Consider the following 72089-nt stretch of genomic DNA (forward strand, 5'->3'; position numbering starts at 1 on the left):
GTACCTGCGGACCTATTTAAATCTAATATCCACTTATGGACCCCTTTCCTCATGAATGTCTTCAGACCAGTAGAGTTGCGCCCATTCCTGATCCTGGAGAATTGCCACTATAGTCCTCATATTCAAGGAAGGGGACCGGTCCAACCCAAGTTGAAATCGTCCCATTTCTCTGCTTTACTGGAGTTCCAAAATTCATGTGTGAGGTTTGCTGTCCCAGCTTGAGAAATGGGCTTTGGCAAATAACATCCTGACAGATGTCCAGTTTGGCTGCAGGCTTCAGGCTTGGCATAGAGACTATTCAACAATGTCTCAACCTTTATCTGATAGTGGGCAAATATGTCAAAGCACAAAAGTGCTCTGTGCACTTGGCTTTTATTGATCTATTTAGTGCTTTTTACTCGGTTAAGCAATCCAAACTTTGGGAGTACATAGCAAATATGTGGATGGAGCCTGAACTTTTAACACTTAATAGGCACCTACACCATGACCTCACCATTAGGGTGAGGTTTGGCCCAGTGGGAGAATGTTCATCAGATATCTGTTGTACACAGGGAGTTAGGCAGGGGTGCATCTTGCCTCCTTTTATTTGTTTACTTTATATAAGTGGATAAATACATTTTAATTGAAAATAGTAAGGATGTGCTGCACACGTGGAGGAAAGACCATTCCCATTTTATTATACGCAGATGATGTGGTGCTTATTGCCTGCACTGCAAATGGTCTCCAGACTCTGCTGGATCTGATTGTAGTGTTTATATATGGTTTAGACTTAAAATAAAGTATGCTAAATCTTACATTTTGACTTGCAGTTGTCCTGGCAAAAGTGCTTCAATATGGGTGAAAGTAATTTAGAAAAGATAAAGAGTTTTAATTACTTATGGATTCTCATCACTCCAACTTTAAATTGGACCCACCTATTAACATCCAAAGCCCAGTCTTTTATTAGTTATATTGAGGCTATTTTTAGATTTTCTACCAAGTTTAAAAGTAAGCCAATAGCTATGATGTTGAATCTGTATAGGAGTAAATGTTTAGTAATGGGCACTTATGGTGTGGGCCTGTAGGGTTCCAGCAATTCAGATATTCTTCAAAGGGTTACATATTGCTTTACCCATAGACTATCAGTGTCCAGAAGTTCTGCTACTTTTATATGTCATGAAGAGCTAAGGCTCCAAAGCTGGTTTAACTAGAAGGTGCATTACCGATTGCCTGACTCCACATGGGATTGATTCCATACTATGGCTTTCATATGTGAAAGTCTCTTTTTCTAAGCTGGGCTTATGTGAGCTATTTAATAACCCTAGTAGCACTGAGCTCAAGCATAAGCTATTGTTAAAGTGTTAGCTGGCATATCGCAGGGATATCCATATTGAAGTGGCCTCTGCAATGTCCTCACTCACCCAGTGTGCAGTGTTATTTACAACACAATCTTTAGAACCATATTTAAGCTGGGTCACCAATCCCTTTCTTTGCCATTGGCTAACTCTTCTAAGGTTGGGGTTGTTGCATCGCAAGTTTTCTTTCCCTTTGAATCATTGTATACGGCCCTGCCGCATTGTCCTTGTGATAATTAGTTCATGCAATGCACCAGCCATTTTATGTTGTTCTGTCCCTTATATTCTGTACCCAGGCTCATCTTTCTGACACCTGCCTTACGTTATAAGGCCTTTAGTTGTCTAGTTCATGCTTAGGCTGATTGTATATGGATGTTTGTGGCGCATCCTTTATTGCTCTAATGAATTTATTTGTTTTTTATTGATAGTTGTTTTTATTATTTCTTATTGTTTTATACTGTATTGTATTGTGTCTAGCTTTTATGGGCTTGGTCGAATAAAGTTTTGTTTGACTGACTGACATTATGTTCCAGCCCTGAGAATGGATTTAACAGCAGAATTAATTCTGGGATTTGTAGCCGTGGTTTACTTCAATGGAAGCAGTTAAATTAAGGTTTAATGCTACAAGCATTGGCAAAACCAATGATTTTCGCCTCTACGAAATCTATTTGATTTGTCAATGTTTTTAGACATGATAGGTGTCACTTTCGTTTATTTACATAGCGCTTTGAAATTATGGCTAGATGAATATGTCTAGCTATCTCTGTTGAACTGCTTAGTTTTATCTACTAACGTGCCTCAAATATTTTAGTTAGTGAATTCAAGTCAACTTGATGTTTTCTCTCTCTTTTTCAAGCATGTCCTATTTTCATTTAAATTTAATGGATTTCAAAAAACCCCAAAAATTTACATTGTAACATAACAAGCAAGCCCAATTTATTAGGTGATTGATGTCATTCGTTTTCCTTCTTACCTTTTGGTACAAATCTGGATTTGTTTGTATGCAATAGAGTTTAGCTGTGAAACTGCTTACAGGATGCAGTGTTGGAGCCCACTGACACATAAATATGCCACTTTGCTACCAGCAAAACACCTGTGGTAAATGCAAAAATAGAATTGTGCAAAGAACACAATACAGCTGTGGTAGCTTGTTTTTACCGTTATTTATTCCCCAAATCACCAGCTCAGCATATAGAAATAGCGAAAATGACTTTATTTCCACTGAGTCAGATTTTATTTGGAGCCTTGGTCCTGCTCTCTAAGGCCTATACTTATTCTTTTTTTGCACCGCATTTGCTCCATTTTTTTATGCAAAACCGGCCCAAACTTACAATATATTGTTGTATTTTGTATGTTTGCACCGTTTTGTGTAAAAACATGACGCAAATGCAGCACAAAAAGTATAAATATGGCCCAAATAAGCAGCAATGTTCTATTTTTTATGTTTGTAATGGTGGACATTTAAAATTATGTTACCTAATGGTATGTTGTTATTTTTGACTCCGTATTTGGCTTTTCTTCTGTTTCAGATATTGTGCTTTCAATCATGGTTAGACACCCCCTACAATAGCGCTTGTGCACTTTGTGAATTGTGCTTGTTGTCGGACCACATACTAACTAAAAAGTGTACATTGGGTCAAAATATCATAGCACTGCAGCAAGTTAAACGCACTCCAAGTACAGTCTTTGCAATTCTGACATTATCATTTAGGAAGGTGTATTTTTAATTACTATGGCCCTCATTCTGACCCTGGCGGTCGGTGATAAAGCGGCGGCCAACCCGCCAACAGGCCGGCGGTCCAAAATATGCAATTCTGACCCTGGCGGGAACCGCCAACACAGCCCGCCGCATTAACACTCCGCCCGCCACGGCGGAACAAACAAACAGCGCGGCGGTCCCCGCCAACAGCCAGGCGGCAGACAATGTACCGCCCACCCTATCACGACCCACCAATCCGCCACCTTTTCCGGGGCGGGAGCACCGCCGATAAAAACACGGCGGAAACAGACTACGAACGGGAAAACGCTCACCTCCACATACACCACGCGAGATTCCGGCAGTATGGAACCCGAGTTGCAGGTCATCCCCGCACTCCTATACCTGCTCCTGTACCAGGAGCACGCCCGGCGGCACGGAAGACATCGGTGAGTACTGCACCTACGACACAGGGGAGGGAAAAGATTACCGGCACACACCCACCCACCCACACCCACTACAACACACACATCAATGCATTCCCACAGATCACTGTCACAACCCACAACCCCCCCCCTTCCGAAATAATGCAAAGACCAAAAGAAGAGATCTCAAACGGGCAGATATATTGAAAAATGGACAGCAGTAATCCAAATAAATAAATAAACTATGTACAAAATATATACAGCTACTAAATGTAGTCCAACCACTGTCCGTGGACCACAGGGGTCCTGAGCAAAGGGGCAAGGCCCAGTCCCACGACAAGAACTCCACGGAGAGAACACTGCAGGGGCATCAGAAAGAAAAAAGGACAGGCACCTCAGGGGGAAGGGAAGGGGGGCACCTCAGCCACTTGAGTACAGGACGCCAGATCCACGAGGGGACTCCATGACCACTGGCCCATCCTGGGGAGAGCAAAGCCACAGTCCAAACAGTCCATACAGTGGGTGGCCTGCCCACTGGGCCATCCTGGGGAGAGCCAAGCCACAGTCCAAACAGTCCATACAGTGGGTGGCCTGCCCACTGGGCCATCCTGGGGAGAGCAAAGCCACAGTCCAAACAGTCCATACAGTGGGTGGCCTGCCCACTGGGCCATCCTGGGGAGAGCCAAGCCACAGTCCAAACAGTCCATACAGTGGGTGGCCTGCCCACTGGGCCATCCTGGGGAGAGCCAAGCCACAGTCCAAACAGTCCATACAGTGGGTGGCCTGCCCACTGGGCCATCCTGGGGAGAGCAAAGCCACAGTCCAAACAGTCCATACAGTGGGTGGCCTGCCCACTGGGCCATCCTGGGGAGAGCAAAGCCACAGTCCATACAGTCCATACATTGGGTGGCCTGCCCACTGGGCCATCCTGGGGAGAGCAAAGCCACAGTCCATACAGTCCATACAGTGGGTGGCCTGCCCACTGGGCCATCCTGGGGAGAGCAAAGCCACAGTCCAAGCAGTCCATAACAGACTCCACTGCCACTGGAGGAGGCATGTTGGCCAGAGGACATCCTGCAGCCCTGCCCGAGACAGATCCTGCCCTGCCACGTCTGCCAAAGGGCCAGCGGTTCCTGCCTGGAAGGGCCCAGTTCAGCGGTTCTTGCCTTGAAGGGCCCAGTTCAGCGGTTCTTGCCTAGAAGGGCCCAGTTCAGCGGTTCTTGCCTTGAAGGGCCCAGTTCAGCGGTTCTTGCCTTGAAGGGCCCAGTTCAGCGGTTCTTGCCTTGAAGGGCCCAGTTCAGCGGTTCTTGAGACGGCGGTCCCCAGCGGAGCGGTGCTGGAGACGGCGGCCATTCTATGGCCAACTGCTCATTGCCTGGTGGTGCCCTCCTGGGCAGCGGGGATGGTGCTCCTTCAATGCCCACCTGGGCTGTGGGTGGTGGGGCCCTCCTGGCCAGCTGGGCTGGGTTCTCCCTGGGCAGCGGCTATGGGGGTGGTGGGCTCTCCCGGGGCAGCTGTGCCGGTTCCTCCCGGGGCAGCGGCTATGGGGGTTGCGGGCTCCTCCTGGGCAGCTGTGACGGGTCCTCCATGGGCAGCAGGCCTGCTGCCTGACTTCTCCGCCTTGCTGCCCTTGCCCTCCTTAGTCGGGAGTCTGTGGCCCTTTCCTCCCTTTGGAGTTGTGGCTGTTGACGGTGGCTGGCTAGTGTCCTGGGGGGATATCGAATCCGGGCTCCGGCGGCGGCCCTTCCGCCTTCTGCTCCTCTTCCCAGGGGGTGGGCTGGCTGTCCCCTTGCTGCTGGGCGAAGATCCAGACCTGCGGGCTGGTGGGCTCCAATACCCCTGCACCCTTTTCAAGGGGGCTGCAGGGCTGGTGGTGGCTGAGGTGCTCTTTTTACCCCGACGAGAAGGAGGGGGGGGCTCAGGGTCAGGAAAGAAGGTAGCAGTAGAGAGATAGATTTTCTTGGGACAATGGAGAGTGGTAGGTACAGTGGGTATGGGAGTGGAGGGAGAGGATGTGGTTGTAGGCGAGACAAGTTTGCTGTCTTTGGGTGCAGGTGCAGGAGCGGGAGGCTGTCGTGAGGTGGATGGCTGTTGGGTGGGTGGGTGGCTGCGTTTGTGTGGTGTGGAAGAGGGGGTGACAGACACAGTGGGAGAGGACACAGGGGACGTGTAAATGGCAGTGGGGGTGGTGACTGCACGTGTGCGGACTGGAGTGGAGGGTATGCTGGTGATGGAAACACTGGCTGATGGTGAGGTGAATGAAGGTGTGAGTGTAGACGTCACAGGGAGGGAGGAGGGAGACGAGGAGGTGGGGGTCACAGAGGTGGTAGTGACTGTTGGCATGTCTGCATCGGAATGTTGCTTGTGTGAATGTCTGCGTGATCTGTGGTGCTTATGTTTGGATGAGCTGCTCTTGGGTGTTGAGGTGTGTGCAGGCTGGTCTGATGGTGTGGGTGGGACAGGCAGAGGAACAGGAGACTGGGAGGAGGGAGTTAGTAGAGGGAGGCAGGAGACAGGGACAATGGCTGCCGTCAGTGCTGAGGCCAGAGCCTGGAACGATCGCTGATGGGCAGCCTGACCCGAATGAATGCCCTCCAGGTACGCATTGCTGCGATGAACCTCCCTCTCCACCCCCTGGATGGCATTCAAAAGGGTAGTCTGCCCAACAATGAGCGTTCGGAGGAGGTCAATGACCTCCTCACTGAGGGCAGCGGGGGTAACAGGGGCAGGGCCTGAGGTGCCTGGGGCGAAGGAGATGCCCGGCTTCCTGGCAGAGCGGGCACGGGGCGAACGCTGAGGGGCTGCTGGGAGGGCGGAGATGGTGCGCTGGGTGGCGGCTGTACCTGTAATGGCGGGGGGCACGGATGGTGCCACCCCCGCAAGGGAGCTCCCTTCCGAGGACGTGTCCGTGTCGCTGCAGGGTCCAGTCGTCCCCGTTGTGGAGCTCCCCTCGCCCTCCGTCTCACTGGTCCAGTCAGACTCTGTGGCATGGCCCTCCTGGGCCATGTGAGATGCAGCTCCCTCCTGCCCCGATGCCACTTCTCCTCCGCCTGATGATGCTGATGCACACAAGCACAGAAAGACAAACAAAAAGGGGGGGGGGAGAGAAATAAAGAGATTTTGAGTACATGGATCACCGGTACAGTTAGCGGACATGACAGACACAGATGCCCCCTGCACTAAGTTGCGCACTTGGGGTCCGCTACGCATTCCGTGGAACATGCCCTACACGCCTAGAGTTGACAACTGCACCCATGGATGACACGGCCCAGGGATGGCTGTACTGACACACTACTGAGGGTGGTGGCTGGGGACACAGGGGCTTACGGGGGTGCCCAGCCTACAGATATCGCCCTGGCCTAGGGGGACCCACAGCCCTCCTCCCCCACCCAGACACCTCCACTGCGCGACAACAGAGTAGATGATGCTTGTACTCACCCCCTTGTGTCTGCTGTGCTGCCCTCACGCGCCCATCCAAATCAGGGTAGGCCACCGCCAGGATCCGGAACATCAGGGGGGTCAGTTGACGGCAGGCACCCCGCCGACGTTGGGAGGCCATCCCCAGCAGAGATTCGGCGGTCTTCTTGGTCCCGCGGCGGATGTCCTCCCACCTCTTGCGGCAGTGGGTGCCCCGTCGATGGTGGACCCCCAGGGTCCGGACTTCCTTGGCGATGGCACGCCAAATCCCGATCTTCTCATGGGCGCGGACCTATGTGACACGTACAGGGAGGGAGAAATACCACGTTCAAGTTTGTCTGCATTTTCGTTGCCAGTGGCCCAACGCCCCCCATCCCCGCCAGGCCCCCCGCCAGGCCCAACATGCCCCCCATCCCCGCCAGGCCCCCCGCCAGCCCCAACATGCCCCCCATCCCCGCCAGGCCCCCCGCCAGGCCCCCCGCCAGGCCCAACATGCCCCCCATCCCCGCCAGGCCCCCCGCCAGGCCCCCCGCCAGGCCCCCCGCCAGGCCCAACATGCCCCCCATCCCCGCCAGGCCCCCCGCCAGGCCCCCCGCCAGCCCCAACATGCCCCCCATCCCCGTCAGGCCCCCCGCCAGGCCCCCCGCCAGCCCCAACATGCCCCCCATCCCCGCCAGGCCCCCCGCCAGGCCCCCAAGCCAGCCAGTGGCCCCAAATCCATATTGAATTAAACTCACTTGTTGGTCTGGAGGACCGTAGAGTAGCACATACTGGGGGAGGACCCCATCCACAAGTTTCTCCAACTCCTCTCCAGTGAAGGCAGGGGCCCTTTCCCCAGTCGCAGCAGCCATTGTCCCTTCCAGACCGAGGTCACAGCAACACTTGCAGTATAGGTCCTCTCCTGTGAAAGTTCAAGTTGCAAGTGGATAAGTAGATAGGAAATGGCGGTCACGTCCGCGGCGGTGCGTACCGCGGCGGGGCGTACCGCCACCGCCGGCGCCCTTCGCCATTGGCTCCTGAAACCCATAGGCTTCAATGTTAACCCGTGCGGCTTCGCGCCGCGGTCTTCGCCCGCCGACCGCCGCGGTGTGCCACGCCAGCGCATTGATCTCACATCCCATTGTCACACTTCACAGGTCAGGCAGCCGCCATTTCGAGGGTCCACATGGCTCAATTTCAACTGTGTCACACAGGCCTAGGCCTTGCATAGCCACTCAGACACGCCATTCACTGCATAGAGAATCGTTTACTGTGCAAGCTGTGAGTACGTACCTGTGGGTTGCTTGACTCTGTGCTCCATGTTGTCCTTCCTAGGCACCGTCCGCTGAGTTTGGCGAGGAGACGGATGAATCCTCGCGTGTACCGACCGCTGGTGGACCTGTCGACAATGGAAGAACGCCACATTATCCTGACCTACCGGCTTGACCGTGCCACTATACATGAACTGTGTGCCCAGCTGGAGCCCGACCTGATGTCCCCCATCTGCCAACCCACAGGGATTCCCCCTCTGGTGCAGGTCCTGTCAGTACTCCATTTCCTGGCAAGTGGGTCATTTCAGACAACAGTGGGAATTGCTTCTGGGATGTCTCAGCCCATGTTTTCGAAGGTGTTATCCAGAGTGTTGTCTGCCCTGATGAAATACGTGAGGAGCTACATCATTTTCCCTGAGGTGGGCGAATTGGCTACAGTGAAGGGTGATTTCTACGCCCTTGGACATATTCCCAACGTCATTGGTGCCATTGATGGGACCCATGTGGCTTTGGTTCCCCCAAGAGACAGGGAGCAGGTGTACAGGAACAGAAAAAGTTACCATTCCATGAACATCCAGGTGGTGTGTTTGGCTGACCAGTACATCTCGCATGTAAATGCCAAGTTCCCTGGGTCAGTGCATGACGCCTACATCCTGAGGAATAGCAGCATCCCTTACGTGATGGAACAGCTAGAGAGACACCGTGTATGGCTATTGGGGGACTCTGGGTACCCCAACCTGTCGTGGCTACTGAACCCAGTAAGGAATCCCCGGACCAGGGCAGAGGAACAGTACAATGAGGCCCATGGGCGTACTAGGAGGGTGATCGAACGCACCTTTGGCCTCCTAAAGGCCAGGTTTAGGTGCCTGCATATGACAGGTGGATCCCTAATGTACTCACCTAAGAAGGTGTGTCACATCATCGTGGCCTGCTGCATGCTTCACAACCTGGCTTTGCGCCACCAGGTGCCTTTCCTGCAGGAGGATGGTCGAGACGGTGGTGTAGTGGCAGCTGTGGAACCTGTGGAGAGTGACGAGGAGGAAGACGACGGGGCTGAAACAGACAACAGGGACAGAATCATTGAACAGTACTTCCAATAGGACACAGGTAACAATTCAAACATAATTTAGTGAATGTGAACTACTCTCCTGCATCTCTGCTGCCTGTCTATTTGCCCCAGTGTATGATGACTGAGTTGTGGCTTTTCCCTCCCTATTTCAGATCTGGGGTCCCCACTACGAGTCCTGTGCTTCGTTTCCCCATGGACTACAGCTTTGTGGCAGCTGTTTGTTGACTTCACTATGTACAAGGACATATTTGCACTGTCATGTCAATTACAATATTTTGAAATCACAGCCAGACTCCAGATAGTTTTGTGCTAAATGGGTGTTTATTTCAGTGCTCAAAATGGGATGGGTGGTTTCAAGTGGGTGGGGGCTATGATGAAGGAATGTCCATGGCAGAGTCCAGAGTAACAGTCACACAGGTGCATTGTCCAGAGGCCTGTGGAGAGATGGAGCATGGGCAGTTCAAGGATGGACAGGGTGACAACGTGGGACAGTGGGATGACATCAGGTGGTATCCTTTGCTGGTGGGGGTCTTGACATCCTACTCTGTCTTCTTGCGAGATCTCAGGGCCCTCTTGCGGGGTGGTTCTTCTCCTGCAGGAGGTGGGGGTCTGGTGGGCTGCTGTTGTGCGGGGGCCTCCTGACCACTAGCGCCGGCGGAGGTGGTTGGCTGTTCTTGGTCCAGGCTAGTGGCAGGGGCCCTTTGTTGTTGTTGAGTGTCCGTCCTGGTGTTGATGAGGTCCTGCAGCAGCCCGACCATGGTAACCAGGGTGGAGGTGAGGGCTCTGATGTCCTCCCTGTACCCCCGATAGTGTTCCTCCTGCAGTACCTGGATCTCCTGGAACCGGGCCAGTACCGTCGCCATCGTCTCCTGGGAGCGGTTGTATGCTCCCATGATGGTGGTGAGGGCCTCGTGGAGAGTGGGTTCCCTGGGCCCGTCCCCCCCCTGTCGCACAGCTGCCCTCCGAGTTGCCCTGTTTCCCTGGGCCTCTGCCCCCTGGCCGGTGTGCCCACTACCACTGCCCCCAGGTCCCTGTTGTTGTTGGGGTGGTGGGTTATCCTGGGTGCCCTGTAGTGGTAGACACACCGCAGATTGACGCGCCCTGGAGACAGAGGCATGGGCCCGCTGGGTGGGAGCTGTGCTGGTGTTCCCAGAGGGGTTTGGGTCTGTAGTGGCCTGTGGCTGTCTGAGGGGAACCGACTGTCCAGAGGTCCCCGATGGTCCGGGCTGGTCATCGGTGTCCAGGTCGACAGAGCTGCTGTCATCGCTGACGGCCTCTTGGGTGGGGGGGGTGGAGAATTCTGGGCCCTCCGTGGCGGTGTGTTGGCGGTCGGGTCCTGCAGGGGTATAGAGGTATGGTTATAGTTTCAATGTGTGCCATATGGGTGTATCTGTGGGTTCCCGTGTCCCCAGGTGCTGGCATTCGTGTGTGGGGGCTTTGGTGAGGGTGGCTTGTGGGGGGGATGTGTATATGCATTGGGCATGCTTTGGTGATGGGTGTCCATGCTTAGTGGACGCATGCAGGCCTAGGTTTTGGGATGTGTGGGTTGTGATGGTGAGACATTGGCAGGGAATAGGTGTGCTGGGGGTGGGGGTGAGGATGGTGGTGGGGGTGAGGATGGTGGTGGGGTGAGGATGGTGGTGGGGGTGAGGGTGAGGGTGGGGGTGAGGATGGGGGTGGGGGTGAGGGTGGGGTTCGAGGATGGGGGTGAGGGTTGGGGTATGATTTGGCATGCAGGTGGGGGGGAAACAGTAGTGAAGCTTCAACTTACCAGTGTCCATTCCTCCGCCGACTCCTGTGAGGCCGTCAGGATGCAGGATGTTCAAGACTTCCTCCTCCCATGTTGTAAATTGTGGGGGTTGAGGTGGGGGTCCTCCGCCAGTCTTCTGCACGGCGATGTTGTGCCTGGATACCATGGAACGCACCTTCCCCCGTAGGTCGTTCCATCGCTTCCTGATGTCTTCCCGATTTCTGGGGTGCTGTCCCACAGCGTTGACCCTGTCGACAATCCTCTGCCATAGCTCCGTCCTCCGGGCAATGCTGGTGTATTGGACCTGTGTGCCGAAGAGCTGGGGCTCTACCCGAACGATTTCCTCCACCATGACCCTGAGTTCTTCGTCTGAGAAGCGGGGCTGTCTTTGGGGTGCCATGGAGTGGTGTGTATGATGTGTGGGGTGGAGTATGTGTAGTTAAGTGTGTTGAGTGTGGTGGTGTGTGTTGTTTTGTGTGTGGATATTGTGTGGGTGATGGTGTAGTGTGCCTCTGTGTGATGGTATTCTGTGATCACTGATGTGTCTCTCAGTGCTTCTTTCTGAATTTTTTGTCGTAGGGGTTTGTGGGTGATGTGGGTGTGTGTTTTATATTGTATTGTGTGTGTGGGAGTGGTGTGTGTATGTGTATCAGGTGTGTGGAATTCAAATCGGCCAATGTGGCTGAGTTTTGTTCGTTTGTGTGTATTCTGACCGCGGCGGTGTGTACCGCCAATGGAAAACCGCGTTTGAATGACCGCCGCGTGGATTCGTGGGTCGTAATGGCATGGGCGTATTTCTGTTGGCGTGACGGTGGAGGTTTGGTCACCTCCACTTTTCCGCCGACCGCTGGTCTGGCGGTCTGTTGTGGCTGTCGGATTTTCGGAGGTTTGGCTGCTGCGGGTCAGAATGACCGTGGCGGGTTACCGCGACCGCGGCGGAATTATGGAGGATTTCTGACCGGCGGTAGGCGCCTTTTACCGCCGAGGTCAGAATGACCACCTATATGTGTTAAGCCCAGGACACTAAGAGGCAGATTTATGGAAAGTGGTGCTTCACCGAGTGCAGCGCCACTTTCCCTGCACCGCTTAGCCCCCCCCTCCTGCCACCATGGCGCAGGGTAGGGGGCAATATTGTCATTTTCTATGATGCCATTGATGTACTCTGCAGGAGTAGTGCCAAAATATTGGCGCTACTACTGCAGAGTACATAGGGGTCCATTCTAAAGATTGGAAACCCCCTTTTAATGCCTGCTCTTGAGAAGGCGTTAAAAGTGCCTTTAAAAATAGCGTAAGGAAATCTCATAGATTTCCTTACGCCACTTTTTCTGGCTCCCCTAACAAGGAAATGCCCCCTTTGCATACATTATGCCTGGCGCAGGCATAATGTAGCGAAAAGGGTTACAGAGAGGGGCAATGCATGCATTGCGCCAATCTGTAAATATGGCGTGGGGTTTTTGGCCTCACTGGGCTGCATTAACGTCAAAATGAATGACGGTAATGTGGCACAAGGTGGCGCTAGGTGCCTAGAAATATGCCCCGAACTGTCCACTTGCTCAATATAATGAACTTGGCACACAGACACTTTAATCATACTTGCGTTTGCATCATTTATTTTAAATTCTTGTTATACTTGATTGAAATATTTATGTCCCACAAGCAACAATTACCTAGGGGTGTCTTAAAATAAATGAAGGTCATTATAAGTAAAAGTGTGACTCTTATCCTTAAATATAATAAGTTTATGAAATTGAACACTTTGAAAAGAAATGCAGCCTTACACATAGTACACAATCAATAATGGAAAGTGAACTCTGACACCATAGCTATAAATGTGCAAAAAATCTACTTGGCTATAGTCTGGGCAGCTCTGCTAAAATCAAATTGTCAACATATTTGCATCTTTATTGTAAAGTATGTATTTTCACAAGCACACAGTCATACATTGGACGTTTTCAGGTGCTAGTCAGTATTAAAATGTCATTCATAAAGGATGACCTTGGGGCGTGGCTTGGCGCCGAACGAAGATGGGCGCCTTTTTCTGAGCTCCGTGACGGTGACGAGGAAGCTGGCCCGTTTTCAAGGGTATTTTTAATTATTATTGCAGAGAGGACACGTTAGGGGAATGTGCCTGGAGTGCATTATTCTCTTTAAAATGCCATGAAACCTATTTTTTATGCCCTAATTGACTGAGTTAAATGGCGGTCATCTGGGGAATCGATTGCGACCGCCATTTTGTTTTTTGTTTTCACCTCACAATTTCCTTTCCTACTTATTACATCGTTGCTTGAGAAATTCTTTTTGCACTTTCGGGCCTAAAAGTGTTTACTTACGCTCTCTGCTTATCGTACCTTGCTTTTTGCCGTAATATGTCCAGTTTATTTCATTTTTTGATCTACTTTTTTCTGAGGTGGAACCCTACTTTATACAATATATGATTTACTACATACTGGGCAAAACTATATATCTGGCTTATGGGCAGATCTAGGAACCTTCAATTGACTGATAGTAAAGGTTCAGATAATATTACTTTATTAAATTAATTCACCCTTTTGTCAAATAGGGAGAGTACAGGGGCTGCCAATCTTGACACTACACCTTCAAAGCCTGTTTCTCCCCCTACTGTTATTAATAAACTATTGTCCAAACTTCCAGTTACAGTATCGAGGTCCATGAATAAGAGAGCTAAAAATGATCCTCCATCTCCTATTAAAGTTGTCGATACCATGTCTATGGAGTTACTTCTTGTGGAAATAAGAGCTCTTAAACCTTATGTGGAAGTTACAAATAAACAACTACACATTTTGGATGACAAATGGTCAGAGTCTCTCAGGTAGAATGAAGAGTAGAAATGCTTGAGGATTCAGTTGCATCTATTAAGTCTCTATAAGCTGAGGTCGTTATGTTGAAGAAAATCAGAACCAAAGAAATAATCTACATATTTACGGTCTACCTGAAGGAATTGAAGGTTCGGACTCATTATCTTGCTTTCAATCATTTCTGCCCAAAATTCTGGATCTGCCTAATTCTCCTGCTTTAAATATACAAAGATCACGCAGACTTGGTCATCCTTCCCATATGGCTTTGACGTCAAAGAAACCAAGAGGAATAATACTTTACATTTTAGAGTATGTTGGCCTGCAAAAGTTTCTCAGAGCAGCAAGAGCTAAAGGTCAGACCATGTGGTCAGGTTTCAATCTCTTCTTTGCTTAGGATTATGCAAAACCGGAAGTGGACAAAAAAAAGACATTTCTGGATATGTGTCCGGCATTAAAATTGCTTAATGCTCGATATAGTTTCTTCCATCCATGTTTGTTCAAGGTGACTTACATAATAAGACTACAACATATGAAGATCCAGTATTACTTCAGCAATTTATTGACTAGTGTAGAGGTGAAAAAATGGATACTTCTAAAATAACAGAGACTTGACTATTATATTGTGTTTTTTTATTTTTATTTAATGGTTATTCTCATTACTGGTTCATGTAATCTTAAGAGTGACATATTTTCTAAGGGTTTTGAATTTCCCTATTTTCTTCCCTTTTTAGATTTTACTTCATTAAAGTACCCGACTTTTGTGATAGCAACCTGTGTGGCCTGGTCTCTCTTCCCTCCTGTGTCTGTAGTTGTGGGGTGAAGGTTGCGTCATCTTCCCTTTGTGGTTTCACCACCCTCATGTTGTTTTTGACTTATAGGTATATGTTTATTTCTTGTTCTGTTTTGTTTTTCTGTATGTTTAATGTTTCTTTCTATATTGTATTATGTTTATCCTTTCTTTCTCCTTTTCCTCTTCTTTTACTATTTTTCCCTCTTTTTATTTTTCTATTTCTATTTTCTCCTGTTCATAGTTATATTCTTCTTTTTCTATACATCACAATATTTTTTTGGGGTTCAATGTGTCCTCAACAGCATTAGGTTTACTTACATTAATTCATGGCTATATTATATACTCTTTATATTAAATGACCATTAGATTTATTTCATGGAATGTTAAAGGTTTAGGATCCCCAATAAAGCGTCAAACAGTTTTAACACATATCTTAAAATTGAGAGCTGATATTGCCCTGTTGCAAGAGACTCATATATCAGATATTGAGGTGGCCAAACTTAAAAGGCAATGGGTAAGTCATGTTTTTCTGTCTGTGGGTACGGGTAAGAGAAATGGAGTCATTATACTGTGTCATAAAGCTTTAAATATTTCTGATATTTCTCAAGAATTTGATGTGATGGGTACATGGGTTATCGTTGCAATGTATATTAATAATGTACCTTTAACTATCTTTAATGTTTATGCTCCTACCCAACCTGATAAATCTTTCTGGAATTAAATATCAGTTAAGTTGATGACTCTTTCAGATAAATACTTAATTTGTGGAGGAGAGTGTAATATGGTTATGGACCCTTTTATTGACCGTAAATCCAATTCTAGATCTATACCATCCACCATATTTTCACAATTTATCTCTATGATTAAACAAAGAGCTTTAGCGGATGTTTGGAGATTGTGTAATCCCACATTACAGGAATATTCCTTTTTTCTCCCATGTACATTCTTTCCAGTCGAGGATTGATTATTTATTTGTCTCACAAAATCTTGTACAACATGTTTTGGGTATGGAAATTGGCTCTATAATAATCTTGGATCATGCTCCAGTGAGTATGGATCTTGATCTTATTGCACATAATCAGCCAAGTAATAGATGGAGATTTAATAATTCCTTACTTCTTGATACTAATTTTACTCAACGTTTTGAGAAGTTTGCAACACAATGTTTTGTAGAAAATGATACCTCTCAGTTATCTGTTCAAATGATTTGGTATGCTTTCAAAGCAGCATCTAGGGATTTTATTATTTCCTATGTTGCCAATAAAAGGAAAACAGCTACTGAAAAATTCCTTCATTTGATGAATCATATCAAAAATCTAGAAAATCTATATTACTCTTCCAAGTCTGCAAGTTGTCTTAATGATTTACTTCAAGCTAAATTTCTTTCAATAAAAACTCGAATGATATTGCTAATTCTTATCTTCTTAAATCTAGTGCTATGTACTATGGGGGCCAAAACAAATCAGGAAAACTCCTAGCAAATTATCTTAAAATTAAGAAAGATAGAACAAAGATAGATTATATTTATAATTCTTTCAATTGTTTATTACATAAGAATGATGATATTTTGGAGGAATTCATTCATTTCCACACATAATTATGTACTCCTGAATCTTATCCCACGCAAGATCTTATTTATCAATATTTGTCTGCAACTAAATCCGCCTGTACTCCCCCCCCTATGAATTTTCTGCTCTTGAGAATGATATTTCCATTAAAGATATTCTAAATACACTAAATCTTATCAAGAAGGGTAAAGCTCCAGGCCCGGATGGCTTTACTATTACATTTTATTTACATTTTTCTAAACTATTGGCTCCAAAATTATTTCAACTTTTTACCAATTTTGTTAACACAAAATCCTCTGGAGGCTCTTTTCAAGAGGCTTTAATAGTTCTTATACCAAAAGATAACAAAGATCCAAAGTTTTGCAAGAAATATATTCCTATTTCTTTAGTTAATTTAGATATTAATATTTTTGCTAAAATTATTGCTTGCAATTGGAATTGATTCTTCCTAAATTAATTGATAAAGAGCAATCTGGTTTTATTAACTGTCTATTATCCGACAACACAAGATTATTTCTTAATATTTTAAGTAAGTCTGTTACATATAACAACTCTCTATCTGCAATTGCTCAAGATGCTGAAAAAGCTTTTAATCGTGTTAATTGGCTTTTTATTTTTTCAACGCGTTCATGGTATGGCTTTGGAAATAAATTTATAAATCTTATCTTATTATTATATTCTTCTGCTAAAGCTGGTATTTTTCTAAATGGTCTCATTACTCCCTCATTGTCACTTTAATGAGGAGTTCGTCAGGGGTGACCGTTGTCACTGCTTTTATTTGTTCTTGCTTAGGAACCCTTCTTATTGAAACTTAGAGCTAATCCAAATTTGCCTGGTTTCCAATATGGGGAAAGGCAGCTAAACGTTTTGGCCTTGGCTGATGACATCTTGCTTTAAAATCAAACCCGAAATCTTTGCTTCCTACTTTTTTTATTTGAAGTAGACAATTTTGCTTCTATTTAAGGGTATAAGTTAAATAAAGATAAGTGTGAAATATTTTCTTTAAATAAATTCTGTCTTCCTGAAGATTTTAAATCTTCCAACTCTCACTGGAACAATGATACAATGATACTTAGGTCTTTGGTTTGAACCTTCTTTTAAAGATACAATTTCCTGTAATCTTTTGCAACTATTTTTTACTCTTGATTCTCTCCTATCTAAATTGAACCCTTTATTTTTATCCTGGTGGGGTAGATTAGACTTTCTTAAAATGATGTTGCTTCCTGTAATCCTCTTTTAACTTATATATCAAATATCAAAGATTCTAATTAATATCCCACGTCTTTATTTTAAGAAGTTGAACACTACTTTAGCCAAATTCTTATGGAATAATAAGAGACCCAGAATGTCTCCCCAAAAATTAATGAGGCCTAAAATCTGTGGAGGGGATAACCTCCGAACCTTCGCTCTTATCATATGGCCTTTTCCCTTAAACAAGCTTCTTATTTATTGAATGAAGATGATTCTACTATTTTACCATTGTGGGTTGAAGTTGAAAAGTAATTTGTTGTCCCTTTTACATTTCCGGAGGTATTAACTTGGTCAAATAAACCAACATCTATTTCCCTTCCTATTTTGAAAAATTAATGCAGAATTTTGCAACCTATTTTTGCTCCATACAATGGAGACAGAGTACAGTTTCTAAATTCGTCAATTTGGTATATTAAGTACATCAAGTTGAATATTAGAACTATCTCCTGGAAAATGTGGCATTTAAAGGGGTTAAGATGGGTGCGCCAAATATTTGAAAATGAATCCCCTTTTCTTTTGTAAGGCACAACTTCTTTTTTCGTTTCCGTCCTCTTTTGCTTGAAAGTATAATGTTTTAATACATGTCGTGAATAGTTCATATCAATCCTTTCCAGTTCAGCAAGCACCTTTTGTCCGACAACTGAGAATCTGATATTACAGTCTTCATTGGTTTCTCGTATTTATCAAACAATTACAGCCCTTTCTGAGGACAGACTTAAATCCGCAATAGAAATACAGTGGGAGAAATATTTAGATATTTCATTTTCACCTTCTTTATGGAATAAGGTGTGGATTAAAATATGAAAATCCTCAAGAGCAGCTAATGCAATTCAAACCTTATTTTTTTTATATACAATAAGTTATTAATTACACCATCATCTTTACATATAATGAATTCTAATCTTCCATCCTCTTATTTGTCTTGTAATAGGCTGGTCTCAGATCTTAAACATATGCTTTTTGATTGTCTATATACATTTCAATTTTGGGTTAATGTATAGAATCACATTAATACTATTTTTAACACGCAAGTTACCTTAGGCTTTCCAAATATATTTTTAGGTATCCTTGCAGATGAATTATCCAAAAAGTAGTATCTTAATCTTAGATTTATTATTGGCTGTTACTTTTCAACAAATTACGAAAAATTATTCTTTCGAGCTTGGTGGTATGGTATATGTTATAATCATACACTGGATAGAGCTTATGTTTCCCCCTTTATCCCTTGCTATTAAAAGAGATATGTTGTGGATACTGGTTACAAATTAACTAACCTCTTTGGCTTACTCTTTGTGTAATCATTTTCCTAGAAAGGAAGAGGTATATAAACTGCCATGAACTGTTTTCCTTTACATTTTCTTGTATTTATTTATATTGTTCATAACTTCCTACATCTATATACTTAATACATGCATATATACTTACATTTCTAAGCCTTAATATATCTTTTGTGTTTTGCAATAAGTTTGTTTCATGAAATTGAACTGTTATTGTATTATTTACTCATGTCATCAAATGTATTTATATCTTTTGTATATTGTATTAATTATCAATAAACTTTCTCTTTAAATTTAAAAGAAAAGATGACCTTGCGAATGTGCAATTAGACACACAACACCTGACTCACCGAGTGCTGGAATAACTCCACTTCCATGACGGGAAGGATAATGGATCACCTCTAGATTAGGCAGGGGTATGGGAGGAGTTTCTCCATTGGGAATGTTTTCTTCTAGTAGAAAAGAGAAAAGAGAAACATGCTTTTGTGTATTTGGCTGACCTTCTCAGGGTGCAGAATTGTACGCTATGCATAACAACACACAGGGATAATAGGCAGTCAAAAAAAGCCACATGATAGGTGCAATAATACACCTGAACACCTGCGAATGGACTGGCTTTCAAGCATTTTATTACACCTGTTTTGTGAATTGAAAAAAGACTGATAGTACATTCAAGGAGTGTAGCAGAACTCCAACCATTCCTTGTGAATCCTACTCATAAATCGCAAACTGAGATGTGTGCAGGTGGAAAACTAATTTTGATAGTTTTAATTACTGAGCAGTTCCTTTGTAATAAACTCATGAGCAAAACGTATGCGATAGTTAACTACAAATGCACCAATAGAAAATCAAAAACAGTTGACGGAACAAGAAGACATGTTAAGGATTAGTGCAGACTAATAATAGGATTTGTAGAGTGCGTAGCTACTTCTTGCAAAGTGACAGAGACCGCCACTTCAACACATCGCCCGCCACGGCGGGACAAACAAACAGTGCGGCGGTCACCGCCAACAGACAGGCGGGAGACAATGTACCGCCCACCCTATCACAACCCACCAATCCGCCACCTTTTCCGGGGCGGTAGCCCCGCCGATAAAAACACGGCGGAAACAGCCATTTCAAACGGAAAACGCTCACCTCCATACACCCCACGAGGAATCAGGACAGCATGGAACCCGAACTCCACATCCTCCCAGCGATTGTCTTCCTGCTCCTCTACCAGGAGCACGAACGCCGGCGCAGAAGACAACGGTGAGTACTGCACCTACGACACAGGGGAGGGGGGAGGCAAAAAATTACGGGGACACACATATGCGACACACCCACCCTCACCCTCACCAACTACAACACACACATCAATGCATAGCAACTCATCACAGTTACCCCCCCAAATCCCCCGGAAGAATGCAAAGACAAAAGGAAATGATTATAAACTTTGGAATATATTGTATGACTGAGTATAAAATATATCACACATCTAAAGCTTTATATACATAAATTGTCCAGTCCGATATGTGTATCAGGCATTGTTCATGGGCCACTGGGCCCAAATCACATGGGCAAAGCCCACACAGGATACCTGACTCCAACGGAGAGAACACTGCAGGGGCATCAGATAGGAAAACTACAGGCACCTCAGGGGGAAGGGAAGGGGGGCACCTCAGCCAGATGAGTCCACGACGCCAGATCCACGAGGGGCCTCCATGGCCACTGTTCCATCCTGGGGAGTACAAAGCCACAGTCTCTCAAGTCTCTACAGTGGGTAGCTTGCCCACTGTGCCATCCTGGGGAGTGCAAAGCCACAGTCTCTCAAGTCTCTACAGTGGGTGGCTTGCCCACTGTGCCATCCTGGGGAGTGCAAAGCCACAGTCTCTCAAGTCAATATCAGTCTCCACTGGTACTGGAGGGGGACTAGTGCCCAGAGTGCTTCGTGCAGCCCTGCCCGACACAGATGCGGGGCTGCCCCTTCCGCCAATGGGCCAGCGGTGCTTGAGATGAAGGGCCCAGCGGAGCAGTGCTTGAGATGAAGGGCCCAGCGGAGCAGTGCTTGAGACGGCGGTGCCCAGCGGAGCAGTGCTTGAGATGAAGGGCCCAGTTCAGCGGTGCTTGAGACGGCGGTGCCCAGCGGAGCAGTGCTTGAGACGGCGGTGCCCAGCGGAGTGGTGCTTGAGATGAAGGGCCCAGTTCAGCGGTGCTTGAGATGAAGGGCCCAGCGCAGCGGTGCTTGAGACGGCTGTGCCCAGCGGAGCGGTGCTTGAGATGAAGGGCCCAGTTCAGCGGTGCTTGAGACGGCGGTGCCCAGCGGAGCAGTGCTTGAGACGGCGGTGCCCAACGGGCGGTGCTTGAGATGAAGGGCCCAGCGGAGCAGTGCTTGAGACGAAGGGCCCAGCGGAGCAGTGCTTGAGATGAAGGGCCCAGCGGAGCGGTGCTTGAGATGAAGGGCCCAGTTCAGCGGTGCTTGAGACCGCGGTGCCCAGCAGAGCGGTGCTTGAGATGAAGGGCCCAGCGGAGCAGTGCTTGAGATGAAGGGACCAGCGGAGCAGTGCTTGAGATGAAGGGCCCAGCGGAGCAGTGCTTGAGATGAGTGCCCAGTTCAGCGGATCAGCCCATGGCGTGGAGGTCATTCGCCTGTGGCCTGTGGCTGGCTGCGCCTTCCTGCCCACCTGGGATGGGCCTGGTGGGGCCCTCCTGGGCTGCAGTACCGGGCCTGTTGGTGTCCTCCTGCCCACCTGGGATGGGGCATGCGGGTCCCTCCTGCACAGCTGGGCTGATGGCGGTCTTGTCGGGCGTGCTGCCCTTCCCACCCTTCCCTGGTCGCCTGTGGCCCTTCCCCACCTTTGGCGGTGTGCCAGGTGGCACACCACTCCCTGCCGGAGCCATGGTAGGGATTTTGGTCCCAGGTGTTTTAGGCCTCTCGCGCCGGGCACTGATAATCTTGGCATGTTTTTGCGGCGGTGGGCTGCACGTGCCTTGGCTCCCTGCTGAGCTGGCTGCCCTTGAGGGTGGGGGACTCCACTGTCCATGGCAGACTGTCTTCACAGGGCCCGCTGTTGTGGTGGCTGAGGTGCTGACTGGAGTCTTTTTAGATGGACGGGGTGGGGGAGTTGTTGGGAAGAGGTCAAGTTTGGAAAGGAAAATAAGTTTAGGAAGAGAGGGACGGGTAGGTGTAGTAGGTATGGGAGTGGATGAAGAGGTTGTGGTTGTAGGAGTTTGAAGTCTGGTGTCTTTGGGTGCAGGTGCTTGGGCTGGAGGCTGTCGTGAGGTGGATGGCTGTTGGGTGGGTGGCTGCCTGCGTTTGTGTACCTTGGAAGAGGGGGTGACAGACACACTGGGAGAGGACACAGGGGACGTGTGAATGGTAGTGGGGGTGGTGACTGCACGTGTGTGGGGGGTTCTGGTGGGTGTGCTGGTGATGGATGTAGTGGCTGAAGATGTTGTGCATGCAGGTGTGAGTGGAGACGTGACAGGGAGGGAGGAGGGAGACGAGGAGGAGGGGGACACAGTGGAGGCAGTGGGTGTTGGTATGTCTGCATGTGGACGTTGCTTGTGTGAATGCCTGTGTGATGTGTGGTGCTTATGTCTGGATTAGCTTCCCTTGGGTGTTGAGGTGTGTGCAGGCTGGTCTGATGGTGTGTCTGGGATAGGCAGAGGTACAGGGGATTGGGTATGGGTGGAGGAAGTTGGAGGGGGGAGGCTAGAGACAGGGACAATAGCTGCCATCAGTGCTGAGGCCAGAGTGTTGAACGATCGCTGATGGGCAGCCTGAACCGAATGAATGCCCTCCAGGTATGCATTACTCTGGTGCACCTCCCTTTCTACACCCTGGATGGCATTCACAAGGGTAGATTGCCCAACAATGAGCGTCCTCAGGAGGTCAATGACCTCCTCACTGAGGGCAGCAGGGGTGACAGGGGCAGGGCCTGAGGTGCCTGGGGCGAAGGAGATGCCCACCTTCCTGGGTGAGCGGGCATGGGGCAAACGCTGAGGGGCTGCTGGGAGGGCGGTGCTGGTGCGCTGGGTGGCGGCTGTACCTGTTGTAGCGGGGGGGCACGGATGTTGTCGCCACCACAAGGGAGCTCCCTTCAGAGGACGAGTCGTTGTCACTGACATCCACATGAGTCCCCGCTGTGGAGCTCCCCTCGCCCTCCGTCTCACTGGTGAAATCCGAGTCAGTTGCATGGCCCGCCATGGCCATGTGAGATGCAGCTCCCTCGTGCTCCGATGCCACTTCTCCTCCGCCTGATGATGCTAATGCACAAATGAACAGGAAGACAACAATAAAGGGGGGGTGGGGAAAAATAAAGAAATGTTGAGTGCATGCATTGGCGACACCGTTGGCGGAAAGGACAGACACAGAAGCCCCCTGCACTACGCCGCGCCCTTGGGGTCGACTACGAAATCCGTGGGACATGGCCTACAAGCTTATGGGCGACCTCTGCTCACATACATGACACAGGGCAATGAATAGCTGTACTTGGCACCCTACAAAGGTGGGGGGCGAGGGCACAGGGCCATGCCTTACAGAGGGGCCTAGCCTGCAGATATCGCCCTGGCCTAGGGATACCCACAGCCCTCCTCCCCCACCCAGACACCTCCACTGCGCGCAAAGTCACCAGGATTTGAGTGTACTCACCCCCTTGTGTCTGCTGTGATGTCCTCACGCGCCCATCCAACTCGGGGTAGGCCACCGCCAGGATCCAGGACATCAGGGGGGTCAAAGTACGACTGGCACCCCTCCCACGTTGGGAGGCCATCCCCAGCTGAGCCTCCGCCGTCTTCCTGCTCCAGCGGCGGATGTCCTCTCATCTCTTCCTGCAGTGGGTGCCCCGTCTCTGGTGGACCCCCAGGGTCCGGACGTCCTTGGCGATGGCACGCCAAATATCGATTTTCTGGTGGGCGCTGACCTATGTGACATGTACAGGGAGAGAAGAATAATCATCACCTTCTGCATGCTCGATGTGAGTGGCCCCCCCATCCCCACCCTTGCCATGTGGCACATGCTCTCATCTGTCGTTTGATGCATGCCTCAATCGCTCCCCCCCCCACCATCTTTCATCTACCCGACTCAACACAGGCATTGGCCACAAAGCATGGTCCCAGTGTACTTACCTGTTGGTCTGGAGGACCGTAGAGTAGCGCATACTGGGGGAGGACCCCATCCACAAGTTTCTCCAACTCCTGAGCAGTGAAGGCAGGGGCCCTTTCCCCAGTCGCATGAGCCATTGTCTCTTCCAGACCGTGGTCACAGCAGCACTTTCAGTGTAGGTCCTCTCCTGTGGAAGATCAGGTATCGAGTGATTAAGCAGATAGAAAATAGCGGTCACGCCCGCGGCGCTGCGTACCGCGACCGCCAGCGCACATCGTCATTGGCTCCTGAGACCCATAGGGTTCAATGTTAACCAATGCAGCTTTGCGCCGCGGTCTTCGACCGCCTACCGCCACGGTGTGCCACGCCAGCGCATTTACCTCACATCCCATTGTCGCACTTCACAGGTCAGGCAGCCGCCATTTCAAGGGCCCACATGCCTTATTTTCGACTGCGTCACACATACCTAGGCCTTGCATCGACACTCATACAAGCCATTCAATGCATTGGGAATCGTGTTATGTGCAAGCTGTGGTTACGTACCTGTGGGTTGATTGACTCTGTGCTCGCTGTTGTCCTTCATAGGCACCGTCCACTGGGACATGCGAGGAGATGGAGAAATCTTCCTGTATACAGACCGCTGGTGGACCTGTCGACAATGGAGGAAAGACATGTCATACTGACATGCAGGCTTGACCGAGCCACTATACAGGACCTATGTACCCAGTTGGAGCCAGACCTGATATCACCAATCCCGCAACCCACAGGGATCCCCCCTCTAGTGCAGGTGCTGTCAGTACTCCATTTCCTAGCAAGTGGGTCATTTCAAACAACAGTGGCCATATCATCAGGGATGTCCCAGCCCATGTTTTCCAAGGTGTTGTCCAGAGTGTTGTCTGCCCTGCTCAAACACATGCAGAGCTACATCGTCTTCCCTGAGGTGGGGGATTTGGCTACAGTGAAGGCTGATTTCTATGCCCTTGAACATATCCCCAACATCATTGGTGCCATTGATGGGACACATGTTGCTTTGGTCCCCCACAGCAGGAGTGAACAGGTGTACAGGAACAGGAATAGTTATCATTCCATGAATGTCCAGATGGTGTGTTTGGCTGACCAGTACATCTCCCATGTTAATGCCAAGTTCCCTGGGTCAGTGCATGACGCGTACATCATGCGGAATAGCAGCATCCCTTACGTGATGGGTCAACATCAGAGGAACCGTGTGTGGCTATTAGGAGACTCTGGTTACCCCAACCTGTCATGGCTACTGACCCCAGTGAGGAATCCCAGGACAAGGGCAGAGGAACGGTACAATGAGGCCCATGGGAGAACTAGGAGGGTGATCGAGCGGACCTTCGGCCTCCTGAAGGCCAGGTTTAGGTGCCTCCATATGACTGGTGGATCCCTAATGTACTCACCAAAGAAGGTGTGCCAGATCATCGTGGCCTGCTGTATGCTTCACAACCTGGCTTTGCGACGCCAGGTGCCTTTTCTGCAGGAGGATGGTCCAGATGGTGGTGTTGTAGCAGCTGTGGAGACTGTGGAGAGTGAAGAGGAGGAAGGCGAGGAGGACGACATAGAGAACAGGAACACTGTAATACAGCAGTATTTTCAATGACACACAGGTAAGAATACACACCGGCATATTACATATACTTAACCACTACTACCTCTCTACTGTCTGTCCTTTTCCCCCAGTGTATGGTAACTGAGTTGTGACTTTCCCTTCCGATTTCAGAGATGTGGGCCCCACTGCGTGACATCTGCTTTATTTCCCCATGGACTACAGCTGTGTGACATTGGTATGTTGGCATCACAATGTGAATATGCCATTTGGCACGGTAATGTCTAATACATTTGTACAAAATCACAGCCAGACTCCAGATTGTTTCATGCAATAAGTGTGTTTATTACAGTGCTCTAAATTGGTGGGTGGTTACAAATCGTTGAGGTGTGATGGTGGAGGATTGTCCATGGCAGGGTCCAGACTATCAGTATCACAGGTGCATTGTCCAGATGCCTGTGGAAAGTGGAGCAGGGGCAGTGTAAGGTTGGACAGGGTGTCAATGTGGGACAGTGGGATGACAATCAGGGAGGTATCCTTTGCTGGCGGGGGTCTTGGCATCTTACTCTGTCTTCTTCCTGGATCTCAGGGCCCGCTTGCGGGGTGGTTCTCCTTCTGCAGGGGGTGGGGTTCTGGTGGCCTGTTGGTCTTGTGTCGGGGCCTCCTGTCCACTAGCGCCGGCGGAGGTGGTAGGCAGTTCTTGGTCCATGCTAGTGTCAGGGGCCCTTTGTGGTGCAACAGTGTCCCGCAATGTGGTGACTACCTGATTCAGAGCCACTACGATGGTGCCCATGGCGGTACTGATGTTTCTTAGTTCTTCCCTGAACCCCATATACTGTTGCTCCTGCAGAAGCTGGATCTCCTGAAACCTGGCCAGGACCGTCGCCATCGTCTCCTGGGAGTGGTGGTATGCTCCCATGATCGAGGAGAGGGCCTCGTGCAGGGCGGGTTCCCTGGGCCTGTCCCCCCCTGTCGCACAGCAGCCCTCCCAGTTCCCCTGTTTCCCTGTGCCTCTGTCCCCTGGACCGTGTGCCCACTACCACTGCCCCCAGGTCCCTGTTGTTGTTGGGGTGGTGGGTTAACCTGGGTGCCCTGTAGTGGTGGACACACCGCTGATTGACGTGTCCTGGGGACAGAGATATGGGCCCGCTGGGTGGGTGCTGTGCTGGTGTTCCCAGAGGGGGGAAGGTCTGCTGTGGCCTGTGGCTGTCTGAGGGGAACCGACTGTCCAGAGGTCCCCGATGGGCCGGGCTGGTCATCTAGATCCAGGGAGACAGAGGTGCTGTCATCACTGTGGGCCTCTTCTGGGGGTGGAGTGGACATTTGTGGACCCTCCTGCGCGGTGACGTGGCGTTCGGGTCCTGCAGGGGTATAAAAGTATGACTATTGCTTCTGTGTGTGCCATGGCGTGCAATGGGTGGGTGCCCGTGTACCCCTGTGCTTGCATTCCTGTGTGGGGGCTTTTGTGACGGTGGTTTGGGGGAGGGATGGGTATGTGCAGTGGGCATGCTTAGGTGATGGGTGTCCATGCTTTATGGTCGCATGCAGGGCTTGGTGTTGGGATGGGTGGGTTGTGAGGGTGAGACATTTGCAAGGAGTAGGTGTGATGGGGGTGGGGGTGAGGGTGGGGTATGAGTTGGCATGCTGGTGGGGTGGGGGGGATGAAGTAGTTAAGATTTGACTTACCAGAGTCCATTCCTCCGCCTACTCCTGCGAGGCCCTCAGGATGCAGGATCGCCAAGACCTGCTGCTCCCATTTTGTAAATTCTGGGGGAAGAGGTGGGGGTCCGCCGCCAGTCCGCTGCACCGCGATGTTGTGCCTGGATACCATGGAACGCACCTTCCCCCGTAGGTCGTTCCACCGCTTCCTGATGTTGTCCCGATTTCTTGGGTGCTGTCCCACAGCGTTGACCCTGTCCACTATTCTGCTCCATAGCTCCATCTTCCTGGCAATGGTGGTGTGCTGCACCTGTGTCCCGAAGAGCTGTGGCTCTACCTGTATAATTTCCTCCACCATGACCCTGAGTTCAGCGTCAGAAAACCTGGGGTGTCTTTGTGGTGCCATGGGGTGGTTTGGGTGATGTGTGGGGTGGATTGTGTGGTGCTAAGTGTGGTGATGTGTATTGGTGTGTAGTTTGAAGTGCGTGGTAATATTGCTGGGTGACAGTGAATTGCGCGTCTTGGTGCTCGGGTCTCTTATCTCTGTGCGTGTTCACGAATCTCTAGGAGAAGGGGTTTGTGGGTGATGTGGGTGTGTGTTTTATATTGTGTTGGGTGTGTGGGAGTATTGTTTGTATGTGTATCAGGTGTGTGTATTTCAAATTATCCAATGTGGCTGTGTTTTGTAACAGTGTGTGTATTTTGAGCGCAGCGGTGTGTACCGCCAATGGACTACCGCGGTTGAAAGACCGCCGCGTGGATTCGTGTGTCGTGATAGTGTGGGCGTATTTCTGTTGGCGTGACGGTGGAGGTTTGGTCATCGCCAGTTTCTCGCTGCCCTTTGGTGTGGCGGACTTTTGTGGATGTCTGTATTTTGGCGGTTTGCCTGTTGTGGGTCAGAATGACCGTGGTGGTTTACCGCGGCCGCTGCGGTGTTATGGCGGTCTTCTGCACGGCGGTAAGCGCCTTTTACCGCCGAGGTTGGAATGACCACCACAATCTGGAAAACCTATGTAGAAAGCCTGATGTCATAAATCATCAAAACCTGTTCCTAATTAGGCCCTGTGTCTCCCTCAAAGGTTTGTGGTTTTCATCTTGGCAGGTATTGAGACAAGCACTGTTCTTTGGTGCAGTATTGAGATGTAGCATTAAAGTGAAATGCAATATTTATGGGCATTATTTTATTGGGCACAGTGCACCTCTAATGTTAGTACATGTCTGACAGAATGACTCTTTACGCATTTTTATTTACAATAACACACTATTTTGATGATCCTTAATTTTCCTTGTACAATATTTATCGTAGGCATCACTTCTACTGTGGCTCAGAGTTTCAGAATGAATCAACTGTTGAAATTACTCAAACTTTGCAGGAAAAGATAATAATTGGCCTGCATACTTTCAGAGGGCTGCAGCATCAAGGCAGCATGGGAAAGAAGAAATAATAGATGATTTGTTAAGGTCACTTACAGGTTTGCCATTTTTCAAGTTTTTATAAGCTTACTGTGTGCTGTGAAGCCTAACCAGATAGAAGGGCTTGAGAAGTATTGTACCTCTGCCTACAGCCTTATGCAGATCTCTATTCCCACAACTGTATTTGCAATAGCAAGTTACTTCACTTTTCTTTGCAGCACTAGATTTGCTTTGAAGGCTGAGAAAAAGAGGGATTTTAGAGAGAGAGAGGGAACATTCTTTTACCAGCTCCAGTATCCCTGAGCCACTTGGCTTATGTGGAATCAATTATTTTGTGGATGTTCCAAACTGTTTAAGATGTTATTGTGATGAGTGCATTAAAACTCAAACAGTCCAAGAACGCAATCCATTGGTCAAACCAGTCACTGATGGAGGTTGCCTTAAAACCTATTCATCTGGAAGTGTAAGCTCATACTATAGTGTCAAAATGTATTAACATACACCATTGTTTTCCAGTGGTGTCTGTAAAACAGAACCTCGTCAGCTTTGAAAAGCAATTAAGAATTAGGCCCTCATTATGACATTGGTGGTAAATGCTGCTTACCGCCACGCTGACGGCCTCCAACTTACTGCAGCGGATATCTATCCACCATATTATGACACACACACACCAATCTGACAGTATTCAGCCACATACACAAATCAACCAGACCAAAGGTCAGTGCAAAAGTGGCGGTATCAAAACCCACACCGTTACGCCACCAGAACAACACCCACCACATTATGACCCTTGAATCACCACAGCAAACATTCAACGGCGGTAAACCACTGTTGGTACATACCGCCGCACTCACAATGGACACCCACAGACAAAACAACACCACATTGGACAATTCAAACAACACACGCCTGATACACACACCACACCCACCCACACCACTATAAAACACACACCGATAGTACCCACAACCCTTTACAAATACAAATGATTGCCACCAGAGAGACACCAAGACCACTGAGACAACTAGAGCCACACACCACTTACACCCATACACTACTCACACACTCCACATCACACACCCCAAAACATTACTCAACATACCCTGACCAACGCACCTCACATAACACCCATGACACCACAAATACACCCCCATTTTACAGAGGAGGAGCTAAGGGTCATGGTGGAGGAAATTGTGAGGGTAGAGCCACAGCTATGTGGAGCACAGGTGCAGCAGATATCTATAGCTAGGAATATGGAGCGATGGGGGAGGATCGTGAACAGGGTGAATGCCGTGGGACAGCACCCCAGAATAAGGGACGACATCAGGAAGAGGTGGAACAACCTACGGGGAAAGTACATTCCATAGTAGCAAAACACCAGATCACTATGCAGAGGACTGATGGTGGAACCGCACAACTCACAGCATGGGAGGAGCAAGTCTTGAAAATACTGCATCCTGAGTGCCTGGCCGGAGTCGGAGGAGGACTGGACTCTGGTAAGTCAACCCCCAACTGTTATCACCCCACTATGTGCATGCCATCACATATCCTCACACCCATCATTCCACTACATCCCACACACTCCACTATCACATCTCACTAGTCCCAATGCCAAGCCCTGCATGCTGTACCAATGCATGGACACCCCTCACAGCCCTGCATGGACACTCACCACTAAAGCATGCACAGCACAGAGAACCACCATACACTAACATACAAAAGTGAAAGCTGGCAGGGCAAAACCAACCATAGAGGGGAAGCCATGGATGTACAATATGTCATACACATCAACCATAACACCTCATTTACATCCCCACATGTACCCCCAGCCAATGTCACCGGAGAGGAGGTGCCAGCACTATACAGTCCCCCAACTGAAGAGGCCCACAGTGATGACAGTAACTCAGGACTTCAGGATTTGGACGATCTACCTGGCCCATCTGGGGCCACTGGACAGCCGGTTCCCAAGCACAGTCACATACCAAAAAAGAGTCTCCCCCTTCAGGAAATACCACCAGAGCACCTACCCAGTGTACCCACACCTCTGGTCCCCAGGACACGTCAATCAGCAGCGTGCCCACCTATACAGGGACCCCAGGCCACACCTCATACCCAAGACAATCAGGGACCTGGGGTCAGTGGCAGAGGCACACCGTTCAGGGGACAGAGGCACAGGCCAACAGGGAAACTGGGAGGAGTGCTGTGTGCCAGGGGGAGGACAGGCCCAGGGAACCGACTCTCCGAAATCCTGGGAGCCTACCAACATTCCCAGGACACGATGGGCCAGATCCTGGACAACATGCAGGAGAACAGGTTGCTGCAGGAGGGACAGTACCAGGGGATCAGGGAGGACTTGCAGGCTATCAACAACACCACGATCTCCACAACAGGGGTGCTGACAGACATGGTCAACATTATGAGGGAGGCAGTCTCACACCAGCGGGCCCCTGCCACTAGCCAGTCATCTGAACAGCCATCCACTTCTGCTGCTGCTAGTGGCCAGAAGACCTGGCCATAGGACTCACAGGTAACCCGCATCCCTCCCCCTTCAGAAGGTGAACCACCCCGCAAATGTTCCCTGCGATCCAGTCAAAAGCCAGAGACACTTGCCAAGACCCCGCCAGAAAATGAGACTCTCCTGATTGTCCCCCTTGTGTCCCACTCAATCACCATGTCCTCCTTGAACTGCCCTTCCTATGTCCCCTTGGACAATGCACCTGTGCTACAAACAGACTGGAACAATACCCTGGTCTGGACTTTCCTCCATCATCATCCCATCCCAATCCACTTTCCCCTTATATGTTAACACTTCAATAAACACCCTTTGACAAAAATAAAAAAAATGATTTAGAGTATGTCATGTATATCAAATATGTAAAGTTTGAAACAGGTACAACCATTGCAAATGAACTGTACATGGAATGAGCATAGATTAATGACCTGTAGCTGGCTGTAGTGATCACACCAGGAGTATTTGTCATATCACCAACATCTGCAAAATGAATATCCAGAGAGAACAGTAAGTGGCCATTGAACTCGGATTTACGAGCATGCCAATGCCTCACATAAAACAACCAAAGTCGATGAAATGTAAATTTATACTGTCTTACCAGTCTGTCATTGGAAGTAGAGATGGATCACAGATGTTCTGTTGAACTCATCTTCATCCTCTGCCTCCTCATCCTCACTGTCCACAGGGGCATCTCCAGTCTCCTCCCCATGCATAAAAGGTACATGGCGTCTGAGGGCCAGGTTGTACAACATGGAGCATGCCACTACAATCTGGCAGACCTTCCTGGGTAAGTAGCACAGGGATCCACCTCTTAGATGGAAGCACCGGAGCCTGGCCTTCAGGAGGCCAAAGGTTCTCTCAAGTATCCTTCAGGTTCACACATGTGCCTCATTATAACGTTCTTCTTCCCTTGTCCTGGCATTCCTCACAGGGGTCAGCAGCCATGATAGGTTTGGGTAACCAGAGTCACCTGCAATTATTGAGGGACAACATTTATCCACACATCATCAACAACTCTTTAACTTCAGGAACTTTTCCCGTAGACCTGAAAAAGGCATACATATGACCTTTATTAAAGAAAACAAACCTAGACCAGCAAGACCGCGACAACTACAGACCAATCACAAATGGACCTTTCCTTGGCAAATTGATAGAAAGAGCAGCGTTCGCCCAGATGTCACAATTCATTGAAGACAATTCTATACTTTCATACTTCCAAATTGGATTCCGCCCGGATAGAAGCACTGAATCGGCACTCATAGCAATCTGTGATGATCTTAAAAACACAGTCAACCGAAATGGAGTTGCTGCACTACTTCTCTTGGACCTCCCAGCTGGCTTTGAGACAGTTGACCATGACACCCTAATTCAAAGACTCCACAAAGCCGGCATACAAGGGATTGCTCTCGACTGGATTACTTCCTATCTTCAAAAAAGATTGAATATCATCCACTCGCCCCCCTTCTCGTCCAAACCCTACCTCACAAAAGCAGGAGTCCCCCAAGAGTCAATCATCTCACCTTTTCTTTTCAACATCTACATGCTATCTTTACCAGAACTGATCAATGATTTCCATCTCACATGCTACAACTATGCAGATAACACACAAATACTACTTAAATTAGAATGCCCCCAAAACATTGAAAACTCACAAATCTTCAGTTGCCTCAGAGCCGTTGATCAGTGGATGACCTGGAGCCATCTTAAATGAAATACCTCCAAAACAGAAATACTCATATGTGGTGAATGGAAAAATTATGACCCTCTGTGCGTCTGGCCTGACGATCTCGGACCACCTCCTCAATTATCCAAGGAAGTTAAAAACCTAGGAATCACCATGGATTCCAAGTTAACTATGAATGCCGAAGTGGACAAATTAGCACGAACAATCTTCATTACCTTGTAGACTTTACGACGCATCTTCCCCCACCTCGGATTTCCACACAAGGTGCAAGCTACTATCTCGCTTGTACTATCCAGACTGGATTATGCCAATGGCCTCTACCATGGATCATCTCTATCTGTTATGAAAAAACTACAATGTATCCAGAATTCCACAGCCAGGCTACTATTACATGTGAAGCCGCAAGCCCACAGCTCCCCTGCCTTGAGAGCACTACACTGGTTACCCGTTGCCAGAAGATGCACTTTCAAGCTGCTTTGTATCACCCACAAAGCTATACATGGAACAGGACCGCTTTTTATCAGAAACAAAGTAACCAGATACATCCAACAAAGAAACCTCCGCTCAAGATTGGCACCCCGCCTTAGAATACCACCATACAAGAAAAAGACTGTAGGTAGTACATCCTTCTTCGTTCAAGCAGCCAAACTATGGAATTCATTACCCCCAACTATAAGAGCCACAGATAACTTTCTTGTCTTCAGAAAACTACTCAAGAGTTGGCTCTTTCCTTCATAACCACCATATTCAAACAACTATGGACTGCATATGCCTATGTTGATAAATATTTTTTTTCAGATTATGTATATATTTCCAGTTATGTATAGTTTCTTTAGAAAATATGTATCATTACTATGTCATAACAATAAAATACACACACACTCTTTAAATCTGTTTGACTAAGTATATTTTACCCATGGGTCTAATTATGTATTGTATGTGCATTTGTGTGTGTATTCATGTGTGTGTGTATGTATATATATATATGTATGTATGTATGTGTATATGTTGTTTCTGTGCTTGGCATGTTCGTGGGTCATTGCATGGCTCCTGGGTGGGTTGTTATACTAGATATCTATGAATTTCTGCTCTTATCTTATCACACTTATCTACCCATCATCATTTGTCATGTCTCTATCAAACTATCCTCCTTTCTCACTCTGACCCATCCCAAATCCTTTCTACTACTTTCATCTCCTAAATAACTCTGCCTAAGCTCTTCCCTCCGCTTCCACATCTAACTCACCAAACCTCACTCTACTACCGTGACCTCCCACACAACCCTACTAAATTCTCCCGCATTTATCTCACCCTGCTACTATGCTCTCCCTAACCCTTCCACATACTCTTCCCTCCTCCATCCCCCTTTACTCATCCCAAGCCCTTGGATTGAGCATTTTAAGGATATACTTCCAACTAACACTTCTGGGTTTCTTTCCTCTTCCACCCCTCCATTACTTCAGTCAATCTAACTAACAAGCTCTCATATACGCGGCTCAAATTAACTCAGCCACTCACTGAACAGTGCTTTGACGCCTCGTCAGGGGTAGTAAGCGCTATATTAATACGATTACAATACAATACACATTCTCCCACATGGCCCACACCATACCCATACACCAACATATAATGGGTGGGAACCACCGATGCTGAGGTCACCAGTGGGATGGAGGGTGAGGGAAGCACTACAGCGGAGACTGAAGGAGACAATACAGACTCAGAGACCTCCTCCGATGGGAGCTCCCTGGTGGTGGCGGACACCTCTCTGACCACCCCAGCTACAGGTACAGCCGCCACCCCGTACCAGCACTGCCCTCCCAGCAGCCTTCAGTGAGTGACCCCTGCCTGCTCATCCAGGAGGGTGGGCATCTCCTTCACCCCAGGCACCTCAGGTCCTGCCCCAGTGAGCCCTGCTGCCCTGGGTGACGAGGCTATTGATCTCCTGAGATCCATCTCTGTAGGGGAATCAACCATTGTGAATGCCATCCAGGGGTTGGGAGCCAAGATGCAACAATCTAATGCATTCCTGGAGGGCATTCACACTGAATTGGCGGCCCAACAGAGATCAATTCAGGCCCTGGCCTCCTCTCTGATGGCAGCCATTGTCCCTGTTTCTACCGTCTCCCCACCAACTTCTACTTCCCAGGCCCATTCTCCTCAACCCTGTTTGCTTTCACTAATGATTGAGTTGACACAAATCTCTGGAATGCACTTCTTAATTTAAAGATGACATTTATTATTACTTCACCACAAGGTTCCTGAGAGAGGAGATTAGTAGGTTGGAGGCACAAATTTAAAAAAGGTCACAGCAATGAAAGTAAAATATATCAAAGTGATTCTCAACTGCAATGTACACAGAAAACGTATGTGATTATATTATACCATAACTGCCAAGAAAAGAATAAAGTCAAAATTCATCACCGTAGGGCCTATCACTGCTCTTCATCTTTCTCATGCCAGAACGTTGATGACCCCTGTTCAACTGCGAGAAAGAGTTTTTCCACCCTCACAAGAGGTCAGGCAGTTGACGTCCACTCCTGACTGAAGTCTCGGAAAATTCTCCCTTGCTGCTGCCCAGGGACACCTTTTATAGAATATTCAAAACATGCTGCCTACTGTAGGTCAGAGTTGGAAGAAACAATGTTGAAAGTTGGCCAAATTTTCAAGGATCTCTCTCCCAAGGCCGAGTCATCCCCTGCACTAAAGAAAACCACAAAATATGTGCTTCCTTAACATGCTATTGTGTTCGGTAGGAGAAAATATGAAAAACACAAGCCTAGTTTACCATGTGGAAAAACACAGCTTATCTGCAATTTCTCAACTGCAATGTCTAACGCCATGATAAAGCCAATAGGTAGCTAAACTGAATGCAAAATGTAATGTCTAACACCAAGATAAAGCCAATAGGCAGCTAAACTGAATACAGAATGTAATTTCTAATGCCACGTTAAAGCCAATAGGCAGCTAAACTGAATACAAAATGTAATGTGCTACTGGTGAACATTGAACAACTAATATGCACAGTGGTGAAACACAAAGTCAGTGGTCAAACATACTTACTTTCACTACAAACCCAAACCCATCCCAAGTACACAGCCTGATGAGCATGCACACAAGACAACACCCAAGAGAGTCGCAGGCAAACACGAGCACCGCACTTCATCCTACAGGCACTCACACAAACACCATCCAGTTGCAGACACAACAACATCCACTATTTCCACTGTCTCCTCCTCTTCCTCCTCCTCCACCTCCCACCCAGGTACGTCCACACTCATACCTGCATGCACTACATCATCATCCACTACCTGTATCATCACCACACCAAGCAGAACATACACCTCACTGGCAGACACCTCTACAACATCCATGCACACGTCTCCTGTGTCCTCTCCCACCATGTCTGTCCCCTCCTCCTAAGTTACACAAACGCAAGCACTCAGACACCCAACAGCCATGCACCTCACAAGAGTATACAGCCCATGCACCTGCACCCAAAACCAGCAGACAAACACATCGAACAACCACTCCCTCATCATCCACTCCCATTATTTCTCCCTCTTCCCGCTCCAAGGTCCCTAAAAAGCTTTTCCTTTCCACCACTGACCTCTTCCCTACCCCTCCCCCCTGTCCTGCACACATGGCCAGGTTATCAAGAACCCAACCAAGCACCTCAGCCACACAGTCCACGGGGCCACTTCCATCCTCACCTACTCATGGTGTGAAGGATTCCAGGCCACAAATATCAAAGGGGAAGGAGCCTGCACCAGCAAGCAGAAAGGGGAAGGAGTCTGTACCAGTAAGCAGTAAGGGGGAGAGGCCTGCACCAGCCAGCAGAAAGATGAAGGAGCCTGCACCAGCCAGCAAAAAGGAGAAGGAGCCTGCACCAGCAAGCAAGAAGAGGAAGGAGCCTGCACCAGCAAGCAAGAAGGCGAAGGAGCCTGTACCGGCAGCTGTCACAGAGCCCACACCACCACCTGTGGTTGTGCAGCAATCGCAGGGTGCAGGGGCTGAGCAGGAGCCTCCCACCACCACCACCACAGTGCAGCCATTGCAGGGTGCAGGGGCTGAGCAGGAGCCTCCCACTACCTCCACCACCACCACAGTGCAGCCATGGCAGGGTACAGGGGCAGAGCAGGAGCCTCCCACTACCAAGACCGCAGTGCAGCCATGGCAGGGTGCAGGGGCTGAGCAGGAGCCTCCCACTACCACCACCACTACCACAGTGCAGCTATCACCGCCAGTGGGTGCAATGTGATCCAGCCTCCATGGGCTGCTTTGTGGCCTGTCCCCTGCAGAACCAGTGGGGAAGACACCCACCAGAGAGACTGTGGCCTGGCACTCCCCAGGACAAAGTACAGGGCATGTTGCCCCCTCCAGAACCAGTGGTCTTGTTTCCGCATCCGGCTGAGGTGCCTCTCCCTCACCCTGAGGTGCCTGCCTATTTCCCAACTGATGCCCCAGCAGTGTTTTCTCTGTATTGATGCACGTAACAAGTGGGGCCTTGGACTTTGCCATGTGGCCCACGTGAACTGAGGACTGGGCAGTGTCCCTTTTTTGTACATTTGTGCGTATCTGTTACATTGGCAAAATTATTATTCAGATTGTGTTGATCTTATTACAATCACTTTAGTCAATTCCTTTTATCCTTGCATTATTCAGCCGATTTACAGGGATTAACTTGTTTTCTTGGGCAGCTGGTTGTGTGTCTGGGGTGTGTATGGTGCTCGTTTTCCTCCCCACTCCCTTGTGTGCTAGGCGGCTGTACTCACCACTGTTATCTTCGCCGGCATTGGTGTTCGTGGTGGAGCATTACGTAGAATATCATCGGGGAAACTTTCAGTTTTGGGTTCCATGGCGGCAAGCTTATTCCCTGTGTCTCCAGTGGTGAGCCCTTTCATTTCTGTAAAGTGTTTCCGCCAGGCTTTTGATGGTGTTGATACTGCTCCGGAAAAGGTGGCGGATTGCCTTGTCATAATATGGTGGGCGGAACTTTGACTTCTGCCTGGCTGTAGGTGGTGAACCAATGTTGTGGCTGTTGTTTCCGCCCTGACAGTCGGTGTGGTACATTGGCTGTCTTTTAGAGATCTTTCCGCCATGGTTATAATTTGGTGATAGTTACCGCCAGCCTGTTGGCAGTATTACCGCCACTTTATCACCGACCGCCCGGGTCGTAATGAGGACCTTAATTTCTTCCCAATCGAAACTGAGTTTGTGATCTAGTGATTAGTTTTTGTGTTTGATTTTCGCAAAGAGGTAATTCTGATTGGAAATGTGCTCTCTATATAAGAAAATTGACTGACAAGTGCAGCTGGATTGCCTTGGCTCACTTACTGCTCTTGCTCTTTAAGTCACGTTTTAATTTTTTATTGCTTAAATGACATTACGATTTAATGTCGAGTGCCAGCACCCCTCCTTAAAAAAGTGTCTGAGCACCCTTTGAAGCAACGCTTTTATCAATGTGTGGCACTATGGGGGTCATTACAACCGCCCGCCCGCCAAGCTGTAACCGCCGTGCGGCCACCAATGCGGCCGCACTCCTGCGGTCCCCATTACAACATCCCCACTGGGCCGGCGGGCGCAAACCTAGTTTACGCCCGCCGGCCCAGCGGGGATGCGGCCGCAACATAGGAGTCGCCTCCTAATGGAGCCGGCGGTGTTGCGGCCGTGCGACGGGTGCAGTAGCACCCATCGCGCTTTTCACTGTCTGCTATGCAGACAGTGAAAAGCTGCACGGGGCCCTGTTTGGGGGCCCCTGCACTGCCCATGCCACTGGCATGGGCAGTGCAGGGGCCCCCAGGGGCCCCAGGACTCCCCTTACCACCAGCCTCTTTCTGGCGGTGCAAACCGCCAGAAACAGGCTGGCGGTAGGGGAGTCATAATCCCCAGGGCAGCGCTGCTTGCAGCGCTGCCCTGACAGATTATCACCGCCGGGGCTAAAACGGCAGGAAACCGCCGGCCCCGGCGGTGCGACCGCGGCGCTACCGCTGCGGTCATAATATGGGTCTCCGTACCGCCAGCCTGTTGGCGGTACGGACGCCACTTTAGCCCTGGCGGTCTCCGACCGTCAGGGTCGTAATGACCCCCTATGTGTACATTGATGTTCTCTGTTTTTCAATCCGAACTACACTGAAGTGCCATCCATCTTCAATGACATGAGGAAAAACTTGTAAATGTAGGGTCAAAGACATATCCTTTGCTTTCACCTCCTACGTGTCTGTGTTCTCCTCCACAAATTCTACTAACGTCAGTGTAAAATGTATTTATGCTATGACAGTGATAACACATTTGAAACAACTGTAGTAATAACGTACATTCATACATTTCTTACAACACTGTACTTTTAAATTCGAGTTTATTGCCAAAGGGCTGAAAAACTGACATTAGAAAAACACATTTTACTGCCTGAACGATTGTTTGTAATACTTACTTCATCATCCATGGAAACAATGCTGCTCATAGCCAGGAGACCTTCTCAATGTACGTTTACAATACTACACAAATTTAACTACTTTAATTGTGGTTTTGATGAAATACCTTTTGATAAAACAAATATACAGGAAAAAATGCCATGGTATAATCCGTATGCGCAGATGTGAATTGTATAATATGCTACTTTATAGAGGGAGGGCAGGGGCATCAGGACCCACTCGAGGCTTCACCTCTTCGGAGTCATGACCCCTCCCACACCAATCAATTATAACATAAAGCATATTCCACACTGCACATCTGCATGGTCATTATTTATTCTAAACACATATCCGTACAAACGAAATCCGAGAACTGAAAAAAAAACATTTCTGTTTCATCAAGGACTTACTAGTTTGGTCCGAAAACAACAGCAAATGTATTGCTTCCTAGTGACAGGCCTGGGAATGATTTAGTGTGTGGAAAATAAATGTTGGCAAAAAGTATGCTTGCTTCGGAATATGGCATTTCTGATTCATGGTAAGCAAGATATTGGAGTAAACAAATAAACACTTTTTGGATATCATTCTGCTTTAGAAAATAGATTACACTGAAGCTATTTTTAACGTGACATTCATATACAAATGATGCTACAACAGAGAGAATTGCTAGAACGGGAAAGAAGACATCCACATTTTCCCTCAAGAACACTCAACTTATATTTATATTAATCTGTGATCTATCTATGATCCAGCTACATGTTCCATTTGGACCAACAGGTAAAAACTAATGGGCCTAATTTACAAGGTCCTAGTGGCACACTGCATTACCAGAGTGTCATTTGTTTAGACACTCCAGTGGTGCAGTGTGCTGGCCCATATTTACAAGGCCATGCAAAGTCACCTTGCATGGCTTTTCATGGACTTGTAAATATGTCTCCCTTTCACTCATAACTCTGCTTGTAAGGGGCATTCCATGGGTGATGCTGTGGGTGTTCCCATTCAACACCAATGGAACCTGACGGAATCTGAGACACATTACCAGATTTACAGGCTAGGAATGCACCAGAGTCCTATGCCTCTTTAGGGTTGGCATTAAAGTGGCGCAACAGAGAGAAATAATAATACTTCTCCCGTTTTTTTCCTCTTTCTATGTGTGCTGCATTCTTCAGCACACATAGAAAGAGGAAAACTCCATTAATGATTGTTTATGTGCAGGAAAGTGTCCCTTACTGCGCACAATCATCTCTGCAAATCAGGCACCCTTTCACCGGTGCAAGGGTGCCTGCGTTGGCGCTAGGCAGCAGTTTGTGTGCCAGCACTGAGGAAAGTCCATCTACTGTATGTGTTGAATTTCTGTAAATATGTATCATCCCTGCACTATCAAAATGACCCGGCATAGCTTAGCAAGCTGGCTCACAGCGCCACACTGAATCATTTTTTCGTAAAAGAGGCCTGTTTCCTAACTACATTTCATAATATGTTTTGTAGTTCTACTGCCAAGCTTCCTACAAAATGCAAAATGCCATTCTCAAACCTATGTGCATAGTTTACTCTTTTGCCTCTCTTCTCCACACGTACGTATTCAATTAAGGAGTAAATGTCAAAAGGGCTGAAGTGAGTGGCTGGAAGATGGAGAGCACTTTCTACTAAAGGAGAGGGCAATAAGCAGGAGTAAGGAAGAGCAAATGATGGGTTAAATGGGGAAGTTTAGTTAGATACGTGTAGCCACCCAAAAAAGAGTAAACCCATTGCTATTCACAAACTGCATGTCTAAAGTTAGTACAGCCAAAAAGGGACCCAAAACAGTAGACAATCACTCCAGCTCAGTGCTGAAAAAAGTCCAGTACCACACATGGCCAACTATCTAATAGTACAACACCCTCTCACAGAAATCAATGGAGTTAGGGACTCACAATAAAACCGCATAGCAAATAACATTAAATTAAATTAATTTAAACAGTAAAAACTATAGATATAATTTAATGATAAAAATTAATAGAAAATACTACATATTTTTTATTTGGGAAAAAAACTGTTTAAAACCGTTTTGCATTTAATGACTGTACCATTAGTGTGTTTTAATAAATAAAATTACATTACTTTTACTGAATTCTATACATCGTTTGTAAACAAAATTAATGCATAATAACAATGTGGACATTTATTATTTAATGTGCACTTGAGAAATTAAATTTAATGTAATTTAATATATTTAGGATAATTTTATTTTTCATTCACAATTAAAAGAATAGCGCTGCCGCTGTTTTCTTTACGTCTAAGCTTGAAATAAATGTACACTATATATTTTTCATTGGTTTTGACAACTGTTCACCAAACCTTTGACAACCTTTTGTTTAAAAAAAAACAATTTTCCAAAGTGGGAGTGTGTTTCTGAAAAAGAAAAATCTATTGCCCCCCCAGAGCCTTGGAGTTTTCTACAGGGAGAAGGGGGTTAACAATGTCTTTTTTCTGTCCCTCACTACCTGTTTTTGTTTGGCAGCAATGGATACAAAAATATATAGGAAAAAAAGGCATTTCCCCGTCAACCTAAAAATGGTACACAGTGATCTTTACCGACGTCCTGGTATTCTTTCAGCAGAACAAATGGGGGCTCCTTTGACATAATACTTAGGGCCGTATTTATACTCCGTTTGCGCCGAATTTGCGTCGTTTTTTTCGACGCAAATTCGACGCTAAACTAACGCCAACTAACGCCATATTTATACTATGGCGTTAGAGGCGAATAGCGCCAAAGTTCCCGGAATGTGCGTCATTTTTTAGCGTGAACCCCTTCCTTGCGTTAATGATATGCAAGGGAGGCGTTCCCGTCTAAAAAATGACTCCCAGGCCTTTACGTGGTATTTATACTCCCGGGCAAAAGAGACGCCCGGGAGTGGGCGTGGCTAAAAACGGCGCATTTGCGCCGCTTTTTAACGCCTGGGTCAGGCATGGCGTTAAGGGACAAGTGGGCTCAAAATGAGCCCAGAGTGCCCTCCCCTACCCCCAGGGACCCCCCCTGCCACCCTTGCCCACCCCAGGAGGACACCCAAGGATGGAGGGACCCACCCCAGGGACATTCAGGTAAGTATTTTTTTATTTTTTTTTAATAATTTTTTTTGGCATAGGGGGGCCTGATTTGTGCCCCCCTACATGCCACTATGCCCAATGACCATGCCCAGGGGACAGAAGTCCCCTGGGCATGGCCATTGGGCAAGGGGGCATGACTCCTATCTTTACAATGATAGGAGTCATGTTGATGGGGGATGGGCGTCGAAAATAAATGGCGCAAGTCGGGTTACGACGATTTTTTCGACGTAACCTGACTTGCCCCATTTTAAGACGCCCATGCGCCATTTTCCCCCTACGCCGGCGCTGCCTGGTGTACGTGGTTTTTCTCGCGCACACCAGGCAGCGCCGGTCTGCTTGCGCCGGCTAACGCCATTCAATAAATACGGCGCCTGCATGGCGCTTCAGAATGGCGTTAGCCGGCGCAAAACTTTTTGACGCTAAACTGCGTTAGCGCAGTTTAGCGTCAAAAAGTATAAATATGGGCCTTAGGGGCATATTTATACTCTGTTTGCACCTAATTAGTGTCATTTTTTTAAACTCTAATTCAGTGCAAAACTAACTCCATATTTATACTTTGGTGCTAGACCCCTCTAGCACCAAATTTATGGAGTTAAAGTCATTTTTGGAAAGTGGAGACCTACTTTGCCTTAATGAGATGCAAGGTAGGCGTTCCCGTGCAAACAATTACTCTATGGCCTTAACGCCATATTTAGGGGCATATTTATACTCTGCGGCATATTTATACTCTGTTTGCACCAAATTAGTGTCATTTTTTTTTACTCTAATTCGGTGCAAAACTAACTCCATATTTATACTTTGGTGCTAGACCCATCTAGCACCAAGGCCCTTATTTAAACTTTTTTTGCACCGCATTAACGTCATTTTATGACACAAAAGTGGCGCAAACGTACAAAATATTGGCCCTTATTTATACTTTTTGCTGCAAAACTGCACTAACTCAGTTTTGCACCAAAAAGTTTAGCACCGGCTTGCACCATTTCTGTGCACCAGCCGGGCACCATATTTATGGAATGGTGCAAGCCGGTGCAAGGGTAGGCTAGAGTTTTTAAAAATGACTTTAATCGGGTGGGGCTGGCAGTATAGAAGAAGAGGGTTTAGCACCAAAAAATGGCTTTAGGCAGGTTAGAGTAAAAAAAATGACTCTAACCAGATTAGCGTCATTTTATGGTGCTAAACCTACCATGCCACATGACTCCTGCCTTAGAAAAGGCAGGAGTCATGCCCACCACCCCAGTGGCCAGCACAGAGGACAGGGGTCCCCTGGGCATGGCCATTGCACCCAGTGCCATGTATGGGGGCCCATTTCAGGGCCCCCTATGGCACTTTCAAAAATAAAATGCACTTACCTGTACTTACCTGGGATGGGGTCCCCCGTCCTCACACTTCCTCTAGTGTGGGTGGGGGTGCCCCTAGGGCCTATGGAGGGTACCTCTGGGCTTATTCCATGGTGTTCCACCATGGAAATAGGGCCACAGGTCCCCTAACACCTGCCCTGACCCAGGTCTTAGAAAAGCAAGCTTTGCCCCATTTTTTGACCCCTCCTCCCTCCCTTGCACCATTTTTACATGGGAGTATAAATATGGTGTTAAGGCCATAGAGTCATTTTTTTGCACGGGAACTCCTACCTTGCATCTCATTAAGGCAAGGTAGGTTTCCACTTCCAAAAAATGACTTTAACTCCATAAATTTAGTGCTAGACGGGTCTAGCACCAAAGTATAAATATGGAGTTAGTTTTTCACTGAATTGAGTAAAATAAAAAATTACGCTAATTCAGTGCAAACAGAGTATAAATATGCCCCTTAGCGTAAAAAAATGATGCTAATCTGGTCAGAATCATTTATTTTGACTCAAAACTGCCTAACGTCATTTTTTTTAAGCTAGCCTACCCTTTGCACCGGCTTGCACCATTCCATAAATATGGTGCCCATCTGGTGCTAAAAAATGGTGCAAGCCGGAGCAAAACTTTTTGGGGCAAAACTGCCTTAGTGCAGTTTTGCACCAAAAAGTATAAATAAGGCCCTTAAGGTCCACCATTCTAAATGTAAAGGGTGGACAGAGGATTTGACAGGCAGGATACTCCATTATGTTTATGACCACGTAATTACTGTGTCCACCAGACTCTTAATGTGGCCCAAAGTCATCAGTGCTTCATTATTTACAACTAAAACACATGTCCTCTTTATTACAAGAGTCATAGGTAAAAACTTCCAAGTTATGACTTGAAGTCATCAATATTGCATTATGTAAATCTAAGTTCAAAGAAATGTTAGGTTAGATGCTTCTACTCTAACAGAGTCCCTTTAGTGCAGCTCAGGCTCCTGTGTCAAGTATCTATTGTGCAACTACTAGTGAGGAAGTCATTAAAATCTATCCAGTAAGACAATGTGCCAAGTTTAACAAGGAGAAATACTTACCTTCTGAAGTCAAAATAGTACACGAAAATACCAAACAGCAATTACTTTTAAATATGAGCTGCTTTCCACCTATATAACCTGCCAAGGAATCAGTGATTTACCAGTCCAATACCACAGGTTATGATAGAGGCACACTAAGGTATATCATTTGCATGCCTAACAATCAGGCTGCATAATATGACTTTACCAAGTAATCTACAACTTTCAAGAGGGAGGTTGCAGGAGCCTTACTTTTCTTTTCTTTTCCTTTCCTTTCCTTTCCTTTCCTTTCCTTTCCTTTCCTTTCCTTTCCTTTCCTTTCCTTTCCTTTCCTTTCCTTTCCTTTCCTTTCCTTACTTTACCTTACCTTACCTTATCTTACCTTATCTTACCTTACCTTACCTTTCCTTTCCTTTCCCTTCTTTTTCCTTTCCTTCCCCTCCTCCCCTTTCCCCTACCTCACTAACTCAGCTGTCACCCCCACTCTCCAATGTGGGATAATCAAAGAAGGAGCAGAGCACCATATTTGCTCCTTGTCATGCTCTGCTGCTGTGGCAGACTCAACGTAGCCCTTTTGTATTCTTTTATACAATGAGGGTGAAGATTAAATGATGTTTCAGATTACAGAGGCAGGTTGATAATTTAGTTAATTCCTGCCTCTTAACAAGGAAAGAGCCACTGAACTGGACCATATAAAACATGGATTTTTGACTGGTAAAATAAAAAACTGAATGATGTAGCTGAGTAGCTGTGGATATAAGTACACTTGTCTGCTCTAGAGACAGTTTTTGTCATGCCTCCCTGGCTGTCATCTAGTGCTGGAGCATCTGGTGGTCAGTTTCTGACAGGGATATTTCTGCAGACTAATGTGCCTACTCGGGGAAAAGTTGCATGTTTGCAAATCCTGTAGCACCTGTAAAGAGGCACTGCAAGCACCACCTTAGGTGAGGAGCTTAACCACTGCACAACTACACAATAGATATAACTAAGGCTCAATAGTGGTACAGCTCAAGTCTGCACGTGGGCACACAAGCAGCATGAGCAGTGTTTTTTATGTATGACAAGCTTCCTTTTTCTTCTTCCTGTGCCTAACCCAAAGCACATATCTCCCACGCACTACATCAGGTGTCAGGGTGCAAATTATCTGAGGTAGAGATTCTGGAGTATTTGACTTTGTTCTAGGCATATGTAAGTGTGCAATGTTTCATTTGTAAAAGAATGAGTAGTGTGCCCAAAGCTCTGATGAGAAGCTTCTGGCCGGGCTATTAAATGTCAGTGCACCAAATACCAAGGCAGCTTAATCTTGAATTTATCTCTTGCCTCTTGAATCCACTGCTAGACACTCCCTGCAACTTTATCTGACTTGTGTAGGTTCTTACTTTCTCTCCTATTGATTTCTTTAAAGTCTTTCTCTTTCACTGTATTTTCATTTTGTGAGTTTTTCCCTCTCTTGCTCTTGATAAATATAAGAGGAGGAAAAGTGAGTGTTGGTGCCTAAAAATTAATGCCAGTGGTCCTGTCGAAGTAAGCCTCAGCAAGGCCTACTAGTACAAGGGGTTCACCCTTCTCTCCACAAAGTCCTCAGACCATATAGGAAGAAGTTGGCACAGAAACTAAAATAAAAGACAAAGTTTATTAAACCTCAAGAGGTGGTACCACAGTTCAAACAGCACCCTTCAGCAATGTTTGAAGTAGCACACTGAACTAAGAGAGCACAGTCCTTTTATACCCATGCAGGGGCTAAAAGAAGGTGGTACAATTATAGAAGCACGACTTATATTCACATAAGGTCATATGGAAATGCACAGTCAACAGGTAGAAGGGGCTAACAGTTTTCAAGGACTAGTAGACACATAGGGGGTCATTCTGACCTCGGCGGTAAAAGGCGCTTACCGACGGTCAGAAGGCCGAAACAACACCGCCGCGGTCGCGGTAAACCGCCGCGGTCATTCTGACCCTCAAGAGGCCAACCGCCAAAAACCCAACATCCACAAAAGTCTGCCACACCAACGGCCAGCGTTAAACTGGCGAAGACCAAACCTCCACCGTCACGCCAACAGAAATACGCCCATGCCATTACGACCCACGAATCCACGCGGCGGTCTTTCAACCGCGGTATTCCATTGGCGGTACACACCGCCGCGCTCAAAATACACATACAGCTCCAAAACACAGCCACATTGGACAATTTAAAATACACACACCTGAGACACATACACACAACACTCCCACACACCCAATTAACTATAAAACACACACCCACATCACCCACAAACCCCTACGACCACAAATCAGAGACGAAGCCCAGAGAGAGACAGCACAGAATAGAGAACACCATCACACAGAGGCACACTACACCATCACCCACACAACAACCACGCACAAAACACCACACACCACTACACTCACCACACTCATCACCGCAAACACCACCCCACACCTCATCCACACCACCCCATGGCACCCCCAAGACACCCCAGGTTCTCAGACGCAGAACTCAGGGTCATGGTGGAGGAAATAGTTCGGGTAGAGCCCCAGCTCTTCGGGACACAGGTGCAGCACACCACCATTGCCAGGAAGATGGAGCTATGGCAAAGAATAGTGGACAGGGTCAACGCTGTGGGACAGCATCCACGAAATCGGGACGACATCAGTAAGCGGTGGAACGACCTACGGGGGAAGGTGCGTTCCATGGTATCCAGGCACAACATCGCGGTGCAGAAGACTGGCGGCGGACCCCCACCTCAACCCCCAGAATTTACAACATGGGAGGAACAGGTCTTGAACATCCTGCATCCTGAGGGCCTCGCAGGAGTATCTGGAGGAATGGACTCTGGTAAGTCTAATCCCAACTACTTCATCCCCCCCACCCACCAGCATGCCAACTCATACCCCCACCCTCCCCTCCACCCCCATCACACATCCTCCCTGCTAATGTCTCACCATCACAACCCACCCATCCCAACACCAAACCCTGCATGCCACCACAAACCATCAACACCCATCACCTAAGCATGCCCACTGCACATACCCATCTCCCCCACAAACCGCCGTCACAACAGCCCCCACAAAGGAATGCCAGCACTGGGGTACACGGGCACCCACCCATTGCACGCTATGGCACACACAGAAGCAATAACCATACTCTTATACCCCTGCAGGACCCGAACGCCACCACACCGCCCAGGAGGGTCCAGAAAATGTCCATCCCACCCCCAGAAGAGGCCCCCAGTGATGACAGCAGCTCTGTCTCCCTGGACCCAGATGACCAGCCCGGCCCATCGGGGACCTCGGGACAGTCGGTTCCCCTCAGACAGCCACAGGCCACAGCAGACCTACCCCCCTCTGGAAACACCAGCACAGCACCCACCCAGCGGGCCCATGCCTCTGTCTCCAGGACACATCAATCAGCGGTGTGTCCACCACTACAGGGCACCCAGGTTAACCCACCACCCCAACAACAACAGGGACCTGGGGGCAGTGGTAGTGGGCACACGGTCCAGGGGACAGAGGCCCAGGGAAACAGGGGAACTGGGAGTGCTGCTGTGCGACAGGGGGGGACAGGCCCATGGAACCCACTCTCCACGAGGCCCTCACCTCCATCATGGGAGCATACCACCACTCCCAGGAGACGATGGCGACGGTCCTGGCCAGGTTCCAGGAGATCCAGGTACTGCAGGAGGAACAGTTTATGGGGTTCAGGGAAGAACTGAGAAACATTAGTTCCGCAATGGGCACCATTGTTGTGGCTCTCAACCAGATTGTCACCACATTGCGGGACCATGTGGCACCACAAAGGGCTCCTGTCACTAGCATGGACCAGGAACAGGCTACCACCTCCGCCGGCGCTAGTGGACAGGAGGCCCGACACAAGAACGACCGGCCACCAGAGCCCCACCTCCTGCAGAAGAAGAACCACCCCGCAAGCGGGCCTGAGATCTAGGAAGAAGACAGAGTAGGATGCCAAGACCCCCGCCAGGAAAGGATACCCCCTGATGTCATCCCACTGTCCCACATTGTCACGCTGTCCAACCTTAAACTGCCCCTGCTCCACCTTACACAGGCATATGGACAATGCACCTGTGAGACTGAGAATCTGGACTCTGCCATGGACATTCCTCCACCATCACCCATCACCGATTTTCAACCATGTCCCAAAATTTAGCACTTTAATAAACACACTTATTGCACACAAATAATCTGGAGTCTGCCTGTATTTTTGAAAATATGTATTAGACATAAACGTGCCAAAATGACCAGTTACATTGTGATGACAACATACCACTGTCACAAAGCTGTAGTCCATGGGCAAACAAAGCAGAGGTCACACAGTGGGGCCCACATCTCTGAAATTAGAAGGGAAAGTCACAACTCTGTTAGCATACACTGGGTGAAAAGGACAGACAGTAGAGAGGCAGGAGACTGTAAGTAAATGTAAAAAGCCGGTTTTGATTCTTACCTGTGTGTTATTGAAAATACTGCTGTATCACTGTGTCCCTGTTGTCTGTGTCGTCCTCTTCGTCTTCCTCCTCTTCACTCTCCGCAGGCTCCACAGCTGCTACAACACCACCATCTGGACCATCCTCCTGCAGAAAAGGCACCTGGCGTCGCAAAGCCAGGTTGTGAAGCATACAGCAGGCCACGATGATCTGGCACACCTTCTTTGGTGAGTACATTAGGGATCCACCTGTCATATGCAGGCACCTAAACCTGGCCTTCAGGAGGCCGAAGGTCCGCTCGATCACCCTCCTAGTACGCCCATGTGCCTCATTGTACCGTTCCTCTGCCCTTGTCCTGGGATTTCTCACTGGGGTCAGTAACCACGACAGGTTTGGGTAACCTGAGTCACCAATTAGCCACACACGGTGTCTCTGTAGTTGTTCCATCACATAAGGGATGCTGCTATTTCGCATGATGTACGTGTCATGCACTGACCCAGGGAACTTGGCATTTACATGGGAGATGTACTGGTCAGCCAAACAGACCACCTGGACATTCATGGAATGATAACTTTTTCTGTTCCTGTACACCTGTTCACTCGTGCTGGGGGGTACCAAAGCCACATGTGTGCCATCAATGGCACCAATGATGTTGGGAATATGTCCAAGGGCATAGAAATCACCCTTCACTGTAGGCAAATCCCCCACCTCAGGGAAAACGATGTACCTCCGCAGGGCAGACAACACTCTGGACAACACCTTTGAAAACATAGGCTGAGACATCCCTGATGAAATGGCCACTGTTGTTTGAAATGAGCCACTTGCCAAAAAATGGAGTACTGACAGCACCTGCACTAGAGGGGGGATCCCTGTGGGTTGGCGGATGGGTGACATCAGGTCTGGCTCCAGCTGGGCACACAGTTCCTGTATAGTGGCTCGGTCAAGCCTGTATGTCAGAATGACATGTCGTTCCTCCATTGTCGACAGGTCCACCAGCGGTCTGTACACAGGAACATTCCTCCATCTCCTCGCAAGTCCCAGCGGACGGTGCCTAGGAAGGACAACAGCGAGCAAAGAGTCAATCAACCCACAGGTACGTTCCCACAGCTTGCACAGTACACGATTCTCTATGCATTGAATGGCTTGTATGAGTGTCGATGCAAGGCCTAGGCATGTGTGACGCAGTAGAAATTAAGCCATGTGGGCCCTTGAAATGGCGGCTGCCTGACCTGTGAAGTGCGACAATGGGATGTGAGGTCAATGCGCTGGCGTGGCACACCGTGGCGGTCGAAGACCGTGGCGCAAAGCGGCATTGGTTAACATTGAACCCTATGGGTTTCAGGAGCCAATGACGAAGTGCGCCGGCGGTCGCGGTATGCACCGCCGCGGTACGCACCGCCGCGGACGTGACCGCCATTTTCTATCTGCTTAATCACTCGAGACCTGATCATCCACAGGAGAGGACCTATGCTGCAAGTGCTGCTGTGACCTCGGTCTGGAAGATACAATGGCTGCTGCGACTGGGGAAAGGGCCCCTGCCTTCACTTCTGAAGAATTGGAGAAACTCGTGGATGGGTCCTCCCCCAGTATGCGCTACTCTACGGTCCTCCAGACCAACAGGTAAGTACACTGGGAGCATGCTTTGGTGGCAATGCCTGTGTTCAGTCGGGTGGATGAAAGATGGTGGGGAGGGGAGCGATTGAGGCATGCATCAAACGACGGATGAGAGCATGTGCCACATGGCAAGGGTGGGGATGGGGGGGCCACTCACATCGAGCATGCAGAAGGTGATGATATTTTATTTTCTCCCCCCGTACATGTCACATAGGTCAGCACCCATCAGAAAATCGACATTTGGCGTGCCATGGTCAAGGACGTCCGGACCCTGGGGGTCCACAACAGACGGGGCACCCACTGCCGCAAGAGGTGGGAGGACATCCGCCGCGGGAGCAGGAAGACCGCGGAGGCTCTGCTGGGGATGGCCTCCCAACGTAGGAGGGGTGCCACTCGTCAATTGACCCCCCTGATGTCACGGATCCTGGCGGTGGCCTACCCAGATTTGGATGGGCGCGTGAGGACATCACAGCAGACACAAGGGGGTGAGCACCAGCACATTCTGCTATCTTAGTGCGCAGTGGAGGTGTCTGGGTGGGGGAGGAGGGCTGTGGGTATCCCTAGGCCAGGGTGATTTCTGTAGGCTAGGCCCCTCCGTAAGGCATGGCCCTGTGCCCCCGCCCCCCACCTCTGTAGGGTGCCAAGTACAGCTATCCATGGCCCTGTGTCACCTATGTGTGCAGTTGTCGTCCATAGGCTTGTAGGCCAAGTCCCAATGATTGAGTAGTGTACCCCAAGTGCGTGGCGTAGTGCAGGGGGCTTCTGTGTCTGTCCTCTCCGCCAACTGTGTTGCCAATGCATGCACTCAACATGTCTTTATTTCCCCCCCCTTTACTGCTGCTCTTCCTGTTCATGTGTGCATTAGCATCATCAGGCGGAGGAGAAGTGGCATCGGAGCACGAGGGAGCTGCATCTCACATGGCCCGGAGGGCCATGCAACCGACTCGGAGTTCACCAGTGAGACGGAGGGCGAGGGGAGCTCCATAACGGGGACACGTGGAGACATCAGCGACACAGACACGTCCTCGGAAGGGAGCTCCCTTGTGGTGGCGGCAACATCCGTGCCCACCGCAACAACAGGTACAGCCGCCACCCAGCGCACCAGCTCCGCCCTCCAAGCAGTCCCTCAGCGTTCGCCCCGTTCCCGCTCGCACACGAAGGCGGGCATCTCCTTCGCCCCAGGCACCTCAGGCCCTGCCCCAGTTACCCCTGCTGCCCTCAGTGAGGAGGTCATTGACCTCCTCAGGACGCTCGTTGTTGGGCAGTCTACCCTTTTGAATGCCATCCAGGGTGTAGAAAGGGAGGTGCACCGGAGCAATGCATACCTGGAGGGCATTCACTCGGGTCAGGCTGCCCATCAGCGATCGTTCAACGCTCTGGCCTCAGCACTGACGGCAGCCATTGTCCCTGTCTCCTGCATCCCTCCTCCAACTTCCTCCACCCAGTCCCACTCCCCTGTTCCTCTGCCTATCCCAGACACACCTACAGACCAGCCTGCACACACCTCAACACCCAAGGGCAGCTCATCCAGACATAAGCACCACACATCACACAAGCATTCACACAAGCAACAGCCACATGCAGACATACCAACAGCTACTGCCTCCTCTGTGTCCCCCTCCTCCTCGTCTCCCTCCTCCCTCGCTGTGACGTCTCCACTCACACTTGCATGCACAACATCATCAGCCACTACGTCCATCACCAGCACACCCACCAGAACACTCCGCACACGTGCAGTCACCACCCCCACTGCCATTTACACATCCCCTGTGTCCTCTCCCAGTGTGTCTGTCACCCCCTCTTCCAAACCACACAAACGCAGACAGCCACCCACCCAACAGCCATCCACCTCACGACAGCCTCCGTCACAAGCACCTACACCCAAAGACACCACACTTGACTCTCCTACAACCACATCCTCTTCCTCCACTCCCATACCCACTGCACCTACCCTTCCCACTGCTCCTAAAAAGTTTTTCCTGTCCAAAATTAACCTCTTTCCATCACCTGACCCACCCCCTCCATCTCGTAAGAGTCCAATCAGCACCTCAGCCACCACAACCCCTGGACCTACAAGGACCATAGTACTAGGATATTGGAGTCCACCACCTTCAAGGGCAGCTACATCGGCCAGCAGTAAAGGGACAGTCAGCCCACCCCCTGGGAAAAAAACCAAGAAAGGCAAGGCCCGGCGCGAGAGGCCAGAGACGGCAGCCTCCAAAGACACTACCCTGGCACCGTCAGGAAGTGGGGTGCCACCTGGCACATCTACAAAGGGAGGCAAGGGCCACAGAGAATCACGGAAGGATGGCAAGGGCAGCACGGCCGACAAGTCCGGCAGCAGGCGAGCTGCCCAGGAGGGCCCCACCAGCCCCATTCCGGGTGTGAAGGAGGACACCCACGGGCCCGGGACTCCAGCACAGGAGGGCCCCGCAAGCGAGAAGTTGGATGGCGAGTAAACTCCATATATTGGCCGGATATGGTGCCCTGGAGACACATGTCAAGAACCGCTGAACAGGGCCCTTCAAGACAAGCACCGCTCAACAGGGCCCTTCAAGACAAGTACCGCTGAACAGGGCACCGCCGTCTCAAGAACCGCTGAACAGGGCCCTTCAAGACAAGCACCACTGAACAGGGCCCTTCAAGACAAGCACCGCTGAACAGGGCCCTTCAAGTCAAGCACCGCTGAACAGGGCACCGCCATCTCAAGAACCGCTGAACAGGGCCCTTCAAGACAAGCACCGCTGAACAGGGCCCTTCAAGACAAGCACCGCTGAACATGGCCCTTCAAGACAAGCACCGCTGAACAGGGCACCGCCGTCTCAAGAACCGCTGAACAGGGCCCTTCAAGACAAGCACCGCTCCGCTGGGCCCTTCAAGACATGCACCGCTGAACAGGGCCCTTCAAGACAAGCACCGCTGAACAGGGCACCGCCGTCTCAAGAACTGCTGAACAGGGCCCTTCAAGACAAGCACCGCTCTGCTGGGCCCTTCATCTCTGCACCGCTCCGCTGGGCCCTTCATCTCAAGCACCGCTCCGCTGGGCCCTTCATCTCAAGCACCGCTCCGCTGGGCCCTTCATCTCAAGCACCGCTCCGCTGGGCACCGCCGTCTCAAGCACCGCTCCGCGGGGCCCTTCATCTCAAGCACCGCTCCGCTGGGCCCTTCATCTCAAGCACCGCTCCGCTGGGCACTGCCGTCTCAAGCACCGCTCCGCTGGGCCCTTAATTTCTGCACCGCTCTGCTGGGCACCGCCATCTCAAGCACCGCTCCGCTGGGCCCTTCATCTCTGCACCGCTCCACTGGGCCCTTCATCTCAAGCACCGCTCCGCTTGGCCCTTCATCTCAAGCACCGCTCCGCTGGGCCCTTCATCTCAAGCACCGCTCCGCTGGGCACCGCCGTCTCAAGCACCGCTCCGCTGGGCCCTTCATCTCAAGCACCGCTCCGCTGGGCCCTTCATCTCAAGCACCGCTCCGCTGGGCCCTTCATCTCAAGCACCGCTCCGCTGGACCCTTCATCTCAAGCACCGCTCCGCTGGGCACTGCCGTCTCAAGCACCGCTCCGCTGGGCCCTTCATCTCTGCACCGCTCCGCTGGGCACCGCCGTCTCAAACACCGCTCCGCTGGGCCCTTCATCTCTGCACTGCTCCGCTGGGCACCGCCGTCTCAAGCACCGCTCCGCTGGGCCCTTCATCTCTGCACCGCTCCGCTGGGCCCTTCAAGTCAAGCACCGCTGGCCCATTGGCAGAAGGGGCAGGCCCGGATCTGTGTCGGGCAGGGCTGCACGATGCACTCTGGGCACCATGCCTCCTCCAGTACCAGTGGAGTCTGTAATCCACTTGCGAGACTGTGGCTTTGCACTCCCCAGGATGGTACAGTGGGCAAGCCACCCACTGTAGAGACTTGTGAGACTGTGGCTTTGCACTCCCCAGGATGGCACAGTGGGCAAGCCACCCACTTTAGAGACTTGAGAGACTGTGGCTTTGCACTCCCCAGGATGGCACAGTGGCCATGGAGGCCCCTCGTGGATCTGGCGTCATGGACTCATGTGGCTGAGGTGCCTGTAGTTTTTCTATCTGATGCCCCTGCAGTGTTCTCTCCAATGGATTCGGGTCTCCTGTGTGGGCTTTGCCCATGTGTTGAGGCCCATTGGCCCACGTACAATGACTGAAACCCAATTTGGACAGGACAATTTACATATGTGTATATAGTTATAGATGTTGGAAATAATTTTTTACTGAGCCTTACAATATATTTGAATTTCATGATCATTTTATTTTGTCTTGGCATTCTTCCGGGGGGTATGGGGGGTGTCAATCTGAGTTGTTGCTCTGCATTGATGTGTAGGCAGTTGTGGGTGAGGGTGGGTGTGTCGCGTATGTGTGTGCCCGTAATCTTTTCTCCTCCCCCCTCCCCTGTGTCGTAGGTGCAGTACTCACTGTTGTCTTCTGCGCCGGCGTTTGTGCTCCTGGTAGAGGAGCAGGTAGACAATAGCTGGTAGGATGTGTAGTTCTGGTTCCATGCTGTCCAGATTCCTCGTGGAGTGAGTAGAGGTGAGCGTTTTCCCGTTCGTAGTCTGTTTCCGCCGTGTTTTTATTGGCGTGGCTCCCGCCCCGGAAAAGGTGGCGGATTGGTGAGTTGTGATAGGGTGGGCGGTACATTGTCTCCCGCCTGTCTGTTGGCGGTGACCGCCGCGCTGTGTGTTTGTCCCGCCGTGGCGGTCGGAGTGTTAAAGTGGCGGTCTGTGTCGGCGGTTTCCACCAGGGTCAGAATTCCATTTTTTTGACCGCCTGCCTGTTGGCGGGTTGGCCGCCGCTTTAACACCGACCGCCAGGGTTGGAATGACCCCCAAAGTGTCTGTTACTAATTGCTAACAGCTGCAGACCTTACTGGGCATGTGCAAAAGTGGGAGATGCTAAATATAACTTGTCACTAGACAGATTTTCAAGAGTAGTTAACAGAAAGGTAGGACAGAGCACATGGCGAGCACATGGCAGTATGTGCCAGATATAGTGGCTGCCATGAATACAAAAGGGATTCCGCGAAATGTTCACAATAGTTGCTAAATACAAGATGTCTTCTGCTAATGCTTAATCTAATCCCTACTAAATTACAACAGCCCCCACCAGCAAACACTGTCTGAAATTAAGCATTATGTGTGAATGCTACCGGGAGAAAAGATTTGTGTCTCAAGCTCACAAAATTACTTTTAAGAGATCAATAAGTTCTTCAAAGAAGACAAATTGCAAGCAAAGTATTTATATAATGCTTTCACAATTGTGAATAAATGAACATGCCTCCATGCCTGATTTACATTTGTTAACATGTCTCTAATGACTTAATGAAGGGACCAAACACAAAACCAAAATCAGCCCTGGCAAGAATAAACTATTAGCCACACACTGCAGCTGACTGCAGGGGCAATGGCAGCAGCCCACTTGCACATAGTCAGGTGAGGGCAAAGGTAGGTGGCTGAATAAATCACAACTCATACTCTTAATCATACTATCTTCTTTGTGTTAACCTTTTTAGGTCTAGCCTACTAGACAGCACAAGCTGCTTGGTTGCAAAAGATCTATCATTTGCTTGCATTCCATTTGATGGGCTTCCTTGCACATCTTGTGCTTGCCCCTCCTTTGGAGCATATCCTCTTTACCATCCTCTTAACTGACTCCTTCCACTGCATCAGACTGCATGTGTTTTCCACTTCTCTCCTTCCTATGTTTCTCTCCCTCCTGCACCCAAAAAGCCACTATGATTATTTGTTCTATCCCTCTCTCTCATGTAGCTGCTTGTTCTCTCTCCTGCCCACTGATCCCCGAGCTCCAACAGAGCTCGTCTGCTCCCCACTTACACTTGTTGGCACTTAACACTTAGCCATTTGACAGCTCAACTGTTGTTTCGTGTCTTGTATTGATTAGCACAGGCTCTATTATAAAGGTGCAGTGCTTACAATAGTGACAAAGATGTGGTCCTCAAAGAATATCATGCTGCTGCACAGTCTAGAAAATACACTATTAAGTAAGGTGCTTCAGATGAAGTCCATTGAAGTTAACTTGCAGCTGCTGCACAGAGACAACAAAAATTGTTGTTTATCAATTAGCCTGCTTTGAATATTCCACATTCGCAAAAGGTTTTTGCCAGCAGCACCATCAGCTGATAAACATGCCCTTTCAAAGTTGTGCAAACTTTGTGCCTGTGTTTGTTTTGTGATGACAAATACAATGAGGTGATTACTTTTTTGAAAAGCATTGTCCCCAACCAGAAAATTTGGTTTATGTGAGATTTAATCAAATTCAGCAGAAGATAAAGGCATCAGAGCATGAGTATTATGAGAAATTATTAAAGGCATTTCAACAGCATACAGGTCATACACATCTTGAACCTATTTATATGGCATCCTTTATTTCGCAGTTTGTGTTTGGGTTGAGACCAGAGATTAGTTAGGATATACAGCGGAATGTGATTTGTTGGCAGACCAAAGACCATATTTATGCTTAAGTGACACAGCGCAGTGCTTTGCCAAAAATAGCAGCACTGTGCCACTTTTGAAACACAGGGGTGTACCGTATTTAGAGGAATACGGTGCACTACTGCATTTCCCCCTGAACTGGTGCTGAATTAAGCTGCCTAGCGCCAATGTATGCATCCTCACACCACGGTGCAAGGGTGTCTGTGTTGGGGAGATAAAGGGGGTCATTCTGACCCTGGTGGTCATGGACCGCCAGGGCCAACGACCGCAGGAGCACCGCCAACAGGCTGGCGGTGCTCCCATGGGCATTCAGACCACGGCGGTACAGCCGCGGTCAGAAACGGGAAACCGGCGGTGTCCCGCCGGTTTCCCGCTGCCCAAGGGAATCCTCCATGGCGGCGCTGCAGGCAGCGCCGCCATGGGGATTCCGACCCCCTTACCGCCAGCCTGGCTCTGGCGGTTTTGACCGCTAGAACCTGGCTGGCGGTAACGGGTGTCGTGGGGCCCCTGGGGGCCCCTGCAGTGCCCATGCCAATGGCATGGGCACTGCAGGGGCCCCCTAACAGGGCCCCACCAAGATTTTCAGTGTCTGCCAAGCAGACACTGAAAATCGCGACGGGTGCAACTGCACCCGTCGCACCCCTTCCACTCCGCCGGCTCCATTCGGAGCCGGCATCCTCATGGAAGGGGGTTTCCTGCTGGGCTGGCGGGCGGCCTTCTGGCGGTCGCCCGCCAGCCCAGCGGGAAACTCAGAATGACCGCCGCGGTCTTTCGACCGCGGTACGGTCTTCTGGCGGTTCCCGCCAGGCGGGCGGCGGAGGTCAGAAAGACCCCCATGGTGTTTATGTGCATGAAGATGCCCCTTCCTGCACAAAAACAAACTATAATGGTGATTTGGCGCTTCTATGTGTGCTGCAGAATGCAGCACACAAAGAGAAAACAAAAAATTAGCAGGAATAAAAGCATTCCTCATCATTTTTCCATGCTAATGCCACCAATTGGGTGGCATTAGTTTTTGGCGCTGCCACAGGTTTATGAGAACTCGCAATTCTGAGGCAGCGTCAAAAGAAATGGGTGGAAATCCCACAGCAACACCCATTGCACACCCCTCTGATGCAGAAAACTGCTTCGGAGGGGCCCATATTTACAAGGAGGCTTAACCTCTTAGCTGCAGGGCCTTTCCCCCCACCCCCCAGTGCTGAGCCCTTTTTTTGGCTATTTGGGGTAGTTTGCGCTTAGGCCTTCATAACTTTTTGTCCACATAAGCTATCCACGCCAAATTTGCGTCCTTTTTTTCCAACATCCTAGGGATTGTAATGGTACCCAGAGTTTGTGGTTTCCGATGGAGGAGACCAAGTAATTAGCCAAAATACAGGAAAATTTCATTTTTTTCAAAAAAATGGGAAAAAGGGCTGCCGAAGAAGGCTTGTGTTTTTTTCCCTGAAAATGGGATCAACAAAGGGTTTCTGGTGCTAAAATCACCATCTTCCCACCTTTCAGGAACGGGCAGACTTGAATCAGAAAACCACACTTTTCAACACAATTTTGGCATTTTACTGGGACATACCCCATTTTTACTATTGTTGGTGCTTTCAGCCTCCTTCCAGTTAATGACAGGAATGGGTATGAAACCAATGCTGGATCCCGGAAAGCTAAACATTTCTGAAAAGTAGACAAAATTCTTAATTCAGCAAGGGGTCATTTGTATAGATCCTACAAGGTTTTCCTACAGAAAATAACAGCTGAAATAAAAATTTATTGAAAGTGAGCTGAAAAAAACAGCCATTTTTCTCCACGTTTTACTCTGTAACTTTTTCCTGCAATGTCAGATTTTTTAAACCAATATACCATTACGTGTGCTGGACTCTTCCGGTTGTGAGGATATATAAGGCATGTAGGTTCATCAAGATCCCTAGGTACCCAGAGCCAATAAATGAGGTGCACCTTGCAATGGGTTTTCATTCTATACCGGGTATACAGCAATTCATTTGCTGAAATATAAAGAGTGAAAAATAGGTATCAAGCAAACCTTTGTATTTCAAAAATGGGCATAAGATAAGGTGTTGAGAAGGAGTGGTTATTTGCATATCTCTGAATTCCGGGGTGCCCATACTAGCTTGTGAATTACAGGACATTTCTCAAATAGGCGTCTTTTTTACACACTGTCTTACATTTGGATGGAAAAAATATAGAGAAAGACAAGTGGCAATAACACTTGTTTTGCTATTCTGTGTTCCCCCAAGTCTCCAGATAAAAATGGTACCTCACTTGCGTGGGTAGGCCTAATGCTCACGACAGGAAAGGCAATATGGACACATCATATTTTTACATTGAAATCTGATGTGGTTTTGCAAAGTGCCTAGCTGTGGATTTTGGTCTCTTGCTCAGCCGGCACCTAGGGAAACCTAGCAAGCGTTGGCATTTTTTAAAACTAGACACCTAGGGGAATCCAAGATGAGGTGACTTGTGGTGCTCTGAACAGGTTCTGTTACCCAGAATCATTTGCAAACCTCAATATTTGGCTAAAAAAACAAATTTTCCTCACATTTCGGTGACAGAAAGTTCTGGAATCTGAGAGGAGCCACAAATTTCCTTGCACCCAGCGTTCCACCAAGTCTCCCGATAAAATTGATACCTCACTTGTGTGGGTAGGCCTACCGCCCGTGACAGGAAATGCCCCAAAACACAACGTGGACACATCACATTTTTTCACAGAAACAGAGGTGTTTTTCACAAAGTGCCTACCTGTGGATTTTGGCCTCTAGCCCAGCCGGCACCTGGGGAAACCTAGCAAACCAGCGCATTTTTGAAAACTAGAGACCTAGGGGAATCCAAGATGGGGTCACGTGTGAGGCTCTGACTAGGTTATGTTACCCAGAATCCTTTGTAAACCTCAAAATTTGGCTAAAAAAACACATTTTCCTCACATTTCGGTGACAGAAAGTTCTGGAATCTGAGAGGAGGCACAAATTTCCTTCCACCCAGCGTTCCCCCAAGTCTCCCGATAAAAATGGTACCTCACTTGCGTGGGTAGGCCTAGCGCACACGAATGGAAATGGCCCAAAACACAACGTGGACACATCACATTTTTTCACAGAAAACAGAGGTGTTTTTTGCAAAGTGCCTACCTGTAGGTTTTGGCCTCTAGCTCAGCCGGCACCTAGGGAAACCTACCAAACCTGTGAATTTCTAAAAACTAGAGACCTAGGGGAATCCAATATGGGGTGACTTGTGGGGCTCTGACCAGGTTCTGTTACCCAGAATCCTTTGCAAACCTCAAAATTTGGCTAAAAAAACACATTTTCCTCACATTTCGGTGACAGAAAGTTCTGGAATCTGAGAGGAGGCACAAATTTCCTTCCACCCAGCGTTCCCCCAAGTCTCCCGATAAAAATGGTACCTCACTTGCGTGGGTAGGCCTAGCGCACACGAATGGAAATGGCCCAAAACACAACGTGGACACATCACATTTTTTCACAGAAAACAGAGGTGTTTTTTGCAAAGTGCCTACCTGTAGGTTTTGGCCTCTAGCTCAGCCGGCACCTAGGGAAACCTACCAAACCTGTGAATTTCTAAAAACTAGAGACCTAGGGGAATCCAATATGGGGTGACTTGTGGGGCTCTGACCAGGTTCTGTTACCCAGAATCCTTTGCAAACCTCAAAATTTGGCTAAAAAATAACATTTTCCTCACATTTTGGTGACAGTAAGTTCTGAAATCTGAGAGGAGCCACAAATTTCCTTCCACCAAACGTTCCCCCAAGTCTCCCGATAAAAATGGTACCTCACTTGTGTGGGTAGGACTGGTGCCCGCGACAGGAATAGATCACACAACGGTCAATGTTGGTCCTCACATGAGGCAGCTGTTAACCCTGGGGTGATCCATTCCTGACGCAGGCACTAGGTGTAGGCACTCAAGTGGGGTAATGTTCTTATCAGGACAGGTGAGGAATCCCTGGCTGGTAGGAATTTTGGGGATCCCAGCATATTCCTGTAGTTTGTGTGACAGAAATGCGAGAAAAATAGAGTTTTTATTCAACATTTCAGCTTTGCAGGGTATTCTGGGTAAGAAAACTTTGGGGAATCCACACAAGTCACACCTCTGTGGACTCCCCCAAATGTATAGTTTCCAAAAATGTTTGGGTTTAGTGTGCTTCTCTATATGGCTGCCAAACCCAGGACCAAAAACACATGTGCCTGCCTTACAAAACCAGTTTGTTTTGGGATAGATCATTTTGATGTCTCCACAATACGATTTGGGCGGTGGAATTTGGGGCTGAACTAAATTGAGGAGCTCCCAAGAGAGCACTCTCTCTCTCTGCTTGCCGCCGCATTCACCTGCTCTCTGGGTTGGGCTAACCCACTATTACCCCGTTGCACAGACTGTGCTTGCGAAGGGACAGCAGGACTGTCCTCATCACCTCCCTCATAATTTACTGGAAGAGGAGTTATCGAATGGGACTCCTCCGACTGAAAAATTACTTCCAGAGTCTGCGCCATTGTCCTATCCCTCAGATGCTGTCTCAGTATCTGATGTCTCAGTCTCTGATCCTATGTCAGAGCTGTCCTCTATAACCCATCTCTGCTATTGGCTAAACTGTTGCTCTAATAACTAGCCTACGTAGACAGTCACAAAATTGATGGTGTGTGTGAGATATGTGCAACAGTAGAGGCCACCTTACCTGCGCTTCTTCCCTCAGTCAGCACGTTCTTTCAAGACACTCAAAAAACACCTTGTCACATACCATTCGTCACAGTCTTTAGCACCTCCTGCGCCCAGTCCAACAATCATTATTGGTTCTCCCACTCCCTCCTCCTCGGATTCCCTCATTACCACCCAGCAAGAGTGCCCTTCATCTCTCCATAGCCGCCCTCCACCCCGCACATACATTTCATTTGTATTATAGCGCAGGTAATGACTGACTTTACTAATGTACTCAGCTATTTACATAAAATACAGATTTGCTCTTTGCAGTAGGCATATAAACCTTCTGTGCTTCTTTATGACACTAAAACTGCCACTAGACAAGTCTGACCCTTTTGTAGCAGGAACATAATCACAATACTTACTTGACTTTTTTATTGCTGCCTAAAAGCTACAGTTGAAAAGCGTCAGTTGAAGTATGTGCATTGCTTTGAAGACGCAAGCTGCAACTGCAAGACAACTGGTGGCAAATATAAATATATATATATATATATATATATATATATATATATATATATATATAGATCACTTTTAAATGTGGGTCTGGTTTTCCAGGGGGACGATCGCAGCCCCCAGGGAAACCACACACGTATTTACAAAAGTGATTTATATATATATATATATATATAAATATATATATATAGATCTATTTCTATATATATAGATCTATCTACATAGATATATCAATAGATAGATCTCTCTCTCTCTCTATCTCTATATATATATATATATATAGATATATAGATATATCTATAGATATATCCATGTAGATAGCTATATCTACATAGATATATCTATATATATAGATCTATATATATAGATCTATATATATATATATATATATATATATTTTTTGTTGTTGTATGGTTTCCTTGGGGGCCAAAATGGACCCCAGGGAAACCCTACAACAACTAAAAAAATGTTGCCCCCACAGGGGGTCGCCCTGCCCACGGGTGACCCCCTGTCCATTATTTTTTTTTATTTTTTTTATAATATGCCCCCGAGGGGGGGGGGGGGGCTGGCCTGTTTTCCGAATGGGCCAACCCCCCCAAGTGAAATCCCTGGTGTCTAGTGGTGTTTTCTGGCCCCCAATCGCAGCTGTGCTTTCGGGAAGGCCTCATAAGAAAGGGGAGAGTCTCCCCTTTCTTACGAGGTCTTCCCGAACGTGGGGAAGGCCGTTTGTGGCCGTTTTCCCCATAGGAGCAGGAAGCAGCTCCCTGCTCCGATGGGGAAATCCACAAAGTGACGTCAGCGCGCCTCATGGCGCGCTGACGTCACAAAGGGGCGGGTGGTGGGCGGGGGGAGACACGGAAAAGCTTCTATGTCTCCCAGGGAATAAAAAAGAAAAAAATGCACCCGAGGATTTATTAACACCCTCCCTGGTGTCGGCCACTGGTCGTGACCAGCATCAGGGAGGTAGTGCAGGAGTCGGCCAGTGGCCGATGCCCGCATCCAAGTGGTTAATGCCACAAGAAAGTGACGTTACGCCTCCTTGTACATATGGAGCAGTGCTTAGCGCCACCGGAGCGTCACGTAAAGTGATGCTCCTATGGCGCTAAGGGCTCTTAAATATGCCCCGAAGTATTTAGATGAGGTCTTGAAGTATGAGAAGGACTGTAGTGATGAACAGGAGATGAAGCGAAGAAAAGTTAAAGAAAAGTTTATGTTTGCACAAATGAAGCTGGCACAGAAAGGTTTCCAGAATCAGGTGCTGGTGCAGTGCAAGTTGTCAGTATTCAAAGTGATATGCAAGGAGCAGGGTTTCAACTTGAATGCTAGGTGTTCAGGGAAGAATGGTTGTTTCCCAGGGTTTTGGTCGAGGGGTTCCGATTGATCTAAGTACAGGTGTGGATGTTGCACATTGAAGACAATTACTCTTTGTCATCTTTGTAATAAAATCAGGCACTGGAAGCACAAGTGTAGGATTCATCCAGATAAAATGAATGTGACTAATCAAATGCAGGGAGTAAATCAATTGCAGGTACCAAATGTTCCTGTTCAACAATTGAATGTGCCAATGCAGATTCAAGTCCCAACTATGCCAGTCCCATAAGTCCCTATGGTTAAGCAGAATGTGGGTAATGCAAAATGAATGCAAATCAGATGCCCACAGCAGACAGAAACACATTTCAAGCTCAGAATTACACTTCATACCAGCAGTTTTCAGTGATAAAAAATTAGACCTGTGACTCAGATTCATCTCAATGACAATGTCTGAGATGGGAGGCAGATTGCATTCTTATAGGTAAACCAGAGTAGGCCATTTGTAGAAGGTGAGGTGAATGGTCACCGAGTGTCATTCCTGCCTGCTACCTGTTCCACTGTTAGAACACTGGAAATTCCAGAACTATCCCTGTTGGTAAAGTATGCCTAAATTGTAAGAGTTACAAACAAGCAAATCACAAATCCTGTTTCAAAAGAAGTATAACTGTAGAGACGGTTCATTTGAAGAAAATCACCAATTTGTTGTATGCAATTAAAATCCTGTAAACATATTGGGATGTGACCTACTTTGCAAATTAAACAACACAATCAATTGTACTCCCAATGGGATCAAATATCAGACCCATGGTGAAGATGCTGAGTTGAAGTTAACTCAGCAGGATACTGTAAGGCTTTTCCCACTAATAACCATAAAACATTAGCCTTTGATTTTAAAGAGACAGTAAATCCAAAAGTTTGGAATTTGACAGGAAAAGAGATCGGACTGATAAAAGGTGGAGAAACCAGTCAGAATTAATGTCACACCTAATTCAATCTTCCTGAGAACTCAACCCTATCATATGACTCCAGAAATAATTGCAGGAATAGCACCAATTGAGGACATGATTCAGAAGGCAATCCTAAAAGAAATAATTGAGAGCCCATGCAACTCACTGATGATGGGACTGCAAACACCAAGTGGCAAATTTAGGATTGTCCTCAATTTGAGAAAGGTTACAATATTGTAATCCCATGTTGTCTTGTGGTATCAAATCCAACCACCATATTATACCAAATTCCATGCGCAGCAGAGTGGTTCACAGTTCTGTACCTTTGTCAGACTTTCTTCTCTATTCCCTTACATGAAGACAGCTGATGCTTGCTCTCATTTATGTTCAGAGGGAGAGTTTTGACGTAGTGTAGAGCCCCACAAGCGTATTCTGAGAGTCCTTTAATCTTTAATCAGATACTAAAGAAACATTTAAAATCATTACCAATGCCTTGTCACTCAGTTCTGGTTCAGTACATTGACAACCTGCTTGTGGCATCAGAGATAAAAGAAGCCTGTAAACAAGATACCATTGTACTCCTTAACAATTTGGCCAAGAATACACATAAAGGCCCTCATTATGACATTGGTAGTAAGAACTGCTTACCACCATGCTGACTGCCACCAACATACCGCCGCGGATTACCACTGCCCATATTATGACACACACATAGCAATCCGTCACTATACAGCCACATAGATAAGTCCACCAGCCAAAAGGTCATTGATAAACTGGCGATATCCAAACCCACAATGTTACGCCAACAGAACTACACCCACAACACTATGATACACGAATCACCATGGCGGGCAGACATTCAAACCATTGGCGGTACATACCGCTGCACTCAAAATACACACACACTACAAAACAACACCACATTGGACAATTCATACTACACACACCTGACTCCCATTCACACATCACACCCATACCACTATAAAACACACACCCACATTACCCACAACCCTTTATGACTACAAACAAGTGCCACAAGAGAGGTAGCAAGACCACCAACAAGACCAGAGCCACACACCACCATCACCTATACACCATCCACGCACCTTACTTCACACACCCCAACGAATCACCCTACACACCCTCACCCACACCACTCACACTACACCCATGGCACCACAACGACACCCCAGGTTCTCAGAGAAGGAACTAAGGGTCATGGTGGAGGAAATCATCCGGGTAGAGCCACAGCTATTCGGATCACAGGTGCAGCAGATAGCCATTGCTAGGAAGATGGAGCTATGGAGGAGAATCGGGGACAGGGTCAACGCCGTGGGACAGCACCCCAGAACAAGGGATGACATCAGGAAGAGGTGGACCAACCCACGGGAGGAAGGTGCGTTCCATGGCAGCAAGACACCAAATAGCTGTACAGAGGAATGGCGGTGGACTCCTACCTCCTCCCCACCAACTAACAACATGGGAGGAGCAAGTCTTGGCAATCATGAATCCTGAGGGCCTGGCAGGTGTAGGAGAAGGACTGGACTCTGTTAAGTCAACTCTTTACTACTTTCACCCCCCTACCTGCATGCCATCACATACCCCACCCTTAGCCTCACTCCCATCACTCCACCACCTCCCACACACCCCACCATCACAACCCACCCGTCCCAATACCAAGCCCTGCATGAAACACCAATGCATGGACACCCATCACAGACCTGCATTGACACCTATCACTAAAGCATGCACACTAGAGGGAAACAGCTAGCCCACCAAATAACAGATCACACAAGGCAAAGCTGCCATGGCAAAAACAACCATAGAGGGCAACACACCCATGCACAAGATGCATGCAGAAACAATAACCCTGCATTTACATACCCATAGGTCCCCCAGCCTACGTCACAGTAGAGGAGGTGCCAACAACATCCAATCCCCCCTAGAAGAGGCCCACAGTGATGACAGCAGTTCTGTACGCCTGGATCTGGATGACCAACCGGGTCCATCAGGGATCTCCCGACAGTCGGTTACCCAGGCACAGTCCCATACCACCACAGAGCCACCCCCCACAGGAAACACCAGCACAGTACCCACCCAGCGGGCCCATACCTCTGTCCACAGGATATGTCAATTAGCAGTGTGTCCACCACAACAGGGACCCCAGGCCATCCAACAACACAGGACGATCAAGGACTTGGGGTCAGTGGCAGTGGGCACACAGTTCAGGGGACAGAGGCACAGGACAATAGGGAAGCTGGGAGGACTGCTGTGTGACAGGGGGAGGACAGGCCCAGGGAACCGACTCTCCAGGAGGCACTCACTGTGATCCTGGGAGCATACCACATTTCCCAAGAGATAATTGGCCAGATGCTGGACAAGATGCAGGAGAAACAGAGGCTGTAGGAGGGACAGTACCTGGGGATCAGGGAGGACTTGAAGGACATCAACACCACCCTGGTCATCATTGCAAGGGTGCTGGCAGACATGGTCAACACTATGAGGGAGACAGTGGCACACCACTGGGCCCCTGACACTAGCCAAACCGCCGAACAGCCCTCCACCTCTGCTGCCGCTAGTGGACAGGAGGCCCCGCTATAGGACCAATAGGCCACCAGTACCACTGCATAGGGAAAACTACCCCACAAACGGTCCCTGCAATCTAGGCAGAAGCCAGAGACTATTGCCAAGACCCCCGCCAGGAAATAAGACTCTCCAGAATGTCACCCTTGTGTTCCACCCTGTCACCCTGTCCACCTTGAACTGCCATTGCTCCCCTTCATATGCCCCCTTGGACAATGCACCTGTGATCCACATAGACTTGACTTTATCCTGGACTTTATCCTGGACTTTCCACCACCATCACCCCAGCCCATTGCACATCCCGCTCTGCTTATTAGCACTTAAACACCCTTTGAAGAAATACGTATGGAGTGTGTCAAATGATTTAACTATGTATTAGTTTAACAAGGTTTAAACACTGCAATACAACTGTACAGTGATGTATACATAGGAATGACCTGTAGTTGGCTGTAGTCAACACATCAGGGACGATAGTGGGGCACAAATATCTGCAAATAGAGATGCCAAAGGGTACAGTGAGTGGCCATAGAAGTGGGAAAAACAACTTGCCAGTGACAATGTCAAACACAAAACTGTCAATTAAAAGTGAAGTTACACTGTCTTACCTGTGTGTCATTGGAAGTATTGACAAATTATTTCACTTCTGTTGTCCTCATCCTCTGCCTCCTCATCTTCACTGTCTACAGGGTCCACTGCTGCCACACACCCATCTCCAGCCTCATCCTCCTGCAGAAAAGTCACCTGGCGACGTAAGGCAAGGTTGTGCAACATACACCATGCCAGGATGATCTGGCAGACCTTCTTGGGTGAGTAGCACAGGGAACCACCTGTCAGATGAAGGCAACGAAACCTAGCCTTCAGGAGGCCGAATGTCCTCTCTATAATTGTTCTTGTTCACCCATGTGCCTCATTGTAACGTTCCTCTGTCCTTGTCCTGGGATTCCTCACAGTGGTCAGTAGCCATGAGAGGTTGGGGTAACCAGAGTCACCTGCAAATATCAAGGTATACCTGTTAGACACACACTAACCCTTAGGGCCCACACAATACCCATACACTAACATCCACTGGGTGGGAACCAGGGCTCACCTATTAGCCACACCCGGTGGTTCTGTAATTGAGCCATCACATATGGGATGCTGCTATTCCTCAGGATAAAGGCATCATGCAAAGACCCAGGATACTTTGCATTGACATGGGAGATGTACTGGTCCGCCAGGTCCCCCTGAAATGGCGTCCGCCTGTCCTGTATGGAGGGACATGTGGAAATGAGGTAATTCCACTGACGTTGTGCGCCGTTGCGGGAGGCGGTCAAGAACCGCCGTGCAACTTCTCATTGGTTACCATTGGGCCCTATGTGTTACAGTGGCCAATGGTGATGTACGCTGGCGGTGATGGTACGCACCGCCGCTGACTTGACCTTCATTTTCTATCTGTTCAATCACTTGCTACCTGACCTTCAACAGGAGAGGACCTACACTGCATGTGCTGCTGTGACCTGTGTCTGGAACCAACCATGGCTCGTGTGACTGGGGAAAGGGCCCCTACCTTCACCTCGGTGCAGTTGGAGACACTGGTGGATGGGGTCCTACCCCAGTACCGAATGCTGTATGGGCCTCGAGACCAACAGGTGAGTACACTGTCAGCACGATGCATGGGGCATGAATGCATGGAGGCCTCGTGTAGGGGGGGTTGGTGAATGGGCCCTGGGCAGCATGCTGCATGTATGTTTGCCCATGTCTGTGCGTAAGGGGGTGTGAAGTGCTAAGGTGGGCCATGAGTGCAACAGGCAGGATGGCCTGACTGATACCTTTTCCTATGTGTATTTCTCTGCAGGTCAGCGCCCATCAGAAAAAGGGTTTATGGCGTGCCATCGCCAAGGACGTGCGGACCCTGGGCGTCTGTGGCAGGCAAAGCACCCACTGTCGGAAACAATGGGAGGACCTGAGACGTTGGCCACGGAAGATGGCGGAGGCCGAGCTGGGGATCGCCTCCCCACGAGGAAGGGGTGCCCTTAGAACTTTGACCCCCCCGATGGCCGCTTACTGGTGGTGGCCTATGCGGACCTGGATGGGTGCTTGGGGGCATCACAGCAGCCACAAAGGGGTGAGTACAGTGTCCCAATATACTACTTGCACGTGGTGGGGTGGTATCCGGGTGGGGGATGTGGGCCTGTGGGTGCCCCTAGGCCAGGCCGGACATTGCAGGATAGGTCCCATGTTGGGCAGGGTCCGATTTAAACTTCCTCCAACCAAGCTAGTAGGCATCCACTACTGGGCAGGGGTCTGTAGGTCTCAGGTATGAAGCAGTCGGCGTTAGGTGTCCATGTCCATGGGCTGGTGACTAGCATTGTGACTGGTAGTGCATTGCTTAGTGCGTAGGACTGTTCCCTATGTGTGTGTGTCATGTACACTAATGTTGGTGTTATTGCTGCCATTGACCAAGTGTATCCTTTGTCTCTTCCCCCCTTTTTGTTTTGTCACCCAATCCTTAAGTGCATTAGCATCATCTGGCGAAGGAGCAGAGGCACCGGCGACGGAGGGAGCTGCATCCCACAGCGCCCAGAAGGTCGAATCCACCGACGGTGAAGGCACCCGTGGGACGGAGGGCGAGGGGAGCACCACGACAGAGACTGGAGGGGACAGTTCTGACTGTGATACCTCCTCTGATGGAAGATCTCTGGTGGTGGCGGACACCTCTGTACCCATCCCAACTACAGGTATAACCGCCACCCCCATACCAGCACTGCCCTCCCAGCAGCCCCTCAGTGTGTTTCCTATGCCCGCTCACCCAGGAGGGTGGGAATCTCCTTCACCCCAGGCACCTCAGGCCCTGCCCCAGTTAGCACTGCTGCCCTGAGTGAGGAGGCTATTGACCTCCTGCTATCCATCTCCATTGGGCAGTCAACCATGGTGAATGCCATCCAGGGGCCGGCAGCCTAAATGCAACAAACAAATGCGAGGACATTCACACTGGCATGGCGGCGCAACAGAGATCAATCCAGGCTCTGGCCTCCTCTTTGATGGCAGCCATTGTCCCTGTTTCTAGCCTCCCCCTCCAACTTCCTCTACTCAATCCCATTCCCCTCAACCTCAACCTATCCCAAGCACACAGGCAGACCAGCATGCACACAAGATAACACACAGGAGTGGTTCAGGCAAACACAAGCACCACACATCATCCCACAGGCACTCACACAAACACCATCCAGATGCAGACATACCAACATCCGCTGCCTCCACTGTGTCCCCCTCCTCCTCGTCGCCCAACTCCCTCCCAGTTGCATCTACAATCACACCTGCATGTACTACATCCTCATCCACTACCTCCACCCCATCACGCCTATCACTACGCCCCCCTCACTGGCAGTCACCAAACCCACATCCATGCACACGTCCCCTGTGTCCTCTCCCACTGTGTCTGTGCCCCCTCCTCCCAAAGTACACAAACGCAAGCACTCAGACACCAAACAGCCATCCACATCACAACAGCATCCAGCCCATGCACCTGCACCCAAACACAGCAGACAGACACCTCCTACAACCTCTTCCTCCACTCCCAAACCTTCACCCTCTTCCCGCCCCAATGTCCCTAAAAAGCTTTTCCTCTCCACCGTTGTCCTCTTCCCTACCACTCCCCCCGTCCTTCACGTCGGGCCAGGGTGGCCTGAACCCAGGTGAGCACCTCAGCCACCCAGTCGACGGCCACAGTAGTGTCAATAGCTACTCCAGGTGGGAGAGGATACTGGGCACTAGACAGCCACATTGAAAGGGTGCCTGCACCAGGTGCTGCAAGGAAGGCAAAGGAGGCACCACCAGCTGCCTCAAGGAAGGGCAAGGAGGCACCCCCAGCTGCTTCAAGGAAGGGCAAGGAGGCATCCCCAGCTGCTTCAAGGAAGGGCAAGGAGGCACCCCCAGCTGCTTCAAGGAAGGGCAGGGAGGCACCCCCCCGTTGCTACAGGGAAGGGCAATGAGCAATCCCAGGCTGCTGACAAGAAGTGCAAGAGGACTGCAGTAGCAGACAGAAAGGACAGGAGGCCTGGTGCTGGGACTCATTCGGAGCCCCCACCACCAACCATGGTGGTTCAGCCATCCGTGGCTGCAGGGGAAGGGCTGGAGCCTCCCCCCACCACTGCCAACACTGCCACCAGCACCACTGCCAGCAGCAGCCCCAGTGGGCAGCAGTCTGAGGCTGCAGGGGATGGGCTGGAGCCTCCCCCCACCACTGTCAGTACTGCCACCATCCCCACCACCAATACCACCACCAGCACCACTGCCAGCAGCAGCAGCCCCAGTGGGCAGCTGTCCGATGCTTCAGGGGATGGGCTGGAGCCTCCCCCACCACTGCCAGCACCGCCACCAGCACCACTGCCAGCAGCAGCAGCCCCAGTGGGCAACCATTTGAGGCTGCAGGGGATGGGCTGGAGCCTCCCCCCACCACTGCCAGCACCACCACCAGCACCCCTGCCACCACTGACCAGCCATCACCGCCAGCTGACAGTGTGTAGTCCTGGATCCATGGGCTGATGTGCGGCCAGGCCCCTGCAAATCCTGTGGGTCTGACACCCAGGTGAGAGACTGTGACCTTGCACTCCCCAAGATCTGCATCACAGGGCACAATGCCCCCTCCAGAACCAGTGGAAGAAGCCATCCACTCACCCCATCCTTCACAGGATGAAGTACACTGGGCACAATGCCCCCTCCAGAACCAGTGGAGAAGGCATCCACTCACCCCATCCTTCACAGGATGAAGCTCACTGGGCACAATGCCCCCTCCTGAACCAGTGGAGAAGCCATCCACTCACTTCATCCTTCCCAGGATGAAGCACACAGGGCACACTTCCCCCTCCAGAACCAGTGGAAGAAGCCATCCACTAGAGAGACTGTGGCCTTGGACTCCCCAGGACCAAGCAGTGGGCAAACCACCCACTTGAGACACAGTGGCCTTGCATGCCCCAGGACCAAGCAGTGGGCAAATTACCCAATAGAGAGACTGTGGCTTTGCACTCACCATAACCAAGCAGTGGGCAAACCATCCACTTGAGAGACTGTGGCCTTGCACTCCCCAGGACCAAGAAGTGGGCAAACCATCCACTTGAGAGACTGTGGCC

This window comes from Pleurodeles waltl, chromosome 2_2, assembly GCF_031143425.1.
Source record: "Pleurodeles waltl isolate 20211129_DDA chromosome 2_2, aPleWal1.hap1.20221129, whole genome shotgun sequence".
Classification (NCBI taxonomy): domain Eukaryota; kingdom Metazoa; phylum Chordata; class Amphibia; order Caudata; family Salamandridae; genus Pleurodeles; species Pleurodeles waltl.